Source organism: Carassius gibelio, chromosome A8 (genome assembly GCF_023724105.1).
Source record: "Carassius gibelio isolate Cgi1373 ecotype wild population from Czech Republic chromosome A8, carGib1.2-hapl.c, whole genome shotgun sequence".
NCBI classification, from domain to species: Eukaryota; Metazoa; Chordata; class Actinopteri; order Cypriniformes; family Cyprinidae; genus Carassius; species Carassius gibelio.
This window is the reverse complement of record NC_068378.1, coordinates 26,312,836-26,373,783: the sequence shown is the minus strand read 5'-3', so window position 1 is coordinate 26,373,783 and position 60,948 is coordinate 26,312,836. Positions and strand designations below refer to the sequence as shown.

The following is a 60,948-nucleotide window of genomic DNA, read 5'->3' as shown; positions in this document are numbered from 1 at the left end:
CGAACCCGCTACGAACTCCCGAACAGACTCAAATGATTCGCGAACCTGCGTCGAACTCCCGAACTGATCCAAATGATTCGCGAAGCCGCTACGAACTCCCGAACTGATCCAAATGATTCGCGAAGCCGCTACGAACTCCCGAACTGATTCAAATGTTTCGCGATCTCCAAACTGACTCAAATCATTCGCGAACCCGCTTTGAACTCCCAAACTGACTCATATGATTCGTGAACCCGCTACGAACTCCCGAACAGACTCAAATGATTCGCGAACCCGCTACGAACTCGCGAACTGATTCAAATGATTCGTGATCCCCAAACTGACTCAAATGATTCGCGAACCCGCTCCGAACTCTCGAATTGATTCAAATGATTTGCGATCCCTCTACGAACTCCCAAACTGGTTCAAATGATTCACGCTCAATACTCCGAACTCCCAAAATGACTCAAATGATTTGCAAAACCGCTTTGAACTCACAAACTGACTCAAATGAATCACGCTCTGAACTCCTTTGGCTTAATTCTCTAATTTCATAACATTTACTGATTTTAAGGTATGAAAAATATGTTGTTAACAAATAAAATATCAATATTTCCATCCCGACCTATAGTTAAAACAGCTAAGCTTCAACATTTTAGTTGTAAAATGCCACATGGTCCCGGTCCGTCCCTGGAGAGAGGGGCGGAGCTTCATAATCTCTGTAGTAAAGCTGAACACACAGTGAGGAACAGAAGAATCACATCCCGACAGAAACACGAGTTCAGTCTCGGAGCTGCTGATGTTTCCGAGCTCACAGTTCTCAAGTTTGCTGTGATTTGTGTTTCTTTTCCCGCGGATGAGCAGTGAATGAAACCATGACCCCGCGGAGAGAGTTAAAAACCGCTGCACACTCTTCATTTTAGAGAATCAAACCATCTCGAGCTCGAGTTCATGGCGTTTCTCGTCAAGAAGAAGAAGTTCAAGTTTCAGACCCACGTTACTCTGGAGGAGCTGACAGCTGTGCCGTTTGTCAACGGAGTTCTGTTCTGTAAGATCCGACTGCTGGATGGAGATTTCACTGCTTCATCATCCAGGTAAGACATATTCATCATCTGTGGACGCTTCATTTGTTTATGCTTGTAGTTCTGCATGCTCTCATTCTAACTGTAGTTCATGCATGCATACATACATGCATACAAGGTATTTAAAAGTGTGAAATGGTTAAAACTGCAGGGAACTTTTTTATTTTGAATGTAAATACCATTGATTTCTGTACTGTAGTATTGCAGTCTGATGCTTTTATTGAGAGAGCCAATAAAAGTCATGAGAGAGTCATGGTACCACTACAGTGCTTTTATAAGGGTAACATGGTAAAAAATAAAATAAATTAGGGTAGTACTATGGTACTAAAATGCTGATAGTGCTGTGGTACTTGTTGCTGTGCAGCTTTAAAATGATTTTTGTTTTTCCTTTAAATACAGCAGGACCTTCTTGCAGTGCTATTGAGTTTATTAATAGTTTAGATTAATATTTTGATTTAGTCTTTATTTTTATATGCCTTTTTTTCATTTAAATTTTTTTGTAGAGGTTTAGTTTTTTATGTGTCATTGTCTTTTTATCATCATTATTATTATTATTATTTTTTTACAAGTCTGTGGAAATTATTTTTTAAATTATATATATATATGTATATTAGTTTAAGCTATTTTTGTACATCAAGTTAAACTAGATGAAATTAAGAAATGCTGCTTTGCCAACTAGCTAAAATAATAATAATAATAAAAACATATATATATATATATATATATATATATATATATATATATATATATATATATATATATATATATATATATATATATATATATATATATTATTATTATATATATATATATATATATATATATATATATATATATATATATATATATATATATATATATATATTTTTTTTTTTTTTTTTTTTTAGTTAATATTTATTTTAGTTCACGTTTTTATTTTTTGTTAAATATTATAACCCTCCCCTCTTGTCATTGTCAAGACGCATTTTTATTTGTATTTTTTTGAGCATCTGGTTCTAGGAGATTAAAAACATTCTTTATTACATTTTAGTTTCTTCTGACCATAGATTTAGTTTTAAAGTAACGCTAATAATGAAGTAATCATCTCAGCGGTTGCATGAGGATGTGACATGTGACCCGAGGGAAGTGAAGACAGACTCACATGTTCAAGATCATTTCCAGATGCAGTGTCTGCTGGATATTTGGACTTTTTTTTGTCGTCTGATACTTCTGTCTGTATCCTGTTTTAATGTCATTATGAGATCCATGATTGAAATTTGTCTGTGTAATCTAGGCGTTGCATTTTAACATTGTCATTTGTTTTACTCGTGACTCAAACTTATAGGTGTCCTATAAAAGCACTTGTAAAGTCAGTCTGAAACGATGTGTTGTAAAATCGTTGTTTGTGAGTGGTTTACAGCTCGGCTTCTCATCACACATAGAATAACAGGAAAAACTCACTCTTCTTCACATCAGTTTTTTCCATCTGTTCATCTCAGTGTTTCACTGCAGGAGTTTTGTGTTGCAAGTTCTGTTTTTATTTGCAATAATGTGCCTTTAAAAAAATAGTTCACCCCCCCCAAAAAAAATTAAGATGTACTAATTCTAAGGACATCTAAGATTAGGATGAGTTTGTTTCTTCATCAGGTTTGTAGAAATGTAGCATTGCATCAGTGTCTCATCACTGCAGTGAATGGGTGCCGTCAGAACGAGAGTCTGATAAAAATATTGTTTTCACCGGTGAAGAAATGATCTTGCCTGAATCAGGAGAGAAACACACAGCTTTTGTCTTCTCCAGATGTTCACTGATGGACTGGAGTGCTGTGGATTATTGTGATGTTTTTATCTAACTCTCATTCTGACGGCACCCATTCACTGCAGTGATGAGACACTGATGCAATGCTACATTTCTACAAACGTTATGAACTCAAATGCATCTTGAGGGGTAGTACATTTTCAGAAAATGTACATTTTTGTGTGAACTTAAGACTAAAACCTGCTTTAAAGTAGTTTTGATTTTGATTTTGTTCAGTTTATGAGAGAACCAGTGCCAGACCACAAGACCTTCAAGGTCTCATTTATTTCTTTTTTTAACATTCCCCTCACACACACACACACACACACACCTCCCACGAGTCGACACTAGTCTAATGGCAGTGAATGGAGAGCGCAGACAGATTGGCTTCAGCATCCTGCTGTTTGCGTGTCTAGTTTTTGAGGATTGTAGCTTATTGTTGAAACACATCAGAAACGGAAGGTTGCTTGATGTTTAGCAGGAAGTTCAGTGCTAAATGTGGTTTTGGTTTCACACTGTTTCAGACAGATGTCAGGAACACGAGGAATGAGGCCATCATCTGTTTTCTGCATCACAGCAATAAATGAGATGTTTGATGCAGTTTTCTTGCTGGGTGATATAGATAGTATAATTTAACATGCAAAGCATCTTTCATCTATTAAAATGTTTTGTAGCAAATGTTGTTTTAGTAGCAAAGAATGCGGTTTATGGCGATAAAGGGTTATATTGGTGCAAATTAATGAAAAATGATTAATTCTCAATTGTGTCTCTTTAGTAGTAATATATATATATATATATATATATATATATATATATATATATATATATATATATATATATAATTAGGGATGTCAAATTTCGATTATTTCCATGATCGATCGTCGTTTAAATTAACGATCAATTAATCGATTAATCGTTAACCATAATACTGCAAAATGCGTCTATTGCAGGCACGCAGTCAGCGGTATGACAGGATGTGCAAAAGCCACACACAAAACGCTTTCTCGCTTGAATTAAAGAGGTTTTAGTCTGAATAAAATGCTAGTAGCAGGATTATAAAATGAATAGATGCGATTATGATCATTTGATAAAATGAAGAGAGCGCGCCATACTTTTGAGGTCATTTTACTTTGTTGACAGTTTCCAATCCCGCACGGAGAACGCTGAACGCGCCTCTTTAAATGGTTTTGTGGTGCTCGTTGTTGTATTAAAGCACAATTGCAATGTTTTCAACTGACATTATTGTATAAAATTATCCGAAATGTGGAGCGTGTGTGACTGCGCTGCACATTAAGTGAACTACATCGGCGCTGCTGCACCAAAACACAGTTGCTCACATTAATTTGATGCTGCTGGATTCGGTCCTAGAAAATGTCAGATTTTAAAAGATCCGGCATACAGCGCATTAGATCGTGACAGTGCATGCGTGCAGACGAGGACGAGCGAGCGCGGCTTTGGCTAGATTTATTTGGAGGTTATTGCTCATGTCTCATTCGGCACAAATCGAAATGTTTCCATATTCGCAATGTATTTGAATGTTAAACTATTATTTATAATGTAAACTAGGCTTGTACTTAACACGCATTCGCATATAGACGGAAAAGATGATCCTCTTCATATGAGCAAAAACGTCCTTGGCATAACAGCAGAGTGGACCGGTATACTACGGTCTATTTAAACTGACCAGTGTAACCTTTTAATGTTTAGTTGACATTTTATTTTGATAATGAACAGACTGCGATATAAGTTTGAATCGCTAGAATATACGTGTGCAGCAGGCTCCGGTGCGATCGAAACAGCTGAGACATTAAAAAAAAAAATATATTTTCTGCAAAAGTGTTTACTTTCATTTGTGCACACTCACAATAAAAACAGAAGATTTGTGCTCTTGTAAAATAAAGCAAACAAACAGAATGCGTTGTCATCCTTTTTTTTTTTTGTGAACTTATGGAGCGCCCACACTTCTGTTTTAAATCCGTTAATCTTAATTAGCCTATTTAAGTCGGATATATTTCGCATAGCCTATTTAAAAAAAAAAAAAAAAAAAAAAAAACATGAAAACAAATTGTTATTTTTATGTTGGGCCTATTACTTAGTAGGCTATACATTTTCCTTAAAGCATCCCATTTTGTCCCAGGGCTTAGAACCTGTTTCTAGTCAGGTCCATGCAGAAACTTGTGAACGATGCTCGGCGTCACCGTTTAGTGACAGCAGTGAATGCTCCGGGAATGTGTCGGTCACAGCGCCTATTAATCGCTGTTTTTAATCCAGCAATTATTTATTTAGAAATTATAAGATCTGATTATGACAAGTGTGGTATAAAAGCTTTGTTTATTAGAGGAATAATAAGTTAACTGGAAAATGTTAGATCTCGACCATGCTTTTGGACCCCATCTTCATTTACGCGGCTTTGTTCTGGTTTGCCGGTTGGTCACGAATTTCCACAAATTCAGTATATTTAAGCATTGTTTCTTTTCCTAAATCTTCATAGTCTAACCCTCTAATTTCCCAGGTTTATTTTATTATCTTTCGCTTTTAATAACTGTTTTCGCATCTCTTACTGTGGTAAACATGGGAAGGGAAATTAAAGATTTCATGAATTAAGAATTCGTTCGATTTATTAATTTGTTCCCTTATTTCACTTAAATCATGGGTTATTTAGGGAACAAAATTAATGAAACATGGACAATTGCCACATTAATAATTCGTAGGAATGAATTAACAAGTTGTAGGAATGAATAGACTACCTGTCCTGTCACTGTGTCCCGCAGCCCTGCAAAGCGCACGATATAAAACAGTTATCTGATGAAATGATTAGTAACTACATTGCATTTAATGTTGAAGAACTTTTATGTTGTTTCTATTTTAGTGTACTTTAAAGTTTAAATCACATTAAAAGCTTAATTTGTACATTGTGAATGAATGATGATGCTTTTATATATCGTCACCGTCACTCACAGCCGCTCGCACGTGTTGAGTGCGCATGAGCCGCACGCAGCCCAACATTGAATCGGTTAACCGACCATCCATAGCCTTAATCGATTGCATCTCTTATCGACAATTAATCGATCATCGATTAATCGTTGACATCCCTAATATATATATATAGTTTTTTTTTCATTAAACTATTTTACCTTTTGTATTCAAAAGTGTGTGTGTGTGTGTGAGAATGAGAATAAAATAAAGCATCAACACGCATCTTGTTTTATTTTTTATGTTGTTTTTGAAAAGAGCATTCAAGCACATGCACCAATATAACAATTCATAGCCATAAACATCATTCTTTACCTCCATATATTGCTACTAAACATTTTAATACAGGAAAAATGACACTTCTATAAACCTTCTGGAGTAAATCATTGAGTTCCTGCTAAAGTTTGCTGCTAAAGTTTAAATGAGAGAAGTGACTTCTTTAAATAGTGGAAGCTTGCTAATGTAAACAAAAGCTAGCCCCGCCTCCGAGGTCTTCTGATTGGCCGGCTGTTTTAATCTTTTTCATGTTTTCAGGACACCTTTACTCTATTTACAGGCTTATTTGTTATCCACATTTAATCAATTCCAGAACTGAAAGTTTTGTTCAAGCTTGGAAACTGTGTTTACTTGTAGTGTAACTTTAGTTTTAGGACTTTTAGATGATGAAGGGAGTTGTTTGGATGTCTTTTTTTAAATTTCAGCATAACAATCTGTAGTTTTAGAGCAGGTCTGCTGGGCCATAGCTCTTTAAAGCTTAACCATAAAAAGCACAAACCACTGAGTGTGTAGCCTTATGCCACATGTGCAGTTTTCCTCTAGTTTTGTGAAACCTGCGTGTTTTACCCAGCATGCATGTTGTTTTTAGCTCCTAGTTTGATCCCAGGTTCAGACATAACTCATGATTACAGCACTTCAAACATGAACCATTCTCACACGCCAAGATGAATAATGCAGATATCCCCAATCAAATTAAATTAGACGTGCTGCGATGTTTAAGTTCCTGACATTGAAAAGTTTGGAGTAATTACGATTTTTGAAATCTCTTCTGCTCACCAAGGCTGCATTTATTTGATCAAAGACAAAGTAAAATCAGTAGCATTATTAAATATTATTACAATTTAAAAATAGCTGTTTTGTGTGTAAATATATTGTAAATTGTAATTTATTATTGTAGTGAAATGCTGTATTTTCTGCATCATTCCTCCAGTCTTCAGTGTCACATGATCTTCAGAAATCATGAATATATGCTACATTAAGAGACATTTGACTATTATCAGAAGTAGCAAGATGGAAAAAGTCACAATTTTGAGATGTAAACACAAAATCCAGGAATAAAAGTCTAAATCGAATCAGACTACAGAAGAAAAGCAGTAAAAATGGTGCGATGTAAATTTAGAATTCTGAGAAAAGTCTAAATTGTGATTTAAACCAGATTCTATAAATGTTTTAGTGTAGTGACTCATAAAGCTCAATACCCTTGTTTGTCCGCTGAGCGACAGATATGAACAGATGTGTTTTGTCTCTGCTGATTCGTGGCTCTGTGTAAGCAGATTTTCTGGAAACTGTTGACCGTGAGCATCTGTCTCAATACTGGACGATATGCATCCAGTGTGCACACACACACACACACACACACACGTGCACGCTCTTCTTCTCTCTTGCTTTTCTCTGTCCTCATTACAGCGTCCACGAAGGCCATAAACCCATCATACGAGCACGACACGCTCAGATCATGATTCAGAGCAGATAATCAGCTTGCTCTCGTAATGAGAGATGTGTCTCTAATGCTGTAAGGTTCAAAGGGTCACTCGTTGGCCTTTATGGGGCTTGTGTTATGTAATTGGGGGATTTATCGTTCGTGTTTCGGGAAGTCTCCCTCCTTGATGTCCAGTAGATATAAATCCAGAACAAGGGCTTACATACAGCCTCGGACTTTCTGTCCAGATTTGCAGTTATGCAACTGGGTTTGTAAATCATGCATTGTCTGCTGGCTGTTTGCAATTGTGCTGTGACCTTTTGACCTCAGCTTCATGAAAGTCACGTGATCTTCATTGATTGAGAGAGAGTTCAGAACGGTGTGCGGCTGATTGATTTCACTCATTGTATTGATTTAATTTAGAGGGGAACTTCAAGTGTGTGTAGTTTCAACCGCTGTGCATGCATAGTTTGATGAAATATTGTATGCAAAAATTTTTTTTTTTTTTAATCCGAATGAATGACTTTATGACTTTTCTCAGAGCCGTTGTGTGCAGGTTAATTGTCATTATGCTGAAAAACTAAAGAAAAAAAAAAGCTGCAATAATTTTTTAAAGGTTCAAGAATCTTTAAAAGATCTTCAAGTTTTGTTGGAATCACTTAGCAAGTAATATACAATAATAATGATAGTAATAATAAATTAAATAGATTATACACATCTAATAGAACACATCTAAAATTGGTAATAATAAAGTAAAAGATAAACAAAATAACAACAATAAGTGAATTATTTATATAATAAAGATATATTAGTATTATTATGAGTAATACTGAATAAATAAAAATAAGAATATAAAATAACAATTAATAATTTACTAATAGACATTTGACAAATACTTGAAGGGAGAAATAAAACTATTATATGCATAAAATATGTTAAATATTAATTATGAATAAAAATATAGAAATTGATCAAATAAGACAACACTAAATAACAAAACTAAATAAATAAATAATACACATTTAATACAAATATGTGAATATTTGTATTAATACAGATATAAATAATATGATATAAAATAACAAACATTAAATACATTTTATGCATCTAATAAAAATGTGAATATTACTATGAATAATACTATATACTATATATGTGTGTATAAAAGAATGCAAAATAAAGTATACACATTAAACATTAATATTATTAAATGACATAGAAATAGTTAATTAATGAAATAATAACAAATTATATACATAAAATAAAAAATATAAATAATAATAGGAATAATTCTAAAATCAGGTCACTCTACATCATGAATGCATGAATTAATAAATAAGGATGCTTCTTACTTTAACATTTAGAAGATGCTTTCATCCAAAGAGACTTACAGTGCATTCAGTATATATATATTTTTTTTACCAGTATATTTGTTCCCTAGGAATCGAACCCACAACCTGCAAGGCTCTACCCCTGAGCCACAGGAGCACTACTCTGTGTGAACCAGGGGCCTTATTAAACCAACTTCCTGTCCAAATCTGATTTGGCCCCTGTGCCTCTGCGGGGCCCGGTGACTGCACACAGCTGGTCCAACTCAGCACTTCATTCATTGGCTGCTCTGGATATCACTTCCTGTTTTGAGATTAGTCAGCTTGAAGGAGAGCGTTCTGATGCATTTGAGAAAAAAATTAAATTGCATTAATACATATCTTGTTCTAGATCATTGTCATGGAAGTGCGTCTTCACTGAGAGCCAAATGTAAACAGATGCTCCGTGTCATGATTTCAATCGGCATATTTTTGTAGTTACTGACTGATGGTTTAATATTGTGCATGTGATAATTAGTTAGATTTTGATAGCATTGCATTTTAACCCTAAGTCAGGGTTATTTGCGTTAATACAGTGTGTGTGTGTGTGTGTGTGTGTGTATAGACACACACACACACACACACACCAGGGTTATTATAGTTAACTACAACCATAAAAAAGATTGTTGATACTTGAAATAAAATAAAATACAAAAAATAAAGTAAACATTTCAATTTTTTATTTATTTTGAATTAATGATTTAAAATAAGTAAAACTACAACTGAAATAAACTTGAATAAAAACTAATTATAAAATGTTTTAATATATAAAAAATAATAATAAAAAGAACACTGTAGTAAAATTAACACTTAAACTATAAAAAAGATGTCTAAACATTCTATAAAACATTACTTGAAATAAGCTAAACATTAACTAATATAAAATAAAACAAAAGAATAAAAAAATGAAAACTTATTTCAGCTAGTTGCCAAGGAAATCTTTTTCATTTTTAGTATTATAATTACCAAAACTAAATAAACTAATAAATTAAAATTATTAATTATATATAAAAATACAAAAAAAAAAAAAATTAGAAATAATAAAAACATGAAATAAATAAATAAAATTAATAAAATGATAAATTATATACAAGCATACTCTGAAAGAGATAATTACAATTTAATAAATAAAAAAATACAATTAATAAAAAATATAAAAAATAAAATTAATACAAATATAATAAAAAAACTAACGAAATAAAAATTCCATCATATACAAAATAGAATTACTAATTATTATAAAAAATTTAAACACAACATTGCATGTGTTTTAAGCTATTTAAGGTTAAAGTTGATTTGGTCTTGATTATTTTTTGATAATAAAGAGTTGTGAATCTCACACACCTGCCTCTGGTTTCTCTCTCCCAGCAAACCTTCGCTCCTGCTACTCTGCTTGGCTCGCATCTAATGCATATTTATTCCACATGAATCTCGCTCATGGATCTTTTGTGCGCTCTGAATTGTCCCGAGTCTCCCAACAATTGGTCCATTCAGGAGCGCTTGATTGGGTTTGCGTTTGGCCAGCGTGGGAGAGAGTCGAGCCCAGAGCATGAAAAGAGAATACACAAGATCGCACAAAGCCTGTTGTGTTGTTGTTTGTGGGACTGTTTCATGTAGGAATTGGTGCTTTGTAAATGATGGGAATTTAGAGCAGCATTCCATTAAAATATTAGATATTTGAGGAAAAAGTGCATGCAAATCTTGCATACTAAGTGTTGTCAACCATATAGATGCTACGCTGTTGACTTTTCAGAATATTTGGAGTGGTTTCTAAGGGGTTGCTTACTGGCTCAAGTCAAAAACATTATTTTTAACACTTTCTCAGTGCATTATGGGTGTCCTCTTTTTCTCTTTACTCTCCTGTTCTGTCAGTATTAAAGTGTTCGTGGTTACTACAGTGAGAGGACAAAGTACCGTGGCCCGTGGAATGCTGGGAAAGAATGTGTGTGTCGGGGGGGGAGAAAATGAACCAGATCGGCTCTGATTACAAGAAGTGCTGGAACAGAAGAAACGTACGATACTGAAGCCTCTGATGACCCTCAATGTGTTCAGAGACTGAGGATTCTTGGAATGTGTGTGTGTGTGTGTGTGTGTGTGTGTGTGTTTATATCTTCAAAGCAGAAGATGATAAATTGTATCTCTTCTGATGTGTTCTGACTGATTTGACTGTTTTTGTTGTTTGGGGTAATAGAGACTATATGTTTAAAAATGCACATGTTCGAAGGATTGAGTTGGTCAATTTTTGTTTGTTTTTGCTCACTATGGTAACATTTATTACAGTAAAATTGTGAAATATTATTACAATTTAAAATAACACTTTTCCATGTTAATATATTGTAAAGTGTAATTTATTTCTGTGATGCGCCGCTGTATTTTCAGCATCATTCCTCCAGTCTTCAGTGTCACATGATCTTCAGAAATCATGAATAATATGATGATTTACTGCTCAAGACACATTTCTGATTGTCATCAATGTTGAAAACGGTTGTGCTGCACAATATTTTTGTGGAAACTGTGATGCATTTTATTTTTCAGGATTCGTTGACTAATAGAAAGTAAAACAAAAAAACAGCATTTATTTGAAACAGAAATCTTTTGTAACATTATAAATGTCTTTCCAGTCACTTTTGATCAATTTAACACATCCTTGCTGATTAAAAGTTGTTTCTGTTTGGCGTCAGTTTGACCCTTAAAACACATTTTAAGTGTGTTTTTAAGTATGCTTGAGTTATTAAATGCCACAGTCTCTCTGAGGCCCCACAAACAGAGCAAAGGTTATCATGGTTTAGGGTTAATTTGTCTCGAGTGTGTGTGTGTGTGTGTGCTGGTGTGTCCTCATGTTGATGAATGTGTGTGAGTATCTGCAAACATGTATGCACTTTGCTTTAGTCCGAGAACATGAAACTGAGTCACACCAATACCACTTCTCAGTGCGGTATGAAGTGTGTGTGTGTGTGTGTGAAGATGGATTAGGAAGAGATGCCATGCTTTTGTAGATGGAGATGTTCTGGTGTGTGTTTATATCCAAAATATATAACATATTGATTATATTTTACTTTACCTGTCAGTGATGTCATCATGAACTAATGTATGTTTGAATAAATCTGTCATGAAAATGAGTTTTCAGCAATCGTTTAAAACGTTGTATTTCAACAGCGATAACTGGAGTATAAGCATGGTTATCTTATTTGCAATTTAAATGTCTGTTTTGGTTATTAAATCAATTAGATTGATAAATTGATTGTAGATTTTATAACAAAATACATGCATTAAATGTCATTTCGAGGCTTTTTTTTGGCGGCTTGACATTCGTATAAGTAAACTAATCATCTGTTCCTCGAGTTATATCGCGAAATAAACACGAATGAACATCAGGAGGTATTTTTAAAAAATGCTAAACGTACTGAAATGTATTATGTCTCATATAATCACAAGCTATTATAAAATAATAAAGCAGCTTGTAAACAGTAAGTTATGTTATATTTTCTTCAGGAAAGCCATTCAACGCACATGAACTTAGTTTAATAGAAAAACTATTCTAGAGAGATAAATATACGCACTATATTACATTTATTTGACTTCTCCTGTTAGCGATTGTCTTCAGAAGCTCATGTACGTTTGAATATGTCATGAAAACTAGTTTTTATTAAAGTTATTTTCCAACTGCGAATTGATGTAGAAACATTGATAACGTTGATATGAAAACTGCATTGTGTGTTGATTAGCAAATCAATTTTAGCTTAAGATTTTAGTTGTTTTTACGCTTTCTGCTCAACGAAAACTTTCATTTTTAGTGTTTCCTTAAAACTCATTTTGGTGCCTGGCCAGTCATTGACTGATCATTGAGCACATGTTCTCCATAATCCTTCACAATGTCATGAAACAAACTCTCTTCGGTTTAGTTTAGCCTTTAAAGGAGGCATGACTAGAGGCATGTGACTGAAATAACAGTCCTGGATCTTTGTTCTCTCGTCCACAGAGAAGAGGTCCACCAAAACGCTGTTCGCTGGATGAAGAGGTTCTCCTTTGTTTGCAAAATGAGCGCTAACACCGGCGTCCTGGACCCCTGCCTGTGTCGCGTCTCTGTCAGGAAGGTGAGAGGATGAATTCTTCATGATTTGGGCTCACTGAAGACTGCTTAGGGTCCGAGCTGAACGTAAAAAGTTAAGTGGAAGTTAAAGTGTTGCTCATGAAGGTGTGCTGGGATCAGAGTTACATTTAAAAGTAATGCATTACAATATTCTAAAAGTTAGTTACTCCTTAAAAAAGTAACTAATTACAGTTACTTTTTATGGAAAGGAATGCTTTTTGCGTTACTTTTTAAATCTGGAATGGGCTTGCTTGTTTGTTTGTAAAATAAAAAAAAGTTCTGTTTTTGGCAAATATTAAAGCCGAAGTACAGTAGAATGCAGAAGAAGAAATTTCAGCACACTCCAGTAATACAAAAAGGCACAAAAATGTTAATAAGTATGGTTGCACTGGATCATCAAAGGTCAGAAGCAAAGACATTGGTTTATAGAAAAGAATTACTGTATTTTCTGGACTATAAGTCACACTTTTTTTCATAGTTTGGCTGGTCTTGCGACTTATAGTCAGGTGCGACTTATTTATCAAAGTTAATTTGGCATGAACCAAGAGAAATGAACTAACAGAAAACATTATCATCTCCAGCCACCAGAGGGCGCTCTATGCTGCTCAGTGTCCTGTAGTCTACACTGAAGACATAGAGCGCCCTCTCGTGGCTGGAGACGGTAATGTTTTCTCTTGGTTCTTGGTTCTAAATAAACACGACTTATAGTCCAGTGCGACTTATATATGTTTTTTTCCTCATCATGATGTAATTTTGGACTGATGCGACTTATACTCAGGTGCGACTTATAGTCCAAAAAACACGGTAAATGCGTAAAGGATATTTGTGTTGTTTAAAATTTAACTAATGCAGGTTTGCATCATATTCTCGTTGTATTATTTTTATTCATTTTGAGAAATACTGAATCTGTAATTATTATTTTTTTGAGTGAGATGAATTAATGCATATTCATATTTATTTTCGAACTACAGTAACATCTTATGATTTTTCTCAACATGGGCACTCGAGAGCTGTCAATCAATTATTTAAAGTTACTTATTTGAAAAACTAACTCAGATATTCATTTGTAAATTAAAAAATAATGCATTACTTTACTAGTTACTTGAAAAAAGTAATCTGATTACGAACTTGCGTTACTTGTAATGTGTTTCTCCTAACACTGGTCGGGGCGAACATCGATGGCGTTTAGTGTTGACTGTCCCGTCACTGAACTTCTCACTCTTCCTGTTTTCATTTCAGGAACTCAAAGGAGGAAAAGCTTATTCAAAGGTGAGTGAAAGCGTCCACATCTTTCCTTTAGAAATGAGATGCAATTTAACATTCATTCAGAGGCTTAATACAACTATTTATCTCTTTACATCCAAAAGTTTGGGGGCAGTTATAATTTCTTCATTTATTTTAAAGACAGAAATTAATACATTTATCGAGCATCAATTTAAATTGATCAAAAGTGAAAAAAGACATTTATAATTTTATAAAATATTTCTATTCCAAATATAAATGTTCTAACTTTGTTAACCAAAGAATCCTGCAGAATAAAAATATTAACTGTTTTAAACATTGATAATAATCAGAAGCAAATCATCATATTTACATGATTTCTGAAGACTGGAGGAATGATGCTGAAAAATGTCAGGTTTGATCACAGAAATAAATTACTGTTTAACAGATATGCACATAGAGAACAGCTACTCTAAATTGTAATAATATTTCAGAATATTAATGATTTTACTGTATTTTTTATCAAATAAATGCATCCTTGTTGAGACATTCATTTAAAAATATTTCAGACCCCAAACTTTTAAACACCGAGTCAGTCATCAACATCATAATCTGGATAAAATATCAACTGTGTGTAATATAGAGACAATTATTATCTGAATGTCATGTTGCATAAAGCTTTAAACGTGCATCAATTTTGTCTCTCTTTCCATCAATTCAGTTTCAGTTTAATAAACAGATAAAATTGAGTTTCTCTCTGTCACTGGATTAATAATTTTATATACTTTTGATTTGCACCATAAAGCATTGCTTTTGCAAACCCTTTGGTTTTCTCTCATCATCAACACATTAGACTTTACAGCATCATTGTGTTCACCTCGTCTTGATGTTGTAAACTCATTTGTCTGGCTAGTCATAAGATTTACACGCTCATTATGATGTTAAAGTCATCCGACTGTAGGTTTCAGGGATGTGACGCTTAGCTTACATAAGCATTGCTTAGTAGCGCTCACATAAAAGACCATTCAATCTCACGGCCGGACCCAGAAGTGCCCTAGATAGTGCATTCTTTGGCAGTCAATTAACTTTTCCTTGTATTTTCTCCTGCAGCAGGGCAAGGATTTCCCCCATCTAAAAATACACATGCCCCGCAGGAGAAGCGCTCTTTAAATAAATGCGTCTGGCAGCGCTAGGTGTTCAGGGAAATGAACCCCTCGTGGAGACACAATAAGTCAACAGGATGTTTAACTAGAAGCCGAATACTAAACGTTTACCGAACTCTCAGACGTGCAACAGAAATGACGCTTCGCTGGTCTCAAAATAGCAAATAATGAATGAAAGAGGCTCACCAAACGAACTCTCCAATTACTTCCGGAAACATAAGGAAGTGGATTATTCTGGGAAACGTATGATTCATTTTGTCATGACTGTGATATTCCCGTATGGACGGATCAAACTTCTAATCGAATTAGTTATGAAAGGCAGAGATTCAACAAAGTGTTGAAGCAGGAGCATGAGTCTGATGTGCACCATATGCTCTATACCCTGCCAAACCAAATCAGCACATATTTCAGATTTGGCATTGCATGATGGGAATCCTGTGCTTATAAACGTGTGTGTGTGTGTGTGTGTGTGTGTGTGATGCTCTCAGTTGGGCTTTGCTGATCTGAACATGGCAGAGTTTGCTGGTTCGGGATCCACCGCGCGCTGCTGTCTGCTGGAGGGATACGACACCAAGAACACACGGCAGGACAACTCCATCCTGAAGGTCAGAGGTCAAACAGCATCACTCATTTATCTCATATATTAGAAACGGCATTTTTTAGCAAGTGACACAAAGACATACAATTAAAAGTGCCAACAGGAGTGCAGATACAAGATTCATGAAGATAATTTAAAAGAAGAAAAAAAGAAAGAATATAACTTTTTTAAAATCAAGCCAGGGAGGTTAAAAATATAAGGGACAGTAGACAGAAATGCAAGAAATTAATTAAAAAAGGAATGCATGAAAATACATCAATTAATTTAGCATAATAAAACAAACTGAACGGGGTGCACATGCAAGAGACAGTAGATAGAAATTCAACAAATAAAATAATTTAATACATAGAACTGAAACATAACATTTTTAAAACTGAGCCAACAGGGGTGCAAATACGAGACATGGTGGACAGAAAACAAATAAATAAAATACAAATAAATGAAAAAATATCAGTAAAACTGATCAAATATCAATTTAAAAAATCTAATCTTTTTTGCCCCCGTTGTATAAGCTAAAGGGTGAAATACAAGACACTGTAGAAAGAAATGAATGTGAAACAAACAAATAAATAAAATAAAAATACATGGAAAGATTAAACTTTATAAATAAACAGGAACTTAAGCCAACAAGAGCAAAAATGATGGACAGCAGATAGAAATTCATATAAAATAAATAAAATAAAAATAAATACATAAAAAATAAATGAAAATATATAAATAAAACAGAATTTTTTTTCTAGCTAAAGGAGGAGCAAAAGCAACAGACCGTAGACAGAAATTAATGTAAAACAAACAAACAAATAAATAAAATAGAAATAAATAAAAAAATACAGGTACATATGAATAAACAGGAACTTAAAGTGTAAAAATCAAGCCAACAAGAGCAAAAACAAGGTATAGTAGACTGAAATTTAAGAAATTAATTCCAAATAATAAATAAATAAATACATAAAATGGAAATAGATAAATACATAAAAATTTAAGAAAATATACAAGACGAAACATATACTTAACCTTTTTAAAACCAAGCCAACAGAGGTGCAAATACAAGGGACAGAAGATAAAGAAAAAATAATTTAAGATTATAAATAAATGCATGAAATAAATGAGAATAGATCAATAAAAACAGGAACTTCACATTTTTTAAAAATCAAGCTAAAAGAGATGGAAATACAAAGGACCATAGACAGAAATTCAATAAATATATATATAAATAAAGGAAATAAAACAGACACTTAACATGTTTAATATGAACAAAAAGAAAACAATAACACTCCAGGTTTATGAATATATAATTGTTTATCTCTGCTCTCTCCTGCATGATTTGTTGTTTCCTGGTTATGTAATTTTCTTGAAGCTGTTCTCCATCTTGCTTCAAAGACATTAAACTGAAGTCTTTTATGCAAGCATTATTCCCAATGTTAAACGGATCTGTGAAAATCAAACTTGTCATTTCCTGTCAGGTGACCATCGGAATGACCCTCTTATCTGGAGATCCATGCTTCAAAACGTGAGTGTGTGGCTTCTCGGTGTCTGCTCTGCCTCCTTCAGGCTGAGAAACAAACATAATGAGCAACGTTACTGATTACATGAGTGTCACAAAGGCTTTTTTGTGTGTAATTAGTCCGCCGAGCACTGCCAAATGTATATCTGTGTCCGGTCGAGACCCTTCCCTGCAGCTGGACTGTAAAGGAGAAGGAACCGCTGAAGTTTTGGCTAAACGGAGACCTTCTGTACTCAGCTCCGGTAAAGTCACATGTCATTAACGCTGTATTATATCACAGACACGAATGAGAGACAGTAATAATGACATCCTAATATTTCATGTCATGTTTTTGTTCTTTAGCTCTTCCCGAGGAGGTGGATCAGGGTCAGGGTCTTGATGAATCCTTTCACACGGGACACTCACGCAACTCAAGTTATGCCAGTCAGCAGAGCAAACTATCAGGTGTGTGTGTGTGTGTGTGTGTGTTTACACTGACCGACTGACTTTCCATAAGAAAGGAAACTAGTTAATTCTGTAGGATTTCTTGCATGTCGTCGCCAGTTACTGATTCAGGAAGTGCTTACAGCTTCCTGTCTTTTTTCCCTGCTATTGTGTGGGAATGTTTTTTTTTAACATACTGCTACTGACACTTCAGGATCGCTCGCCGCAAAAGCACTTAAAAGACACTTAAAGATGTTTCCCAGCACTTTCTCATCAGCTACAGTGTGTTTGTGTGCTTTATTCAAGTCATTGCTGCATCTAAGTAAGTTATATATGACATGGATTAGGTATGTTTTTAATATTATTAAATACAGATGTTATTATAAAATTATTTTATTAAACTTAAATTAAAAATAAAAGTATAAAAAAATATTTAACTGAAATAACACATAAACATAAGACATATAACACAATTAAAATCATTTTATCTAATTAAAGTTAACTTAATGACAAATAACAAAAACTAAAAATTTAATAGAAGGTGTTTTATATATACATACATATATGTATAAAATGACAAAAATACAATTATCTTAAAAATATTAAAATATAAATGAAAAATTACTAAAGAGAAAATACTATATTATATTTTCTCAATTATACTAAAATAACATTAAATCATGTTATTCTGTAATAACATTAATCTGTATTTTTACACGTGACTTTGACTGATGATGACAATGTCTTTAAAAAAAAGTAAAATTCACAAAATTTTATAAAGATATATAATTTTTTGTCATGCATAATATTTTTCACATTTTTTTATTGATTTGTAGTACTTTCTAGTACTAGTGTTTATTTACTGTCATCTGATGTTTGTTTTTGTATTTTTTTCCTATTTAACTCTTTGAATTGTCAAGATTTATCACTTTAATTAAAACAAAAGGTGAAGATTTTTAAGAGGAGAAGGTCACAATTATTCGATTTAGTCTGAAATTACATTTTGTTAAACTCGTATTCAACTACAGGTTGGACCACACTGGCCAATACCGATTAACCGATAGTTTTTAAATTGTATACTGAAAGAAAACTAAAATAGTGCTTTATTTTTTTTTTTGTCAACAAATTATGAATTAAAACATGCACTATAGTATACTGTATACACACTGTTCGTTGTCTGTTTTAAATCCACAGCTGAAGTGTCCCACATCAAACAAACAGCATGTGGCGTCAGTGTTTTTGCCTCTAGAGGTCACTCTTGCACTTTCTAATAACAGCGCACCTTCAGACGCTCCAGCAATAGACGAAACTTGGAAAACCATTGCCATGGATTTTTGCAGATCGTTCCAGCAATCAATTATCGGTGCCGATTAATCAGCAAAACCGATATATCGGTTGACCTCTACATTCAACAACTACTTTGAATCAATGAAAAAGAAGCCATTACCAGACCTTTTCTCTGTTCAAAGCTCAAATACAGGTTTCCATGGTTTACTACACTTTCTGCAACCTAGAAACATCATAAAATCGCTCTTCTGAGAAGCTGTGGAGCTTGAAGTGTTGCATGGTGTTTATTAATCTTGCACAATTGCACAAAACGCACTTATTTCTGTTTGTGTTTACAGGCTACAGCACCGAACACTCCTGCTCCTCCAGTCTGTCTGATCTGACCCATCGCAGAAACACATCTACAGGCAGCAGTGTGAGCGCCGACACCCCGTCTGAGAGTGACACCCGTCCCGAACGACCTCCACGACCCCCGCGACCCATGCTACCCTCCAACAGACCACCGCGGTACGTTCACGTCAGCCGGGAGAAACCGAAATATCTGACAGTAAATTTAACTGGTATTTCCTTCTGTTCATTGCAGGAGGAAGCAGGATTCGGTGGAGGATCACCCGACCTGGGTCAACGACACACGTATCGACGCAGACGACATCGTGGAGAAGATCGTCCAGAGTCAGAACTTTTCTGACATCAGTAACAACGAAGGTGAGCATTTCAGAAACCGGACAATCAAACTCCATTTCAGCTGAGCTGTAAACTGTGTCTGAACATTGATGCATTGTTCACTTCTAGTGGAAATACGAATGCGTCTGCTCACAAAACTTATAATTATTGGACCGAAACAAGAATTTAAACTTTAAGAAAAATTAAGCATGATTAATAAAATAATTTATCTATTTTTGTATTTCCAGTTTTGATGCATGTATTTAAATGACAATATACACACTTTTATTTGTATACAATCTGAAAATAAATAAATGAATAAATATTTTATCTTTATTTTATTATTTATTTATAGTATATTAAATATATTGCATATCGAGTGCACTTGTGTACTGTATAGAAATATTATATATAATAATATAATATATAAATATAATCAGCAAATAATAAAAAATATAGTAAAAACAAATAAAATTACAAAAATATATAAAATGGTTGAGATGAGAAATTAAATGTGGTTAATAAAATTATTGCAGTTTTTTTTATTTGTATTTACAGTATTGATGGAGGTTTTTAAATATATTTTTTAGATAAAATTTAAATACAATCTGCAAATGTATTTTAATAATATTATATACAGTAATTAAGGTTATATATAAAGCATATATATACTCTATGTAAACATGCAATAAAATATACACACACACAACTTTTAATTGACATGCACAGGACTTCACTGAACATCTTCATCATACCTGATATAAACTTGAGATGACACCATGATGTATGTAGTGATGAAATAATGATCCTCCATTTGCCAAAATCTGCTTACAAGCGAGATGCATTTGACCCAGGTGTGAATGTGTTCATGTGTTCACTGCAGTCTATTCACCTTCTGTTCGGTCTGTGTGTGTTCAGATAGTAATCTGAGACTGTTTGTGAGCAGAGACGGATCGACAGCGCTGAGCGGCATCCAGCTGGGAAACAGGTGATTCAACACAAAGATACAGCATCAAGAGCTGCAAAAACACACAAACTCACTGATCATCCTCTGTGTTGTGTTCACAGGGTCTCTGCCGGTGTGTATGAGCCAGTCGTCATCGAAAGCCATTAGAGTTACACCCGTGCTGCTCCTGTGTTATCACTTCATCAAAATACTGGAAGAATCACACAAATCTATTCCAATCACCTGCTGCATTAGATATTTGATCAGACAAACGTTAAAGTGCTAAACCCTTGCAGGTTTTTTTCTCTCTCTTTTTCTCAGATTTGCAAGAACCAACGTTCAAGTTGTGAGATAAAAAGTTTGTATTATTATTTGTTTTATTCTGTGTTGGAAACGGTTACACATTCATGTCGTCTGCTTCCAGCTGCACACTGTACAGTGTGTGTGTTTTGTCTCGTCTGTTTCTTCCTCTCACATCTGTAAGTGTTCTTGTGTCTGAGTCTGATGCCATGTTTTTAGTTTGCGGTGAACACTTAGTTTTGTTATGATTGGGCTCCTGGCGTGGGCTTTTCCTGGAGCACCAGCCGGTCTGAGTGCTGTGAAAGGACCAGATATATTCGCGGATCCACAGGACGTCCCGTCTGTTGTCTGTGGTTTTACTCTCACTATTAAACCTGTTGCTGTGCAACACAGATTCTAGTGTTAGAAAATCAGCTTAATGCACTTTACAGGAGAATCTCACCAAAACCGTCCAGGTCATATTGTAGCTCAAGTTCAGAATGAAAATGAATTATTTATTTATAAAGAGGAAGTTAAACCTATTTTAGGATCTGGCAAAAATGAAAATGTGCTCATCTTCAGACCATCCAAGATTAGGATGAGTTTGTTTCTTCATCAGATTTGGAAAAATGTAGCATTCCTTCACTCGCTCACCATTTTTGGCATTTTTTTTTTTTTTTTTTTTAACATTGATAAGCAATTTCTGTTTATTCCCATTACAAATAATTCCCATTATTGCTTATTCACAATGATTTTCACTACCCCTTTTTTAATTTGCATTGTTTTCTAATTGACTTGATAATATAAATCAATATGGCACTATTAACTGCTTGCTTTATTATATTAATAATTGTCTTTTTTATTTAACACATTATTATTATTATTATTAATGTATATGCAACGCAAAAATCTATATATATAGGAAAAAAATTAGAACAAATCTTTAAAAGACTAATAATAGTCTTTTTTTTTTTTCAGTAAATTCTTCCGATTTTGGGATGAAATATGACCTGGACATTTCTAGCGAGATTTCATGAGATTCACCCAAATACATTTGGGAGCCAAACTGCATACAATAAATACAAAATACACAATATTTCTAAATACAGTTTCTGTAAGAACATGTTTATTGGTTTATCACGAGCTGTTGATGTTTAGTGTGACACTAATGTTTGATTATTCACAATATCATAAATGATTTCAACCCCTCCTGGTTCACACATCGCTGACAGGACAGTAAATCTCTCTCTATCATTGTGAAAGTGAGTTTTACGGCCCTCACGCTGCAGATCCGCCTCTTGAAAACATTCAACCGTGGCTGATTTTTCCAATACAGAGGAACTCCACACATCCTCAAATTTCCCAGAACCAGCTGGCTGCTTCTTTTCCTTCGTAAAACAATCCCTTGAGACAAATTGTGCTGGAGTTTTACAGTAAGACATGCTTCAAGTGCACTTGATAAGCTGTGATCGACTCTTTTCAGATGTGTACAGTGCTGCTCATATGAACGGAGTGCTTGTATGAGTCTTTTAACTGCTTTATTCATATATTTCCATTGTTTTTAAGCTTTTAAACTGGAGTTCTCTCATTTATTCTAATGTGAACGTACTCCAGATTGGCATATTAATTTTAGCACATGATAAATGCATTTTTAATGCACTAAACACTAGGATCATACAAGCAGAATGATGTCCATCTGTTCAGCAACAAACACTGAGATCTTTACACGTACTTTAACTCTGGAGCCAGATAAAGAGTACAAAATGCACAAGTCCTTCATATCTTTTTCAGATAAGCTAACATTTTAATGCTATATTAATGAGATAGACCTATAACTTAACAAATGTGTATAATTTCAATGAAATTCACTATGTAGCACACTTTTTTTTGTGAATCTCAAATGTGCTTTTAATAAAGTTTAAGAAACTGTTTTAACCTTTCTGCTTTGTCGTCATTACGAAGGTTTGTTGCACATTAGATTTATTTAAATTTTACCTTAATATGATTTAACTAGTTATTAGCTTTTCATTTAAATTTCCTCTAAAAATCTAAAAATTACCAGTAGGTGGCAGCAAGCCACTAAGAGAGAGTAGCTGAGTCATTTATTCATACGATTTGCTTTATTCAATCAATTTGTGAGTAAAGCGTCCTGTGTGTGACATACTTTTATAAAGCCATCAGTAAATCTTGGCGATTTCTATTTAAACAAGCATGAGTTGTACTGGGGAGTGTTTATTTAAGCCTGGGTTTCGTAACATATGCATTTGGAGTTTATGAACTAAAGGCTGATGTATAATGTTCACAGCGTGTCGGTCAGCGAGTAGTTCCTCTTCCGCCTGCCGTCGTCTGGCCGCTCGCTGAGCTGATAGCAGATCATACACCAAACACTGTCTTCTGGAGCAATCTGAACACCATTACTAGTCCTGAACGGCCGAAGTGCACATGATCCTACAGACACAAGAGAGGATATGAGGACATCTGATCATTACAATCCATAGGCAAATATGTTTTATATGATTCTTGTGTTAGCGATCAAAACGGTGTTTATTGCAAGATTTGTTTGTGAATTTATCTCGCAATTTTTTAATTTTTCCTTTGAATTCTTTACAGCTCGAAATGCAGTTTTTATTTTTTTTTATTTTTTATTTTTTTACATTACATTTATGCATTACAGGTTAAGGGGCAGTGATAATATAAAAATATCCTCTTGTTTTTGAAATGCAAGTTCGTATTTTGAATTGGCATGATATTTTGAAATGTCATGCCAAATATTGGCTCATTTTGGATTTCATGAGAGCTACACATTCCAAAAAAGTTAGGAAAGGTAGCAATAAGAGACCGGAAAAGTTAAATGTACATATAAGGAACAGCTGGAGGAGCAATTTGCAACTTATTAAGTCAATTGGCAACATGATTGGGTATAAAAAGAGCCTCTCAGAGTGGCAGCGTCTCTCAGATGTCAAGATGGACAGAGAATAGGGGTGGACTGGCCATCTGTGTGATCTGGAGACCCACCACCCACCAGGTACGCAGTCATCACCTCATTCAGACTATAAGTTGCACCTTAGTATAAGTCGCATCAGTCCAAAAATATGTTATGATGAGGAAAAAAAACATATAAATCGCACTGGATTGTAAGTCGCATTGATTTAGAACCAAGAACCAAGAGAAAACATTACCGTCTACAGCCGCGAGAGGGCGCTCTATTTTTTTCAGTGGTATACTACAGGAGCACTGAGCAGCATAGAGCGCCCTCTCGCGGCTGTAGACGGTAATGTTTTCTCTCGGTTCATTTCTCTTTGTTCATGTCAAATTAATTTGGATAAATAAGTTGCACCTGACTATAAGTTGCAGGACCAGCCAAACTATGAAAAAAAAGTGTGACTTATAGTAAGTATGGAACACGAGAGGAGAAAGAGTTACTTGCTAGGGATTATGTTAGGAAGTGATATTCAGGTTGCTACATTTTTAATGATTACAGTAGTTAAAACAGCTAAACTTCAACATTTTAGCTATAAAATGCCACATGCAGTATAGCTAATATTAAGAAATAAATTGTGCTTTTACTTTTAAAAATGTTGGTGACGTTAAAGTTAATGCTTACAAACTTTGAAGATTTTGAATACAGAAGTTACATTTGTAATGGTGTATTTTCATTTAGATGTGGTATTATTATTTGTGCAGTAAGATTAATTACTGCATTAATTAAGATTATTAAGTAATAAATTAATTTTTAAACAGCATGGAATAGATTGTATAATGCTGTTATAACAGCATATTATATAATTTATTCCATGCTATCTTGGAATAAAACCTTTGTTTTTTTTGTTTTTGTTTTTTCCATTTCATAATTTGTTTATTCAGGTTGAGCTTAGACCAAGAGCAGAGAAAGACACTCACTCCAGCTCCACTTTAAATTACTTTTAAATGCCCCAATCAGATAGTCACATCCTGGAGATTTTTTTTTTCCTTTTTTTTTGTCAATCCACCCTCAGAAGAAGACAAAATACCTGACAGTACAGAGAGTGTTTAAGTTGAGTGTTTAAGTCAACAGTAGCCTACACAAAGATGTACCCACACCGAACTCCCGAACTGATTCAAATGATTCGCGATCCCCAAACTGACTCAAATGATTCGTGAACCCTCTTTGAACTCTCGAACTGACTCAAATGATTCGCGAACCCGCTACGAACTCCCGAACTGATTCAAATGATTCGCGATCCCCAAACTGAAATGATTCGTGAACCCTCTTTGAACTCCCGAACTGACTCAAATGATTCGCAAACCCGCTCCGAACTCTCGAATTGATTCAAATGATTCGCGAAAACCCGCTCCGAACTCCCGAACTGACTCAAATGATTCGCGATCCTCAAACTGACTCAAATGATTCGCGATACCGCTACGAACTGCCGAACTGATTCAAATGATTCGTGATCCCGTATCGAACTCCCAAACTGACTCAAATGATTCGCGATCCCGCTTAACTGACTCAAATGATTCGCGAACCCGCTCCGAACTTTCGAACTGATTCAAATGATCCGCGAAGCCGCTCCGAACTCCCGAACTGATTCAAATGATTTGCGATCCCCGAACTGACTCAAATGATTCGTGATCCCGCTCCGAACTCCCGATCTGACAAATGATTTGCGAAGCCGCTCCGAACTCTCGAACTGATTCAAATGATTCGCGATCCCTGAACTGACTCAAATGATTCGCGAACCCCAAACTGACTCAAATGATTTGCAAACCCGCTTTGAACTCCGAAACTGACTCAAAGGAATCACGATCTGAACTCCCGAACTGACTGAAATGATTCATAATCTGAAGTTCCCATCCAAATCAAATGACACTGCATAACATTTACTGAAATTAAGGTACGAAAAGTATGTTGTTAACAAATAAAATAGGAATATTTCCATTCCGAACTGCTTTCCACCTCGAAAGATCCACGTTTCGGATCACAAATTCCCCAAATGCTGCGGCAAAAATAGTGCAGCAATATCAGAAAGGAGTTTCTCAGAGAAAAATTGCAAAGAGTTTGAAGTTATCATCATCTACAGTGCATAATATCATCCAAAGATTCAGAGAATCTGGAACAATCTCTATGTGTAAGGATCAAGGCCGGAAAACCATCCAGACCCCATCTCTTTCAGAGAAGACCTTGCATTTTCCATCATAACAAAGCCAGACCACATACCGCATCAATTACAACATTGTGTCTGCGAAGAAGAAGGATCCGGGTGCTGAAATGACCAGCCTGCAGTCCAGATCTTTCACCAATAGAGGAAAATGCGACAAAGAAGACCAAAGACAGTTGAGCAACTAGAAGCCTGTATTAGACAAGAATGGGACAATATTTCTATTCCTAAACTTGAGCAGCTTGTCTCCTCAGTCCCCAGACGTTTGCAGACTGTTATAAAAAGAAGAGGAGATGCCACACAGTGGTAAACATGGTCTTGTCCCAACTTTCTTTAGATGTGTTGATGCCATGAAATTTAAAATCAACTTATTCTTCCCTTAAAATTATAAATTTTCTCAGTTATAACATTTGATATGTCATCTATGTTGTATTCTGAATAAAATCTTGACATTTGAAACTTCCACATCATTGCATTCTCTTTTTTATTCACAATTTTTACAGTGTCCCAACTTTTTTTGGAGTCAGGTTTGTATTTTTAAAGTTCACTGATGAATCAAAATCGTTCGTGCATCCGTGATGAAGATACTGTTTATTGCTCGATGCATGCAGCTTGTGAACGAGCAACACATTTTGTACAGGGAAAGATATCCATATAGCCTACCCAAAACTGTATCATAAAAGTTAATGGGAATAATTTGGATGGGGGCCTTTCGTCCTACTTAGGAAAGACTAGAAACGCTCCTAGTCAAGGTATAATGTTTTTACATGCTGACTACACAGCTGAAATTTTGGGATAAATCGTAATTATGATCAGTTTGGGGTTGTTGATGTGGTTGTAATGCCCTCTACTGAACTCCAGCTGCACTACAAGCTCATCTGACAGATGCAGAATGACCTATGATGAAGTAAGCGGTCCCACTGAGGCAGAGGATGATGAGGAAGATGGTCCCAGGGCCCACGTCCACCAGCTCACATGCGTTCGGACACACACAGGGACTCTCCACCCAAATCTGCAGGGGTCCGTCTGCACTGAAGCTCTGGCTGTGAGTGATGGAGTGATTCGGGCTGCACTGGTAATGAACCACAGTTTGAGGCTCGCTGTCAGGAAACACTGATAGAGAGACAGAGGTCACAGAGGTCAAAAAATATGGCAGATGTTCTCTGTTCTCTGAAATGTTTTAATGATCCTGAGAAATTTCTGTAGTGTTCAAGATTTGCTTTCTGGTATTGTTAGCAGGATTTTTTTTTTACTTGGAATAAAAAATAAATAAATAAACTTGTTATTTTAGTTAGCTGTCAAGACTGCATTTCTCATTTTACTACAAAATATAACAACAAAATGAAAAACTAAATTAACTATAATAAATAAAACTAATAAAAACAACATGGCACTATACCATAGACATAAATAAAAAAAAAATTTAAAATCTGAAAATATTAAATAATATCCAATTTAACTGCTGTACATTTTTAATGCATAAAGTATTTGTTGTCCTTTTTTTTACTTTAAGTGGCATATAGATGAGCTCAAAACTACAGACATGATCTAAAAGACAAAATTTTAATTAATTTTAAATTGATAAATAACTTAATATTAAATAAAATGTAAAAACATATATATTATAGTTATATATATATATATATATATATATATATATATATATATACACATGTTAATTCCTTTGAAACTAATTAATGTACATTTCATTTAAAAGAGCATTTACTTTTATTTTTCAATTTACAAGACTAGTTTAGAAGATCATTGTACTGTTGATGAGACACTAAATAAAAGCCTTTAAGTTAAGTGAATAATTAAAGACATGCTTGAAACAGTTACTTACCGGAGTAAGACACCGTGAGAGTTTTCTTTGATTCATTATAGCTGAATCTATTGCCTTCATGTCTGCCATAGTTCACGTACTGATTGATGACCCTGTCGTCCTGATGAATCCTACAGAAACATATATGTGACTCAGGAGCACAAAAGCAGTCGCAAGTCTCTGGAGTATATTTGTAGCATAGCCAAAAATACATTATATGGGTCAAAATGATAGATTTTTCTTTTATGCCAAAAATCATTAGGATATTAAGTAAAGATGATGTTCCATGAAGATATTTAGTAAACTTCCTACCGTAAATATATAAAAACTTCATTTTTAAATTACTAATATGCATTGCTAAGAAATTCATTTGGATAACAATAATAAAGGTTATTTTCTCAATATTTAGATTTTGTTGCACCCTCAGATTCCAGATTTTCAAATAGTTGCATCTCAGCCATATATTGTCCGATCCTAACAAACCATATGTAACCCAGGGTAAATATAAATAGAGAATAATAGTAAAATTAATTAATAAAATTAAAGTAAAATATAAATAGTAAAATTATATGGTTCTATTTTCCCAGTCACCTGAACACACCCTTCATTCATCGTGCAGGAGTCACATGGTAGGTTCAGTGAATGCTTTCAACCAATCATAGCATGCAAGCATGTTTTTACAAGCTGCGGTGAGTTTCCCCAACCAGTAGTGTGAAGGGGAAGCCACCGGAACAGTTGCATTCGGTATGTCTCTATACAAACAATGCTTTTCCGCTTATTTCCATCTTAAATGCTAGTTTAATTTTAGCATGCGATCCTGTATTTGTAGTGTCAACCGCCGTCGTCTTTAGAAGCCGACTAGTGCCGCGGTGCGTCGAATATCTGTAGGAATTGGTGAGTCTGTTTGTTGTTGTGTCCGCTAGCATGTTATTATGGCACTGACAACTTTATTGGCATCCTTATTATAATGACGGGTTCTGCTAGCTTAATGCTTACAGCATGAAGCCATCTCATTGTATTGTATCCATCCCTATGGAGTTCTATTGGGGTTTATAAATTTTAATGTAAACCTAGCACTTTTTTTCAAAGCTATGGTTTTAAGTATTTAAATGATTTATATACTGAAAGATAGGATTATCAATTGTATTGAATCGAGTGTTATGTAGGAAATAATTCCATTATTTATGGGTGGTTGTTTCCATGCATTTTGAGTATCTTTTATACAATTGTGTTATTGTGTATTGTATTGTTTTATACAATTGTGACTATCTCTGGTGCAGTATTTTGAATACTATGGTGTACACAAATATAGAATATAAAACTAGCTAGTAGGTAAATTTATATTATGAGTAGTGATTAAACCATTGGTCCTGTTTAATTAATACAGGCCAGGTGCGGCCAGTTGATGGCGAGCAATTATTACCTGGAACAGAACCTGCCTCAACAACATCATCGCCACCTGTGGGTTCGGTAGGAGGTTGTGCAGCTTTGCTCACTCCCTCACTCTCATTACACACACACACACACACACACACACACACACACACGGTTCTGGCTCATGGACTAATTGCATCTCACGGACCGTTCACATTATTTGGACATGGTGTTCATCTTTTATGAGCAAAGAATATAGTCCTATACTGTGTTGTGAATTGTCTTTAAATTGAGTACTCTCCAGTTTTTCTGAGTTACAAGTTGTTGTTTACCCTCTGTGAACTACTGAACTTCTCTGCAGATTTGAAATAATTTTGGGTATTGTTGTTATTGTTTGTCTTTGTTTTCACTTAATACATGGTACCAACACAAAATCTAAATTATCTGTCTCTGTGTTATTATTTGCTTTTTCAACACCTCCCTCAGACGAACTTTATCTTTTGTAATCCAATTATTAATTAACAATCTATAGCTATATTTAACACGCATACCCTGTGTATATGCTACACATACATCAGTGGAAAGATTATATATTCAGCTTTAAAGAAATTGACTTGACTTCTGACTGGTTTTGTGGTCCATGGTCACATATAACATCATGTTTCATCCCAAAGACAGATGATTTATAAGCTTATATCCAGTATATTATCACTAGGCATGTGATGAACTGACCGTATATTGACACAAGCAGCCACATCGGTGCAGTCGCTGATGCTGAAGTCCTCGGGCTGTGAGAAGGGCAGACACGGGCTGAAGGACAGCAGCACGTCTGTGTTTCCCACCGCTGATGGCAGGGGTTTGAGTCTCTGGATGAACCCATCCTCGTCCGCCACTGAGGCCAGATCGATGAGGCCTGACCCGTCCCGCATCAGACATTTACACCGGTTCACTTTAATACAGCCGCTGTGCTTCAGCTCGGACGGAGGAGCAGCTGCTGTGAGGCCTAAAGAGAAACAAACCACAGTCAGAACAGAGAGACCCATCACGTACTGAGTCTGAGCACTAACTAGCCCTGCAGCACTAGTCAGTTAACACACTAGTGATAATAATGCACATGAATGTGTCAGATTCCAGCACAGCTCTAGACCAACAACAGAACAGCTCATCATTACACACTCTGTTTATAGTTATAAAGTGACTATATATAAAATATTATATTCCAAACTGTATTTACAGTTAGTAAAGTGATTACATGATATATAATTAAAAAATATATTTTATATATCATTAACTTTTATTATTAAACTATTAATGAATACATTGTATATATATATATGTGTCAATAAAAAATATGTATAATAGTATGAAATATATCAAATATACAATTTACGAGCTACAATTAGTCATTTTTAGGCCTACATTGTATAATATGCAATTTTATAAAATAATATATAATAGTATAAAATATACAAAGTTTCTATATTTCAAACTGTATTTGTTTAATAAAGTGATTACCTTAAATAATATAATTTTATAAAATAGTATAAAGTATAAAAACTTATTGTTAGTAAAATGATTACATATTTCTTTGAAAAAAATAAACAATTGTATAAAATCGAAATATTATATATGTTACAATCTGAGGTACTTACAGTTAGTAAAATTATTTTCTAAGACTGTAATACCTGTTTTTGCAGTTATTTTGGGGGGATTCATCATACAAATGTGACTTACGATTTTTTGTAGAAGAAACCTATGATTCTCCGGCTAGCAACATTTTCTAAGAACGTTTTTCTAACACTCCTATGAAGTTATGAAAACATTATTTTCTGAATATTTTCTAAAATAACTAAGTGTTTTTAAAATTAATAAATAAATTAAAGTGTCATTATTCAGGTGTAAATTATTATTATTAGTTACTGCAGCAAGGACAAACGTGATACGGTGTAAACTCAGGTGATAACTGTTACTTTTCTCAGCGCTGCTAGGCTGGACCAATCACAGTCGGTTTTGGTTAGGGAGTTTTCTGTGATTTTTATTTGGATGTTAGCTATTGATCTTTAGAGTTAACAGATTAAAACGATTATACTATTCCCTGCACAAATGTTTCCAGTAAGATAAAATGCTTTCTGATATTTGAATGCGACTCAATGGATGATTGTATTCGTGAGCCGCTCAGCGCCTCCTACAGGAACAAAAGTGCTCTTGTCTAATAGAAACCGTTCGCAGTGTTGCCAAGTCCTCGTTTTTTTCTCCGGAATTTGGCACTGTTGTCACTGGTTGAGACGATCCCGTGTATATGGCAGATGTTCGCTGTTGCTTTCAGTTAGCTTTAGATTTAAATTGTTTGATGAATTTGTTTAATGATCCTGTGGAATTTCTTTCTTCAAGATTTGATTATTGGTATTTTTATATAGTTAACTAAAACCATTTTTATTGTACTTGCAATAAAATATATAAAAAAGTAAACTTGTAATTTTAGCTAGCCGTCAAGACGGCGTTTCTCATTTTACTACAAAGTACAACAACAAAATCTAAAACTAAATTAACTATAATAAAAAAAACTAATAAAACAACATGGCAATATAGCAAAGACATAAATACAAAAAACAAAAACTAATATAGGCTGAAATATAGTGTTTTTTTATAGTGTAAATGTGATATTATGGTGCATTGCTCTTTAAAAGTTAGGCTGTTAATATAATATAGAATATAATATAGAAGAAGATCAATCTTAATTTTTTTACTATATTAAAATGCATTTATTTTTTACATTTGTTAGTCGAAGTTTTCAGATCGGCACTTCGGCGCCAGTTCGCGACTCGGTTGATTCAGATCCGCACTTAATTCGGAGCCTGATCGCGACTCGGTTGATTCAGATCACTGCTTCGGAGCCTGTTTGCAAGTCGGTTGATTCAGTTCGGCACTTCGGAGCCTGTTCGCGACTCGGTTGATTCAGATCCGCACTTCGGAGCCTGTTCGCGAGTCGGTTGATTCAGTTCGGCACTTCGGAGCCTGTTCGCGACTCGGTTGATTCAGATCCGCACTTCGGAGCCTGTTCGCGACTCTGTTGATTCAGTTCGGCACTTCGGAGCCTGTTCACGACTCGGTTTATTCAGATCGGCGCTTCGGAGCCTGTTCGCGACTCGGTTGATTCAGATCAGCGCTTCGAGACTGTTCGCGACTCGGTTGATTCAGATCAGCGATTCGGAGCCTGTTCGCGACTCAGTTGATTCAGATCAGCGCTTCGAGACTGTTCGCGACTCGGTTGATTCAGATCAGCGATTCGGAGCCTGTTCGCGACTCGGTTGATTCAGATCGCGCTTCGGAGCCTGTTCGCGACTCGGTTGATTCAGATTGGCGCTTCGGAGCCTGTTCGCGACTCGGTTGATTCAGATTGGCGCTTCGGAGCGTTTTCGCGACTCCTTTGATTCAGTTCGGCATTTCGGAGCGTGTTCGCGACTCCGTTGATTAAGTTCGGCACTTCGGAGCCTGTTTGTAATTTTTTAAAATTCAGATCTGGACATTGGAGCAGGAAGTTTTTGTCAAACAGTTCATTGGTGATAAATGAATATTTGACCTGAGGCTTTTTTTAACCTGTCGATTTGATTTTTAAATGATTTCAATGACTTTTGGATGTCAATACTTCTTGTACCTCAGTTGCATGTGTTGTTTTATGAATTGTGGATGGATTTATCAACTGAGAAATAAAGTTGAACAGAAATGATCACAAACTCTTAAAGATGATGATGAAAAGAAAAGGTAATATTGCATGCATATAAAATTATATCTAAATATAAACTAACTTAATACAATACAGTAAATATTCTTACTCTACCCTAAGCCAGTGAAAATGTTTGGCTCAGTTTACAGAAAAGTGTACGTTACACATCCTTTCATTATGATGCATCATTGTTTCCTCCTCAGATGAGTATTTAACATCTTTATTATTGTGGGGATTAGTGTGTAAGTGCTATACACACACACACACTGGTCAGAGTTTGGGATCTTAATGATTTATTTTGATGAAAAAAAAATATTTTTAATGCTAGTTTAATTCTCAAATTGATCTGATATTTTCGTTTCACAAAAAGTAAACAAATTGTTCACTTTTTTTAGGGCCTGACTGCCACCAGTTGAGTCAATGATTCAGTGAGTTCCTTATAAGGAAATATATTTGTTACCACCTAGTAGTTTAAATGTATTATTTATTGCTTTAAAATGAACACATATATTTATCATCAGGGGAAGAGAATGCCAAGACGAAAGCCAATCGAGTGCATGCAATACCAGAAAACTAATGTGATTGGCTGTCACTAAAGCCCCTTTCACACTGCCATTCCGGCAAATACAGCGGTAAAGTGTTCCTGTAATTGTTCCCTGGTCGCTAGATTTGGCACTTTCACACTGCCAGTGATGACCCGGTATATGTGCGTGCTTTCACACACAACCCCTGAAGATCCCGTAACGACACGTGACATCAGCGCGTGACGTGTAATGTACGAGTCGACAACGCTTGGCACGTTATACTTTCACTGAAGCAAGCAAACGATCTCTGCGTCAGCGCGGAAAGTGAGGAACTAACTGATCTCTGCTTCATTACAGTTTGCACATGTGTTTTCGTCGCGAATGTTGATCTTCCTTCAAAACAGCCGGTAAAAGAGTCGCGCGATAACGCGCGTCATCACTTCGATACGGAATTAGATCTGGCTTTTGTTCACACAGCGCTCGTTCCGGATCGATTACCGCAATGTTACTATGTCCCCGACCCGGGTTCGATTCGGTAATCAATTCCGGGACGTGGTTGCTTTCACACAGAAGGCGACCAGGCAATGTTACGGGAATATTGCGGGTCCGACGTGCAGTGTGAAAGGGGCTTATGAGAAGAGACCGTAATTCCAATCCGTTATCAGTGTCGTTTTTTGCATTTTTTTTTTTAGAATTTCTATACTTCTGTGTAGGGATGTCGTTGTTTAAATTAACGATCAATTAATCGATTAATTGTTAACCTTAATGCTGCAAAATGAGTCTATTGCAGAAACACCCAGTCACAGGTATGACAGGATGTGCAAAAGTGTGCGTATGTGTGTGTGTGTGTGTAAAATACTTTTTTTTTTTTTTTAAATGACACAGCGTATAGCATTACTCATAGAAATGTTCAAAACACCAAGGGATGAGATATTGATGTTGTATATTATATCTGTGCAATATTTTGAGCCTTTTAACAGTTTTAAATCTCAGTTATTGTGCGCTCTTGAAGAGAGTTTTATTGTTTTGAATGTAGTAACTAGGGCTGGGATGATACGCTAATCTGCCAATTCAATACTTGTGTGCTGATTCAATATATATTTATAATTATATATATAATTTAGTTTGTGATTATAGTGTAATGGAAACAGGTCAATTTAGCTCAAAGGGAATCATTTAATAATTTAAAGGGAATTTGAACAGAATCACTGTTTCACGGCTGATCATCGAGACGCCCTGCGATTCACTGAACAAGCCGTTTAACATCAAACCTGCACTGGATATTAATATTCAAACTATAGTGAAAACACTATCAATTAGAACAGTAACAAGATCGTTAGTTTAAGACATTAACTTGTAAGCACAAAACACAAGATACTTCTCTTTTCAATATGAACAAGGCTTTATTAGATAAATCTAAGACATATAAACTAATCTAACACATAAACGCACGCACACACACATTCACACAAGTTGCAGGAAGGTCGAAAGTTAGGGAAAGATGAGTTTAAGAGAATGGAAATATGTAATCCCAAGTTTACAGCAATACGTTAAATTGCATAGACATGAACAACCATCAATCAAGTAGTTAGCCCTCACATTGAGTTCCTCAATAAGGTTAAAATTATATTAGATACACCAGTAAAGGTCACAGTCTGGAGGTTACTTGCGTCTCCTGTGAAAAGTTGTCGCTGATTGGCTGGAAGTTCAGTAGTCCTTGAAGTGACGTCTTGGGAAGCCCGTGGTTGTTGGGCGTTGGCTGAAGATGGAGTTGTGTGAGTTGGTTGAAGTTGAACGGGCACCCGAGGTCAGGCGTCGGAGGCTCTTTTTGCCACTGTTGAGAGACTGACAAACCCCCCAAGTCAGATTCCCAGTGAAATGCTCTCAGACAGCAAATGCAATTGCGTCCTTCTTTTCTGAGAAGATCATCAATATCATGAAGGCGATTAGCACATCCTCAAGTAAGGCAGAGGTCAGACAGATTCGGCCACAATATCAAAAAGATACTATGTCTATTTTTCAAGCAATTGATAGCAAAATTCTGGAAGACATAGTGCAGCACCTAAAATTGTCAACCTGCTTATCTTGACACACTTCCCACATCTTTTTTCAACTGCTTAGAAGCAGATCTTTTAGAATCACTTCTTTCAGGGACATTTCCAAACTCCCTGAACACTGCAGTTGTTAAGCCCTTCCTGAAAAAGAACAATTGATAACACCATTTTGAGCAATTTAAGACCAATATCTAATCTTCCTTTTATAGGCAAAATTATAGAAAAGGTTGTTTTTAATCAGCTGAACAAATACTTAATCTCAAATGGATACCTGGACATTTTTCAATCTGGTTTCCGACCGCATCACAGCACAGAGACAGCACTCATTAAGATAATAAATGATATTCATTTAAATTGTGACTCTGGCAAAATATCGGTGCTTGTATTACTATATCTCAGTGCTGCTTTTGACAAAAATACAGGGAAAAAAGGTTAAATATTGTTATGAAGTAAAACAACATTTTTCTATTTTAATATTCATTCAAATCTATTTTATTTCTGTGATTTTCAGCATCATTCCTCCAGTCTTCAGTGTCACATGATCTTCAGAAATCATTCTAATATGATGATTTATTATCAGAGTTGTGCTGCTGAAACTGTGATACTTCTTTCAGAATTCATTGATGAATGAAAAGTCAAAAAGAAGAGCATTTATTTAAAATAGAAGTCTTTTCTAACAATAAACATTAGAGTTCAAAAGTTTGGGGTCAGTAAAATGTATTCTTTCTATCTAAACAAATAGAACTCTTTTAGAATGTATTAAATTGATAAGAAGTGAAATCAAAGATTAATATTGTTAGAAGAGAATTATATTTGTTACTGATTATTATCTATTATATATTAGCCTATATATTACTGATTTTTGACTGTAGCATCACTACCAATAACCGTGTGTCGACAGCAGGTGACGCTGTTGCTCTATAATCCTCTGCAGAGACACTGAAATACAACCTTTTTTGTTTCAAACAAATCATTGAACAATAATAAATGAAATACCTGAAGCTGACAATGAATCTATAATAATGAGCACAGATGATTAATTTAGCGCTGTAAACGCGCGTGTGAGGGGCGGAGACGCGCCGCGGAGCGTCAGACGCGCGTGAGGACCAAACACAAGCAGAACGGTAGGAAACTTCACTCCTCTTCTTATTTCTCTTTTACTATAGCGATTTATTTTTAGATACGTGATCTGAGTCTTTCATAGAGTCGTTTTTATAAACGCAGTAACTTTGAAATCAGATCTGAAAGTTCCTGTCAGTGTTTAAAAACGAATTATGATTTAATAACGTGTTCAATGAATTTGGTAAGAACGGTATTCTACGTTTTTTTACATAGAGGTTAGTAATATAGGCTGAAATATAGTGTTTTTTTATAGTGTAAATGTGATATTATGGTGCATTGCTCTTTAAAAGTTAGGCTGTTAATATAATATAGAATATAATATAGAAGAAGATCAATCTTAATTATTTTTACTATATTAAAATGCATTTATTTTTTACATTTGTTAGTCGAAGTTTTCAGATCGGCACTTCGGAGCCTGTTCGCGACTCCGTTGATTCAGATCGGGACTTCGGAGTTTTTTCGCGACTCCGTTGATTCAGATCGGGACTTCGGAGTCTGTTTGTAAGTTTTTAAAATTCAGATCTGGACATCGGAGCAGGAAGTTTTTGTCAAACAGTTAATTGGTGATAAATGAATATTTGACCTGAGGCTTTTTTTTTTACCTGTCGATTTGATTTTGATTTTAAATGATTTCAAAGACTTTTGGATGTCAACACTTCTTGTACCTCAGTTGCATGTGTTGTGTTTTATGAATTGTGGATGGATTTATCAACTGAGAAATAAAGTTGAACAGAAATGATCATGAACTCTTAAAGATTATGATGAAAAGAAAAGGTAATATTGCATATAAAATTATATCTAAGTATGAACTAACTTGCGCAATACAGTAAATATTCTTACCCTACCCTAAATCAGTGAAAAATCATTTTACAGAAAAGTGTACTTTCATTATGCACTTTCATTATACACATCCTTTCATTATGATGCAAAATTATTTCCTCCTCAGATGAATATTTAACATCTTTATTATTGTGGGGATAAGTGTGTAAGTGCTATGCACACACACACACACACAGAGTTTGGGATCAGAAATGATTTTTTTTTTTCTTTTTACAGGAGTATACTTATCAAAACTGCATTTATTTGATCAAAAATACAGGGGAAAAAGTTCAATATTATTATAGAGTAAAACAAAATTTTTCTATTTTAATATACATTAAAATCTATTTTATTTTTGTGATTTTCAGCATCATTCCTCCAGTCTTCAGTGTCACATGATCTTCAGAAATCATTCTAATATGAAAATCTATTATCAGAGTTGTGCTGCTGAACTGTGATACTTCTTTCAGCATTCTTTGATGAATGAAAAGTTAAAAAGAAGAGCATTTATTTAAAATAGAAGTCTTTACTAACAATAAACACTAGAGTTCAAAAGTTTGGGGTCAGTAAAATTTATTCTTTCTTTCTAAAAAAAAAATAGAACTCTATTAGGATGTATTGTCGATTGTTTTGATTCAGATCGGCACTTCGGCGCCTGTTCGCAACTCGGTTGATTCAGATCCGCACTTAATTCTTAGCCTGTTCGCGACTCGGTTGATTCAGATCGGGACTCCGGAGCCTGTTTGTAATTTTTAAAAATTCAGATCTGGACATCGGAGCAGGAAGTTTTTGTCAAACAGTTAATTGGTGATAAATGAATATTTGACCTGAGGCTTTTTTTTAACCTGTCGATTTGATTTTTAAATGATTTCAATGAGTTCTGGATGTCAATACTTCTTGTACCTCAGTTGCATGTGTTGTGTTTTATGAATTGTGGATGGATTTATCAACTGAGAAATAAAGTTGAACAGAAATGATCATAAACTCTTAAAGACGATGATGAAAAGAAAAGGTAATATTGCATATAAAATTATATCTAAGTATGAACTAACTTGCGCAATACAGTAAATATTCTTACTCTACCCTAAATCAGTGAAAAAATGTTTGGCTCAGTTTACATAAAAGTGTATGTTACACATCCTTTCATTATGATGCAACATTATTTCCTCCTCAGGTGAGTATTTAACATCTTTATTATTTTGGGGATTAGTGTGTAAGTGCTATACACACACACACACACAGAGAGAGAGAGAGAGTTTGGGATCAGAATGATTTTTTCATGTTTTTTTTTTTTTTTTTACAGGAGTATACTCATCAAAACTGCATTTATTTGATCAAAAATACAGGGGGAAAAGTTAAATATTATTATAGAGTAAAACAACATTTTTCTATTTTAATATACATTAAAATCTATTTTATTTCTGTGATTTTCAGCATCATTCCTCCAGTCTTCAGTGTCACATGATCTTCAGAAATCATTCTTATATGATGATTTATTATCAGAGTTGTGCTGCTGAACTGTGATACTTCTTTCAGCATTCTTTGATGATTGAAAAGTTAAAAAGAAGAGCATTTATTTAAAATATAAGTTTTTCTAACAATAAACACTAGAGTTCAAAAGTTTGGGGTCAGTAAAATTTATTCTTTCTTTCTAAAAAAAAATAGAACTCTTTTAGGATGTATTGTTGATTGTTTTGATTCAGATCGGCACTTCGGAGCCTGTTCGCGACTCCATTGATTCAGATCAGGACTTCGGAGCCTGTTTGTAATTTTTAAAATTCAGATCTGGGGCCTGTTCTTCGTACGTCGCTAACTCAGTTAGCAGGATTTGATTGTTGACGATTTGTCGTGATCTTGGATCGTTTGGTTCTTCGAAGCTCATCCAGGAGCTGCTGTCATAGCAACAGGTCCGTAAGCTTAAACCTGCTTGGGAGCAGGTTTATTTCATGTAAACAGGATTAGATCGCTTCTTTTCAACCAGAACTGATACTCAAAATATGTCTGCTACCAGCGCTACTTTATTACAAGAGTATCGTACTGATACAGGGACAATAATTTAAAATAATAATCATGAAAAAATTAATTAAAAAATATTATAAAAATGCTGTGTAGTCGATAACAGCCTACTATAGACACAGCTAGTTTTACTCAATGAAATATTTATGTCATAAAATTATTACTTCATAATTATATTAGAGTCTTACACACACGCTATACAGATAGAGTCGTGCATTATTTTGAGTGATGACTGCTATAATAAGAGTGGCTTGATGGAGCGCAGGAGATGCAGATAACATGATATTGACCCTTAAGAAACTTTCATTAATGCTGTCACGTAACAAATTTGTCCAAATATAAAATGAAATGAATAGATAATTTCTACACTGAAATAAAAATGTAAAGACTGCAAAACTATTATAAATTGCGAATCTAAATAATTGGGAATCATGAAAAAATTCTAATAAAATAAAAACATGTATCTGTTATCTGTGTCATGTATCTATTATAACATTTATGTAGTTTTGTTTGCTTGGCTGTTTCCCTATAAAAGTCCAGAAATTTGTCAAGTTTTTCGTCTGGTGTCGTTTTAAATTATATGACATCATTACATTGCCGTCTTGCCACCAGCCAATTGCTGCACTGCTGATCATGGTTTCGAGTATCGATACATATCCCCTTTTAAGACAACACATGAACGCGCAATTATCTCTGATAACTCAATCCAGCGATACTAATCATACACAACAGGTGTGTTCGAAGAACCCAATTAGCCGGATCATGATAAGCACGATGATATCATCTTGGATGTGTCATTTGATCTTGGATGTAATAAGCGACGTACGAAGAACAGGCCCCTGGACATCGGAGCAGGAAGTTGATGAATATTGTGAATATGGATGAATATTTGACCTGAGGCTTTTTTTTTAACCTGTCGATTTGATTTGTAAAAGATTTCAATGACTTTTGGATGTCAATACTTCTTGTACCTCAGTTGCATGTGTTGTGTTTTATGAATTGTGGATGGATTTATCAGCTGAGAAATAAAGTTGAACAAAAATGGTCATGGACTCTTAAAGATGATGATGAAAAGAAAAGGTAATATTGCCTATAAAATTATATCTTAGTATGAACTAACTTGCGCAATACAGTAAATATTCTCACTCTACCCTAAATCAATGAAAAATGTTTGGCTCAGTTTACAGAAAAGTGTACGTTACACTCCTTTCATTATGATGCAACATTATTTCCGCCTCAGATGAGTATTTAACATCTTTATTATTGTGGGGATTAGTGTGTAAAGTGCTTGGGATCAGAATTATTTTATTTTATTTCATTTTTTTACAGGAGTATACTCATCAAAACTGCATTTATTTGATCCAAAATACAGGGGAAAAAGTTAAATATTATTATAGAGTAAAACAACATTTTTCTATTTTAATAAACATTAAAATCTATTTTATTTCTGTGATTTTCAGCATCATTCCTCCAGTCTTCAGTGTCACATGATCTTCAGAAATCATTCTAATATGATGATTTATTATCAGAGTTGTGCTGCTGAACTGTGATACTTCTTACAGCATTCTTTGATGAATGAAAAGTTAAAGGAGAACATTTATTTAAAATAGAAGTCTGTTCTAGCAATAAACACTAAAGTTCAAAAGTTTGGAGAGTGTTCGCGACTCCGTTGATTCAGTTCGGCCCTTCGGAGCCTGTTCGAGACTCGGTTGATTCAGTTCAGCATTTCGGAGCCTGTTCGCGAAACGGTTGATTCAGATCGGAGCTTTGGAGCCTGTTCGCGACTCGGTTGATTCAGATCGGCGCTTCGGAGCCTGTTCGAGACTCGGTTGATTCAGTTCGGCATTTCGGAGCCTGTTCGCGACTCGGTTGATTCAGTTCGGCACTTCGGAGCCTGTTCGCGACTCTGTTGATTCAGTTCGCGACTCGGTTGATTCAGTTCGGCACTTCGGAGCCTGTTCGCGACTCGGTTGATTCAGATCTGTGCTTCGGAGCGTTTTCGCGACTCCGTTGATTCAGATCGGGACTTCGGAGCCTGTTTGTAATTTCTTTTTAATTCAGAACTGGACATCGGAGCAGGAAGATTATGTCAAACAGTTCATTGGTGATAAATGAATATTTGACCTGAGGCTTTTTTTTTTTTTTTTTTTTTTTTTCTGTCGATTTGATTTTTAAATGATTTCAATGACTTCTGGATGTCAATACTTCTTGTACCTCAGTTAAAGGAGATTAAAAGTTAAAGGAGAGCATTTATTTAAAATAGAAGTCTGTAAAGTGCTTGGGATCAGAATTATTTTTTTATGTTATTTTTTTTGTTTTCACAGGAGTATACTCATCAAAACTGCATTTATTTGATCCAAAATACAGGGGAAAAAGTTAAATATTATTATAGAGTAAAACAACATTTTTCTATTTTAATATACATTAAAATCTATTTTATTTCTGTGATTTTCAGCATCATTCCTCCAGTCTTCAGTGTCACATGATCTTCAGAAATCATAAATAAAAGGTGATATTGCATATAAAATTATATCTAAGTATGAACTAACTTGCGCAATACAGTAAATATTCTTACTCTACCCTAAATCAGTGAAAAAATGTTTGGCTCAGTTTACAGAAAAGTGTATGTCACACATCCTTTCATTATGATGCAACATTGTTTTTTCTGGTGAGTGTTTAACATCTTTATTATTGTGGGGATTAGTGTGTAAGTGCTTCACACACACACACACACACACACACACAAACGCGCGCATCGGTAAGAGTTTGGGATCAGAATGATATATTCTGATGAAAAAAAATGATTATCAATATATATATATTTTTTTTTACAGGAGTTTACTCATCAAAACTGCAATTATTAAAAAGTGTTTATTTATTTTTTTGCACTAAAAATATTTTATCTGCACTAATGTTCACTTCATTGAATTTGCACTCTATCTGTCAATTGCCTTGCGCTGCTTTATTTAACTTTATTTTTAATTTTATTATATGCCATTTTTTTACATTCCCTTATTGTATAGTTGTATCTACATTTTATATTTGATCTAGATTTTTAGGCTTTATTGTTAATGTTATGTGTGCACCAGGATCTGAGTGTAACGCAGTTTCGATTCTCTGTATGTATGTACTGTACATGTGGAAATTGACAATAAAGCAGACTTGACTTGATTTATTTGATCAAAAGAACAGGGGGAAAAAAGTGAAATATTATAATGAAGTAAAACTAAATTTTTCTATTTAAATATACATTAAAATCTATTTTATTTCTGTGATTTTCAGCATCATTACTCCAGTCTTCAGTGTCACATGATCTTCAGAAATCATTCTAATATGATGATTTATTATCAGAGTTGTGCTGCTGAAACTGTGATATTCTTTCAGGATTCTTTGATGAATGAAAAGTTAAAAAGAAAAGAATTTATTTAAAATAGAAGTCTATTCTAACAATAAAAACTAGAATTCAAAAGTTTGTGGTCAGTAAAATTTATTCTTTCTTTCCAAAAAAAAAAATATAGAACTCTTTTAGGATGTATTGTTGATTGTTTTGATTCAGATAGGCACTTCGGAGCCTGTTCGCGACTCCGTTGATTCAGTTTGGCACTTCCGCAGCGTGTTCGCGACTCCGTTGATTCAGTTCGGCACTTCGGAGGCTGTTCGAGACTCGGTTGATTCAGTTCGGCATTTCGGAGCCTGATCGCGACTCGGTTGATTCAGCGTTTTCGTGACTCAGTTGATTCAGTTTGGCACTTCGGAGCCTGTTCGCGACTCCATTGATTCAGTTCGGCATTTCGGAGCGTGTTCGTGACTCCGTTGATTCAGTTCGGCACCTCGGAGCGTGTTCGCGACTCCGTTGATTCAGTTCGGCATTTCGGAGCGTGTTCGCGAGTCCGTTGATTCAGTTCGGCATTTCGGAGCCTGTTCGCAACTCGGTTGATTCAGATCGGGACTTCGGAGCCTGTTTGTAATTATTAAAATTCAGATCTGGACATCGGAGCAGGACGTTTTTGTCAAACAGTTCATTGGTGATAAAGTAATATTTGACCTGAGGTTTTTTTTTAACCTGTCGATTTGATTTGTAAAAGATTTCAATGACTTTGGGATGTCAACACTTCTTGTACCTCAGTTGCATGTGTTGTGTTTTATGAATTGTGGATGGATTTATCAACTGAGAAATAAAGTTGAACAGAAATGATCATGAATTCTTAAAGATGATGATGAAAAGAAAAGGTTATATTGCATATAGAATTATATTTAAGTATGAACTAACTTGCGCAATACAGTAAATATTCTTACTCTACCCTAAATCAGTGAAATATGTTTGGCTAAGTTTACAGAAAAGTGTACGTTACACATCCTTTCATTATGATGCAACATTATTTCCTCCTCAGATGAGTATTTAACATCTTTATTATTGGGGGGATTAGTGTGTAAGTGCAATACACACACACACACACACACAGAGTTTGGGATCAGAATGATTTTTTTATGTTTTTTTTATGTTCAGCATCATTCCTCCAGTCTTCAGTGTCACATGATCTTCAGAAATCATTCTATCATGATGATTTATTATCAGAGTTGTGCTGGTGAACTGTCATATTTCTTTCAGCATTCTTTGATGAATGAAAAGTTAAAAAGAAGAGCATTTATTTAAAATAGAAGTCTTTTCTAACAATAAACACTAGAGTTCAAAAGTTTGGGGTCAGTAAAATTTATTCTTTCTTTCTAAAAAAAAAAAAAATAGAACTCTTTTAGGATGTATTGTTGATTGTTTTGATTCAGATCGGCACTTCGGAGAATGTTCGCGACTTGGTTGATTCAGATCAGCACTTCGGAGCGTGCTCGCGACTCCGTTGATTCAGTTCGGCATTTCGGAGCGTGTTCGCGACTCCGTTGATTCAGATCCGCACTTCGGAGCCTGTTCGTGACTCGGTTGATTCAGTTCCGCACTTGGGAGCCTGTTGGCGACTCTGTTGATTCAGTTCGGCGCTTTGGAGCCTGATCGCGACTCGGTTGATTCAGAACGGCGCTTCGGAGCCTGTTCGCGACTCTGTTGATTCAGTTCGGCGCTTCGGAGCCTATTCGCGACTTGGTTGATTCAGATCTGCATTTCGGAGCCTGTTCGTGACTCGGTTGATTCAGATCGGCGCTTCGGAGCGTTTTCGCAACTCCGTTGATTCAGTTCGGCGCTTCGGAGCATTTTCGCGACTCCGTTGATTCAGTTCGGCACTTCGGAGACTGTTCGCGACTCGGTTGATTCAGTTCGGCTCTGCGGAGCTTGTTCGCGACTCGGTTGATTCAGTTCGGCACTTCCGGAGCGTGTTCGCGACTCGGTTGATTCAGTTCGGCATTTCGGAGCATGTTCGTGACTCGGTTGATTCAGTTCGGCTCTGCGGAGCTTGTTCGCGACTCGGTTGATTCAGTTCGGCACTTCCGGAGCGTGTTCGCGACTCGGTTGATTCAGTTCGGCATTTCGGAGCATGTTCGTGACTCGGTTGAATCAGATCAGGACATCGGAGCCTGTTTGTAATTTTTAAAATTCAGATCTGGACATCGGAGCAGGAAGTTGATGAATATTGTGAATATGAATGAATATTTGACCTGAGGCTTTTTTTTAACCTGTCGATTTGATTTTTAAATGATTTCAATGACTTTTGGATGTCAATACTTCTTGTACCTCAGTTGCATGTGTTGTGTTTTATGAATTGTGGATGGATTTATCAGCTGAGAAATAAAGTTGAACAGAAATGGTCATGAACTCTTAAAGATGATGATGAAAAGAAAAGGTAATATTGCATATAAAATTATATCTTAGTATGAACTAATTTGCGCAATACAGTAAATATTCTCACTCTACCCTAAATCAATGAAAAATATTTGGCTCAGTTTACAGAAAAGTGTACGTTACACTCCTTTCATTATGATGCAACATTATTTCCGCCTCAGATGAGTATTTAACATCTTTATTATTGTGGGGATTAGTGTGTAAAGTGCTTGGGATCAGAATTATTTTATTTTATTTTATTTTTTTACAGGAGTATACTCATCAAAACTGCATTTATTTGATAAAAAAACAGGGGGAAAAGTTAAATATTATTATAGAGTGAAACAAAATTTTTCTATTTTAATAAACATTAAAATCTATTTTATTTCTGTGATTTTCAGCATCATTCCTCCAGTCTTCAGTGTCACATGATGCTTCGTAGCGTTTTCGCGACTCCGTTGATTCAGATCGGGACTTCGGAGTCTGTTTGTAATTTATTTTTAATTCAGATAAAATTTAATTTTAATTCAGCCTGTTCGCGACTCGGTTGATTCAATTCGGCACTTCGGAGCCTGTTCGCGACTCGGTTGATTCAGTTCGGCACTTCGGAGCCTGTTCGCGTCTCTGTTGATTCAGTTCGGCACTTCGGAGCCTGTTCGCGACTCGGTTGATTCAATTCGGCACTTCGGAGCCTGTTCGCGACTCGGTTGATTCAGATCTGTGCTTCGGAGCGTTTTCGCGATTCCGTTGATTCAGTTTGGCACTTTGGAGCCTGTTCGCGACTCCGTTGATTCAGTACCGCATTTCGTAGCATTTTCGCGACTCCGTTGATTCAGTTCGGGATTTTTCAGATCTGGACATCGGAGCAGGAAGTTTTTGTCAAACAGTTCATTGGTGATAAATGAATATTTGACCTGAGGCTTTTTTTTTTTCTGTCGCTTTGATTTTTAAATGATTTCAATGACTTCTGGATGTCAATACTTCTTGTACCTCAGTTGCATGTGTTGTGTTTTATGAATTGTGGATGGATTTATCAACTAAGAAATAAAGTTGAACAGAACTCTTAAAGATGATGATGAAAAGAAAAGGTAATATTGCATATAAAATTATATCTAAGTATGAACTAACTTGCGCAATACAGTAAATATTCTTACTCTACCCTAAATCAGTGAAAAAATGTTTGGCTTAGTTTACAGAAAAGTGTACGTTACATATCCTTTCATTATGATGCAATATTATTTTCTCCTCAGGTGAGTATTTAACATCTTTATTATTTTGGGGATTAGTGTGTAAGTGCTATACACACACACACACACACACACACACACAGAGAGAGAGAGTTTGGGATCAGAATGATTTTTTTATATATTTTTTTTTTACAGGAGTATACTCATCAAAACTGCATTTATTTGATAAAAAAAACAGGGGGAAAAGTTAAATATTATTATGGAGTAAAACAACATTTTTCTATTTTAATATACATTAAAATCTATTTTATTTCTTTGATTTTCAGCATCATTCCTCCAGTCTTCAGTGTCACATGATCTTCAGAAATCATTCTTATATGATGATTTATTATCAGAGTTGTGCTGCTGAACTGTATACTTCTTTCAGCATTCTTTGATGAATGAAAAGTTAAAAAGAAGAGCATTTATTTAAAATAGAAGTTCTTTTCCAACAATAAACACTGGAATTCAAAAGTTTGGGGTCAGTAAAATGTATTATTTCTTTCTAAAAAAAAATAGAACTTTTTTAGAATGTATTGTTGATTGTTTTGATTCAGATCGGCACTTCGGAGCCTGTTCGCGACTCCGTTGATTCAGATCCGCACTTCGGAGCCTGTTGGCGACTCGGTTGATTCAGATCCGCAGCCTGTTCGCGACTCTGTTGATTCAGTTCGGCACTTCGGAGCCTTTTCACGACTCGGTTGATTCAGATCGGCGCTTCGGAGCCTGTTCGCGACTCGGTTGATTCAGATCTGTGCTTCGGAGCGTTTTCGCGACTCCGTTGATTCAGTTCGGCACTTCGGAACCTGTTCGCGACTCGGTTGATTCAGTTCCGCACTTGGGAGCCTGTTGGCGACTCTGTTGATTCAGATCGGCGCTGCGGAGCCTGTTCGCGACTTGTTTGATTCAGTTCGGCACTTCGGAGCCTTTTCGCGACTCGGTTGATTCTGATCGGCGCTTCGGAGCGTTTTCGCGACTCGGTTGATTCAGATCGGCGCTTTGAAGCGTTTTCGCGACTCCGTTGATTCAGTCTGGCATTTCGGAGCGTTTTCGCGACTCCGTTGATTCAGTTCGGCACTTCCGGAGCGTGTTCGCGACTCCGTTGATTCAGTTCGGCACTTCGGAGCCTGTTCGCGACTCGGTTGATTCAGTTCGGCATTTCGGAGCCTGTTTGCGACTCGGTTGATTCAGATCAGGACTTCGCAGCCTGTTTGTAATTTTTTAAAATTCAGATCTGGACATCGGAGCAGGAAGTTTTTGTCAAACAGTTCATTGGTGATAAATGAATATTTGACCTGAGGCTTTTTTTTAAGCTGTCGATTTGATTTTTAAATGATTTCAAATGACTTTTGGATGTCAATACTTCTTTTACCTCAGTTGCATGTGTTGCGGTTTATGAATTGTGGATGGAGTAATAAACTGAGAACTAAAGTTGAACAGAAATGATCATGAACTCTTAAATATGATGATGAAAAGAAAAAGTAATATTTCATATAAAATTATATCTAAGTGTAGCCGACACTGATAGGTCATTTATGGGTTGTGTATGAGGTATTTGTAATATCAGGGTTTTGCTCCTTTTTGTATTTTTAAAACTTTACAATTTAAATATAATACTGTGTATGTGTGTCTATTGCATGAATTCTGATGTGCTTATTTTGTGGTACTGCAAAGTTTTATTAAATTGAAGGTCATGTGACCCTTCCTGATTAGATTTAACCTGAAAGTGCTGCAAATTGAATGATGAGATTTGAATTTAGATACACCTGTTAGAGCTCTTCACCATTCTACTGCTGGTAACCAGGCCAACACGGTAAAAGTGTTAATTTTGTATATTTCTTTATTTGCATTGATGTCCTTCGTATGTTTGTGTAAAACTATATTTCTTTGTTTCTGTTTGTATGTAGTTTTCACGGTGTTCTATATCTATAAATAAAACAAATGGACATCAGTACTTTGGAAACATGGACTGTTTAATGACCAGTGAGTAGTTACACTAAGTATGAACTAAGTTGCGCAAAACAGTAAATATTCTTCCTCTACCCTAAATCAGTGAAAAAATGTTTGGCTCAGTTTACAGAAAGTGTATGTAACACATCCTTTCATTATGATGCAACATTATTTCCTCGTCAGATGAGTATTTAGACTTTTCGAACAATAAACACTAGAGTTCAAAAGTTTGGGGTCAGTAAAATTTATTCTTTCTTTCAAAAAAAAAAATACTCTTTTGATTTTGTTTTGATTCAGTTCGGCACTTCAGAGCATGTTTGTGATTTTATTAAATTAAGATCTGGGGCCTGTTCTTCGTACGTCGCTAACTCAGTTAGCTGGATTTGATTGTTGACGTTTTGTCGTGATCTTGGATCGTTTGGTTATTCGAAGCTCATAGCAACAGGTCCGTAGGCTTAAACCTGATCGGGAGCAGCTTATTTAATGTAAACAGGATTAGATCCCTTCTTTTCAACCAGAACTGACACTCAAAATATGTCTGCTACCAGCGCTACTTTATTACAAGGGCATTGTACTGATCCAGGGACAATAATTTAAAATAATAATCATTAAAATTATTTAAAAATGCTGTGTAGTCCATAACAGCCTACTATAGACACAGCCAGTTTTACTCCCTGAAATAGTTATTTGTCATATAAGTATTACTTCATAATTATATCAGAGTCTTACACACACGCTATTCAGAGAGTCGTGCATTATTTTGAGTGATGACTGCTATAATAAGAGTGGCTTGATGGAGCGCAGGAGATGCAGATAACATGATATTGACCCTTAAGAAACTTTCATTAATGCTGTCACGTAACAAATCTGTCCAAATAAAATTAAATGAATAGATAATTTCTACATTGAAATAAAAATGTAAAGACTGCACAACTATAAATTGCGAATCTAAATAATTGGGAATCATGAAAAAAATTATAATAAAATGAAAACATGTATCTATTATCTGTTTCATGTATCTATTATAACATTTATGTAGTTTTGTTTGCTTGGCTGTCTCCTTATAAAAGTCCAGAAATTTGTCAAGTTTTTCTTCTTTCCTTTTTTTTATCTTTTTTTTTTTTATTCAACAATTGCAGTTTACATGAGCGTTCATCTCCATTATAAAAATAACATATTGTGCAGTTTCCAACATTGCAGGTATTTTAACATAAACAAAAAATAAACAAAACACTCACACATTTTGCCAGGGGAAGTACGGACTTACAAAAATATATCAAATTGTTTACACACCTTCACAGTTTTTGTTGCCTTTTGATTAAGAGAATACTTAATCGTGTTGACATATTGCTTGACCTCAATGTTAAAAGCAATAAAAGATGTTTTGGAATGCGCAAACTTACATTTATGAATGTAAAATTTTGCAAAGAGAATAATGAAATTAATAATGAAAGTTTCATTATGCCTAGTCTTAGTTCTGTTGAGGTCATAAATGCCAAAAAGAACATCCTTCCAAAACAACTTGAAATCTTTCTCAATTTTTTCTGCAATAAAATTACAAATGTCAGACCAGAAACTCTAAACAAAAGGGCAGTGCCAAAACAAGTGGGTAACTGTTTCAATACTCAAAGAGCAGAAAGTGCACATTACATCAATGTTTTTATTTTTATTTTTTAACAATATGATCATTAGATGGGTAAAACTTATGAATTATTTTAAATGATATTTCTCTAATTTTGTTGGTCAGCAAATATCGGTTGGGTAAGAGCCAGACCTTCTTCCAGTCAATGTTTTGCACAAATTTATTCCAGTATGGAACCACATATGGGACTGTGATGATATCTTTTTTGAACAGGGAACTAATTAGTTTATTGTTCTTACCATTGTTACAAGAAAAACAAATCTTACCCACTGAAGTGTCAGTCAGCGATAACAAAGTTAATTGTTGTGTGTCCAATCTTGGTTGAGCTCTATATAACATGCAGACACCAGAGGAAATTGCTCCAAAGACTTTAGCATAATCTCCAGGAGACACCGGAATTTTGTATTCTTCTAGAAATTCATTATAAGAGTAAAGACAACCATCCCTGTTAAATAATTGGTCAACAAAAATAATGTTATTATTAAACCAGTAATCAATAAATAAAGATTTGTTTAAACAGTATGTCTTTGTTGTTCCATATGTAATATTTGTTAGGTGAAAAGTTGTGTTTGAAAATAAGAGACCATGAAAGGAAGGCCTGGCGGTGAAAGGATGGCATTTTTATCGGGACTTTATCAATATTATAATTACAGGTTAAGAAATAGCTCAACCCACCCAGTTTTGACAGAATATGACCTGGTATGACATTCCAAATAGAATTAGGATTTTTAAAGAAATGTTTCAACCAATTTACTTTGAAAGTATTATTAAGAGTACAGAAATCGATATAGTTCAATCCACCCTTTTCATAGTCATTTGTTAGAACAGACTTCTTCACATGATGAGTTCTATTTCTCCATAAGAAATTAAAAAGTAGCTTGTCAATCTCAGTAATATGTTTTTTGTCCACATACAGAGATGGAGCTGGATATGTTAACCGTGATAAACCTTCTGTCTTAGACAGTAGGGTTCTGCCTCTGAGGGAGAGATCACGCAACAGCCACTGGTTCAGCTTTTTTTGTCCTTTTTTGTTGGTGCTTTGTAATTGTGATACCTAAGTGAACAGGTTCACTCTTGACTGGGATATTACAAATGGAAGATTTCATGCAGTTCTTAATAGTCATGATTTCACACTTATTGATATTCAGCCTTAAGCCAGAGGCCATGGACAATTTTTGGTATTTATTGCACCAGAGACTTGATTTTCATCTCTAAGAAAGAGAGTGGTATCGTCCGCCAGTTGAGATATAATAAGCTCTCTACCACATATATTGATGCCGGTTATCTCACTTGATTTAATATGATCAGACAAAAGCTGGGCTACCAATAGGAAGAGGTAAGGAGAAGCCGGGCACCCTTGTCGGATGCCTCTAGAGACATTGAACCTGGGAGACATACCACCTGGTAGTCTAATTGAGCTATTACTATTGTTATAAAGACTTTTAATAGCTGAGGAAAAAAACAAATTTTTTAAGGGACTGTAAAATGAACGGATGCTCAACAGTAAATCTACAAACAGCATGGGCCCACCTTCTCCTACCATTTCTGGGTAATCTAAAATATCTAAAATGAGCCTAATGTTATTTCCTATATGCCTTTTGTTCATGAAGCCTGATTGTGTTTCGTCTATGATGGAGTCCAGAACACACCGTAATCTTTTAGCCAATAAGAGAGCTAAAATTTTATAATCATTGTTAAGTAAACAAATTGGGCGCCAATTATCTAAAAATAATTTATCCTTGTTTGGTTAAGGAATTAGGACTGTTATTCCTTGGGTCAGAGAGGTGGGGAGGCATTCGTTTTCAATGGATTCTATGAAGACTTTCAATAAAAAAGGGGACAGTTCAGCGATAAAGGATTTATAAAATTCGGAGGATAGCCCGTCACACCCAGGCGATTTGTTATTTTTTAGTTGGTTTATAGCTTGCTGTACTTCAAGTGATATGGGCATGTCACAGTGCTCTCTATCCACTTCGCTTATTATCTTCACTGAAAGGGAGTTAAAAAAATTATCAGATGCATTTGGGTTATATTGAGAGCTATACAAGTCTTTATAAAATTTTGAACAAAACAGATATTTTACAATGATCTTCAGTGATAGCTCCATTAATATTTAACTTACTGATACTGTTGTTGGTGGAACGATATTTCTCTAGACTAAAGAAATAACGAGAGTTTTGTTCACCTTCTTCTAACCACTTAGAGCGAGTCCTGATAAAGGCACCCTCTGCTTTTTGCCGATACATTTCATCAAGTTTGATTTGTGAGTAAGATAACCCTTCTTTTTCCTCCTGTGTTAGGGAGTCAAATTCTCTGCAGGATAAATTTGTTATATTAGAGACAATCTTTAACTCCTCCACTTTCCTGGCTTTGACTGTTTCAGCACCAAACTTTCTTAAATATTTTCCTATCTCATATTTGAGCAGGTCCCAGTTGAGCCCGAAACAGTTTTCTTTGTTGCTTTAGACCAATAAAGTGAAATCATATCCTTAATCTTATATTGGACTTCTGCAGTGCAGAACAGTTAAGCTTCCAATAACTTGAGTGTGTGGTAAGTGTAGAACCAGCTGTGATATTAAGAGATATGCAAATAGCTTTATGATCAGTTAAAGGAGTAGGGCAGATGCTAACGTCAACATAATCCTTGTTTAAACTGTCAGATATAAGCCAATAGTCCAGTCGTGATTGCCTAGAGCCTGATTTATTACTCCAGGTATACAATCGGCTATTAGGATTCTTCTCTCTCCATATATCAGTTTAAATCTTCTCAAGTCAGTCAAGTTTGAGTCTTAATTGTTACGCTGAGAGGGTGGACTTTTATCTATAGAACCGTCTAGAATAATGTTAAAATCACCTCCTAACAATATAAACGCATTTGGGAATCTAACCAACCAACCTGTAAAAATATTTTCAATTGACAACAAAAGGTTCACATTTTCTTTCTTGGTATTGTACCCATAGATATTAGAAACTAAGTATGTTGAGTCATTGTGTTCAATAACTTGGCAAAAAAAGTGTCCGTCTAGGTCACATTGTGTGGTCAAGACATTTCCATTAAACCTGTTATTTAAAGAGGCTACCCCAGCTGACCGCTCTGTTCCGTGGGAGAGCCATATAGTATTTCCCCATTGAGACCTCCAAAAGTTAGAATCGTCCTCATTAGGGTGAGATTCTTGAAAATAAACAAAGTCTGACTTGAATTGTTTTGCGAACAAAAATAATCCTTTTCTCTTAACACTATTACGAAGACCCCTGGCATTTAGTGAGATAAATGACAACATTAATAAAGACAAAAATAAGAACTATGAAAGATAAAGAACTTAACCATAGAAAAGCCTTGGTTAAATATCCTACTACTGGTGTTTAACAGTGGGCTGTTGAGATCGGCACCATGTTTAGCGTTATAACTCAGCACCATAACATAACCTTAACATCACTCACGTAAAAAAGAGAATAATGTCATATAACCGTATAAGTAAGAGACGTATAAAGATTATAACGTTACCCCCTTTTTTTTTTTTTTTTTTTTTTACCAGCAGGAACTTCACCTGCTATCTAAGTAACACAAAATTTTACCCTGAGATAAAACCATTCAGAGTAATTATCCTAGAATGACCTGAACATGAGGCACTTCTTAGGCAAACCTTCTGAACTAAGCTTGACAGATTACAGATGAATTTCTGAACCGTTCATGAATCCTTTTCCTCCCACGAAATAGGCAGTTTTTTCTTCATCCCGAGCTTTCTTTATGTGCGGCCACAGTTTTTGTCTGTTCTCTCTGTCCTCTTGGGTCCTCTGAGAAGCGAAGACCATTGTTTTGGAGATAAGAGTTGTTTTTTGCTGCTTTCCAAACTGCATCCCTGTATCTTCGAGAGATAAATCTCATGACAACGCCTCTAGGTTTCGTCTGATCTTGCCGAAGTTTTCCCGACCGATGCGCGACGTCTATGGCAGCAGGAAGGCTATCCTTTTCCTCCGGTAGTATCGCCTGACAGACACTGGTTACTCGAGCCCGCACATCCTCCTCACTGTCCTCTGTCACCCCCAGGTTCCACCGGCGGCTGTATCGCTCCAGCTCACTAACCCGGTTCATGGTTTTCAAAGCAGAATCCTCATTCCTTTGCACCCTCTTCTCAATGTAAACCACCTTTGCATTTAAGACTTTAATGTTGCCGCGTACAGATTCCACCATTTTTTCGAGGGTGTCGCTCCTGTTGTTAATAAGATCAGCCAAGGAGTGCACTGCATCGTCTGAGCCGAACCCGGCTTCTTTAGTAAAAGTTGTTTTCTTATGAAGCGGAGGCTTACTGGCGTTATGGGCAAGGGCGGGAATTCTTCTTCGAGGCTTGTTTGCTGGTTGCAATCCATTCCGTCGTTGGTATACTCGTGGTCGCTAGCTAAGCAGCTAGCCCCCTCCTCGTTGGACATGGAGTCTTTAGGACGCTTCTGTCTGGACTTTCTAGGCATTATAGTTGTGTTCGTTTAGTCTTTCACTGAGAGTTTGTGTTAATCTTTTCTTGTAAATTATTTCAGCTGCATTTGCAGAGGCTGGCGGTAAATATGTGCTTTAAAACCGGTTTGATGCCGAGAGCTCGTAACGTTGCGGCTATTCACTCCGCCATCTTGGTGGAGACCCCTTTGTCAAGTTTTTCGTGAGTTTGGGATCAGAATGATTTATTTTGATGCAGAAAAAAGTTTTTTTGATGGTGTTTTTCACATGCATGCTTTTTAATGCTAATTTAATTCTTAAATTGATCCAATACTTTTGTTTCACAAAGTAAACAAATTGTTCACTTTTTTTAGGGCCTGACTGCCACCAATGATTCCGTGAGTTCCTTATAAGGAAATATATTCGTTACCACCTAGTAGTTTAAATGTATTATTTATTGCTTTAAAATGAACACATATATTTATCATCAGGGGAAGAGACAGTCTGGGCAGCAGCAACAAGACAACTATTACAAGTAGGGATGGGTTTCAAGAAGTGGTACTAATTTGGTTCCTGACTTGTTCGGTACTGAAAACATTTACATAAGCTACAGGATCAATAGTGCTGCTAACAGTATTCTTGTAACAGTGATTCATTACCCTCTAGACACAACCACATATCCTCCAAATCATCTCTGAGTGGATGGCAGCAAGGATCCAGGATCAAGAGATCATTCTTCGTGGAGACCGTTCCACTGGAAGCAGTTTATCCTGGGTGAAAAACTAAACCTGGTTGTTTCAGCATCAAACAAGGACCAAACATTTCTCGTGGTTGAAAGATTTGTGCAGCGGTATCCGGACGCTCCATCACACGGGGCGTCAACGCCTCTCGTTTACTTTTAAATGGAGTGATGTCAGGCATGGTAAAATTAATTCTAGAAATTAATTCTAAATAGAAGTTAAAGACTTTTCAAGTGCCAATGCAGCCGTCCTCTAGTCAGAACGCCTTATGCAAATACCCTAGCCCAGACGCAAGCCAATCGAGTGCATCAGTGGTGTCAAAAGTACTGACATTCATTACTTGAGTAGAAGTATAGATACTAGGGTTTAAAAAGACTTTTGTAGAAGTTGAAGTATCAACTCAAGCTTTTTACTCAAGTAAAAGTGTAAAAGTACTGGTTTAAAAAACTACTTAAAGTATAAAAGTAAAAGTAATGTAAGGGGGAAAAAATGCCATTAAGAACAAAAGCTTAGGCCGCACCACAGGGGCCTATTGTGCACTACCCCACCTCCTCAAAAAACATTTTTCTAAAGGCCATAATGACTATAATGTTATATTAAAATGTTCATGTTGAAAAATTTGGGATGCACTAGGCTACCTGTTTCAGCCGCATATATGAAAATACAAAAATGGTGTGCACATCCCAAACATCCAATTAGGACGCAGGTGCAAGACAACTGAATGATATAGACAAATAAAGAACAAATCTGAACACTGAAAACTACTGCTCCAGAGGAATTTAATCAAGCAACGTTTCGACCTTCAGGTCTACATCAGCCGCATATATGCCCATTTAAAATGAACGCACTTTAGTACAATGCAAATACATTAAAGGACTAGAGATATGATGACTAGTTACCAGTAACTATTGTTATGGTCCAAAAAGTCAAACTTTAGAGGCATGTCATCAATAACCTTTAATGGAATGTAAATGTACTGTACATCCAAGCTTAGCTGCAGGAATCTGCGAGGGCGATGGACAAGAACATTGGTGCAGGCTTAGTGACAATTACACTTGTATGGTTGTCTATTTACAATAAACATTATAGTGCTGTCAAAATGAATGATTAATCCAAGTGATTAATCAAAAACTAAAACTGAAAAATAAGTCATAATCCTGATACCTTCTTGATTGATAGCTTCTTGTATTCGGTACATCTGCTATGCACCTAAACTGTGCCTGAACCGATACTTAAAAAAAAAAAAAAGAACCACAAAAAAAAAAAAAAAAAACTCTGGACAAGTTTAAAGAACATTACAAATATTTAAAATAAATCCATAGCTTTCACCCTGGATGCTCTCATTTCTCAAGTTATGCTTCCCTTAATCTAAGGCTAATAAATGTATTTCACAATCTGGGTCATTATTTAATACAAAACCACACATAATGTTTCTACTGTATCTCTGTCAATCACTCTGATATTTAGTTAAGATGAGTGCTGTCTGTTACTGTCTTTAATCAGTCCTGTGAATTACTGTATGCTCATTCTTTATAAAGTAGCAACAATTTCGTTTTTAAAATACAGTACTGTGCAAAAGTCTTATGGAAAAATTAGTATTTTCTCCCCAAAAAAGGGTTTTAAGCCAGTTATTTATATCTTTTGTTGTAGTGTGTCAGTGGGAAATATCAGTTTGCCATTAATTTTAATAATAATCTAGTGCGATTTTGAATGCACAAGCAGTTTGACAACAGCAAAATTAATGTTTGGAAATGTAAACTGATATTTTATACTGACACACTACAGCAAAATATATAAATAACTGGCCTAACACCATTCTTTTAAGTGCAAATACTAACGTGTCTAAGACTTTTGAACAGTAGTGTATGTATAAAGAACATATGATTAAATTAAGTATATTAAAAATAAGTGTAATTAAAGTATGTGGTCGTTCATATGTGTTAAGGGCTAGATTTTCGCTGGAGGAAACGGCTGTGGTGTGATGAGTGAAAACTTTACAGATGAGAAACCGACTGCTTCCTCGTGACCTTTTGTAAACTGTATTTATGTCAAAGAACTGCACAGATGCGGATATTCTAACAATCTATCGATAAACGCATACCTTGTTTCCTCTGTTTGTTTGCGCAACGCATGCGCTGCTCCGCTCGCGGTCTGCGGATTGAAGAGCGCGCTGAAAGACGGGGAGGAGACCGGTCTGACGCCGGTTTCAAATGAAATTTAAGGGGACTGACTCTGAGGCGATCGGATACAGGTTCCACACCCAACCCTACTTTAAAGAAATATATTTTTTGATAAACGAACCCAAAACTGGCTATGTCCTTGCTGGAGTGTGATGTGATTTGTGTCATGTGCAGGTGCGATGGATCGCGTACAAACCAATAGGGTGTCGGGATGGTATCTGTTTATACTTCTCAACCAACCACAATCAAATTCACTCCATCCGGATGGCGCGATTTATCTGGATTTTTTTTGAATGATGACAAGCCGGAATGAAAACAAGCCGAAATGAATAGCAGTAACGAAGCTATTTTTAAAATGTAAGGAGTAGAAAGTACAGATACTTGCCTGAAAATGTAAGGAGTAGAAGTAAAAAGTCGGCTGAAAAATAATTACTCAAGTAAAGTATAGATACCCCAAATTTCTACTTAAGTACAGTAACGAAGTATTTGTACTTCGTTACTTGACACCTCTGGAGTGCATGCAATACCAGAAAACGTATGTGATTGGCTGTCCCTATGAGAAGAGACAATAATTCTGATCCGGTATCAGTGTCGTTTTTTGAAATTTTTTAAATCAGTGTATAATTTCTATACTTCATTGTAGGGATGTCAATTTTCAATCATTTCCATGATCGATCGTTGTTTAAATTAATGATCAATTAATCAATTAATCGTTAACCTTAATACTGCAAAATGAGTCTATTGCAGTAACACCCAGTCGCCAGTATGACAGGATGTGCAAAAGTGTGTGTGTGTGTGTGTGTGTGTGTATGTATACATAATGTATGTGCGTATGTGTGTGTGTGTGTGTGTGTGTGTAAAATAAAAAATAAAAAAAATGTATTAGCACAGTAATGAAGGCAGCAACATATGGTAGATGGGACAGAACAAGAAAGACTTATTAATCTTTCATTGTGCTAATGTATTATAATAAGAAAGTGTATGGCTCCTATACAGTGTGCAGCGCGTAAACACAACCAGTGCGCAGATTAATACTCAACACAGAGTCACAGCGTGTAGCATTACTCATAGAAATGTTCAAAACACAAAGGGATGAGATATTGATGTTGGGTATTATATCTGTGCAAAATTTTGAGCCTTTTCTTTTAACAGTTTTAAATCTCAGTTATTGTGCGCTCTTGAAGAGAGTTTCATTGTTTTGACTGTAGTAACTAGGGCTGGGATGATACGCTAATCTGCCAATTCAATACTAGCCCGATACTTGTGTGCCGATTCAATATATTTATAATTATATATATATATATATATATATATATATATATATATATATATATATATATATATATATATATATATATAGTAGCAAGGATGCATAAAATTGAATACCAGTGGCAGAGGAGACTTTTGTAATTTTATAAAAGATTTAGCCTGACTACGTCAGACTTCCTACTTCTGCTCAATTTCATTTCGCTTCTGTACTCAGTCTGTCTACGAAGCAAATTGAAGTAGCAGAGTCTGGTATTACCAGACTACAAAAGATTACCTTTTTTTTCAATGTTTTGAACTTTGTGTTTATAAAATAATCATGAAGAAAAACATTTGACTCTCCAGAAATGCTACGTTTTCTTCCCCATCATTTCTAATATGGGGTGCGTTTCCCTAAAATGTTCCTTCGTTACCAATAGAGTTCAGTGGAACTAAGGACCGTAGTAAGCTAACTGCAGATGTGATTCACATCATTCATGTACGTCATGAGCAGATGCACACTTTGATCAGAGCCGCAATAATGTGATTAGGTGCATGTAAATGCACTGATTGATGATAATCAGCAATGTTTATGAAAAAGATCATGTGACACTGAAGACTGGAGCAAAAAGTTACTGAAAAATTCAGCTTTGCATCATAATTACTTCAATAAATATGTTTTAAAGTATATTTGAAAAAGTATATATATTTTTTTTAATTTTGAGACTTCTCTTGAAAGCCCTAAAGAAAAGATTCCAGATTTTGACTGGTTGTGAACATACATGAGCAACATTAACAAGATGATCCTCCCTTTCAGCTCAGAGAAGGATGTTGACAGTGCAGGCCCAAGATGAAGAAGAGGAGGAAGAACACATTTAACAATTTTCTCATAAACTTTCCATGTGTTATAATAAAAACAATGAACATGACTACATTAATATGCTAAATGTTATTAAAAGATTCCACTTTGCAAGAAATCTGAGTGTCTGACTCTACACTAGAGGAACTCTTTCCTGAAGAAGATCAGGTGCTGAGAAAGAGCCTTGTTCTACAGCAAAACACTGCATCAAGCCTCCTGTCCTTCCCTCAGAAGAGCCTGTCTTCTGCTGCTGGGGTAAGAAACACACTCTTCCTCTTCTCTATCGGCTGTCCGGCAGCTAACTCTGCCTCCTCAGCACTGTCTGAAAGAGTCTTCTCTTCAGTCAGTTATCAGAGACTCTGTTGATTCAGTTCGGCACTTCGGAGCCGGTTTGTGAATTATTTTTTTTTTAAATTCAGATCTGGACATCGGAGCAGGACGTTTTTGTCAAACTGTTAATTCGTGATAAATGAATATTTGGAACTGAGGCCTTTTTTTAACCTGTCGATTTGATTTTTAAATGATTTCAATGACTTTTGGAAGTCAACACTTCTTGTACCTCAGTTGCATGTGTTGTGTTTTATGAATTGTGGATGGATTTATCAACTGAGAAATAAAGTTGAACAGAAATTATCATGAACTCTTAAAGATGATGATGAAAAGAAAAGGTTATATTGCATATAAAATTGTAATCAGAATAATATGAAGAATTATTATCAGAGTTGTGCTGGTGAAACTGTGATATTCTTTCAGGATTCTTTGATGAATGAAAAGGATTCTTTGCGACTCCGTTGATTCAGTTCGGCATTTCGGAGCCTGTTCGCGACTCGGTTGATTCAGATCGGGACTTCGGAGCCTGTTTGTAATTTTTTAAAATTCAGATCTGGACATCAGAGCAGGAAGTTTTTGTCAAACAGTTCATTGGTGATAAATGAATATTTGACCTGAGGTTTTTTTACCTGTCGATTTGATTTTTAAATGATTTCAATGACATTTGGATGTCAATACTTCTTGTACCTCAGTTGCATGTGTTGTGTTTTATGAATTGTGGATGGATTTATCAACTGAGAAATAAAGTTGAACAGAAATAATCATGAACTCTTAAAGATGATGATGAAAAGAAAAGGTAATATTGCATATAAAATGATATCTAAGTATGAATTAACTTGCGCAATACAGTTAATATTCTTACTCTACCCTAAATCAGTGAAAAATTGTTTGGCTCAGTTTACATAAAAGTTACACATCTTTTCATTATGATGCAACATTATTTCG

General features: G+C 35.4%; 2 protein-coding genes and 2 long non-coding RNA genes across 5 annotated transcripts; 2 read left to right on the top strand and 2 right to left on the bottom strand.

Moving 5' to 3' along the window:
• Positions 1-715: 715 nt before the first annotated feature.
• On the top strand, positions 716-22,980 carry eeig1a (estrogen-induced osteoclastogenesis regulator 1a). Of its 2 annotated transcripts, none has more exons than XM_052604996.1 (11): positions 716-1,073; positions 12,851-12,965; positions 14,201-14,230; positions 15,834-15,950; positions 17,407-17,453; positions 17,568-17,689; positions 17,790-17,891; positions 19,496-19,664; positions 19,741-19,862; positions 20,767-20,808; positions 20,889-22,980. In XM_052604996.1, the coding sequence occupies exons 1-10, from the start codon at positions 931-933 to the stop codon at positions 20,784-20,786; spliced, it is 987 nt and encodes a 328-aa protein (XP_052460956.1). In that variant the 5' UTR covers positions 716-930; the 3' UTR covers positions 20,787-20,808; positions 20,889-22,980. The 2 variants fall into 2 exon arrangements, with proteins under 2 accessions (XP_052460956.1, XP_052460955.1); XM_052604995.1 differs by having other exon boundaries at positions 20,739-20,808.
• Positions 22,981-23,097: 117 nt separating this feature from the next.
• On the bottom strand, positions 23,098-30,591 carry LOC128019041 (uncharacterized). Its single transcript, XM_052604997.1, has 4 exons — positions 30,112-30,591; positions 28,027-28,136; positions 27,081-27,296; positions 23,098-23,493 (listed from the first exon to the last, which is right to left on the bottom strand). Exons 1-4 carry the CDS (start codon positions 30,420-30,422, stop codon positions 23,345-23,347), a joined length of 786 nt encoding a protein of 261 aa, XP_052460957.1. The 5' UTR covers positions 30,423-30,591; the 3' UTR covers positions 23,098-23,344.
• On the top strand, positions 28,510-30,090 carry LOC128019042 (uncharacterized). The gene is made up of 3 exons (XR_008185046.1): positions 28,510-28,749; positions 28,835-28,899; positions 29,393-30,090. It is a non-coding gene; the product is annotated as an uncharacterized LOC128019042 (long non-coding RNA).
• Positions 30,592-38,380: 7,789 nt separating the features above from the next.
• Positions 38,381-46,654, bottom strand: LOC128019039 (uncharacterized). The gene is made up of 2 exons (XR_008185045.1): positions 46,393-46,654; positions 38,381-38,525 (listed from the first exon to the last, which is right to left on the bottom strand). It is a non-coding gene; the product is annotated as an uncharacterized LOC128019039 (long non-coding RNA).
• Positions 46,655-60,948: the final 14,294 nt, after the last annotated feature.

What these genes read in the sequence shown, in the direction of transcription:
- LOC128019041 (XM_052604997.1), bottom strand. Translation starts at nt 30,422, where the DNA reads ATGGGTCTCTCTGTTCTGACTGTGGTTTGTTTCTCTTTAGGCCTCACA. An exon ending in GCTGCTTGTGTCAATATACG is followed by an intron (nt 28,137 to 30,111) that starts GTCAGTTCATCA and finishes ATGTTTCTGTAG; the next exon opens with GATTCATCAGGACGACAGGG. An exon ending in GACCGCTTACTTCATCATAG is followed by an intron (nt 23,494 to 27,080) that starts GTCATTCTGCAT and finishes TTGTGTCTGTAG; the next exon opens with GATCATGTGCACTTCGGCCG.
- eeig1a (XM_052604995.1), top strand. Translation starts at nt 931, where the DNA reads ATGGCGTTTCTCGTCAAGAAGAAGAAGTTCAAGTTTCAGACCCACGTT. An exon ending in GAGGAAAAGCTTATTCAAAG is followed by an intron (nt 14,231 to 15,833) that starts GTGAGTGAAAGC and finishes TGATGCTCTCAG; the next exon opens with TTGGGCTTTGCTGATCTGAA. An exon ending in TGACATCAGTAACAACGAAG is followed by an intron (nt 19,863 to 20,738) that starts GTGAGCATTTCA and finishes GTGTGTGTTCAG; the next exon opens with ATAGTAATCTGAGACTGTTT.